This window comes from Spermophilus citellus (assembly GCF_964194105.1).
Source record: "Spermophilus citellus genome assembly, chromosome: 11".
NCBI classification, from domain to species: Eukaryota; Metazoa; Chordata; class Mammalia; order Rodentia; family Sciuridae; genus Spermophilus; species Spermophilus citellus.
In genome coordinates, this window is record NC_138192.1 from 128,935,018 (window position 1) to 128,995,965 (window position 60,948).

A 60,948-nucleotide genomic window follows, 5' to 3' on the forward strand; every position below is an offset into this window, starting at 1 on the left:
CCAGGTGGGCTGAAGCTGCAGCAGCCCAGGCCTGAGGTGCACGGGCCAGCGCCAAGGTGAGCCAGGCCAAGCCAGCCCATCACCCTGCAGCAGCCTGGCTGCACAGTGGGGATGCCTTCCAGGCAGCACTGCAGCTCCCACTGAACATGGGCAATTCAATGACTTCAACCTCTCGCTTCCCAATCCAGGAGAAAAACTGAAGAAAAGCTAACCTGAATGGGATTCAGGGCCCACCAATAGCGTTGTTAGTTTCCCAACCCCTAATTAGCATCAGTTTGGACCAATAGCAGTGAACTGAGTGCTAAATCAACCCCTAGACTAGCACGCTGGGATGGAGGAAACCTGCTATCAGGTCCCCTGTTGCACTGCAAGAGTGTGTTCCTGTTTCTATTCTTCAATGAATCCTACTCTTCACTCATCCTTCCGGGTCTATGGATTTCCTTCTTTGAATTCATGAGACAAGAACACAAAAAGAAGAAGAAATTGACAGTGAGCTGCTGGGGTCTGCTGCAACGTGGAGGACATAGCCCACCATTAAGAGATAGGACCCTTGTCGGTGGCAGAGGCCTACACCTTATGCAGACCTCACCTGCCAGCAGAACCAGAGAATCAAGTTTCATCTGAAAACCTCCGTTTCATGACGGCATACACCTGTAATCCTGTTACTAAGTCAGCCCTTGTCCCCAATGCCAATCCAATAACAAGGACACAGTTTTGAGGAAGAAGGAAAAATATATTTTATTGCTTTGCTAGCAGAAGAGAAGCACAGGGAACTCCTGTCCCAGAGGCTGTGATTCTGCACATCAGGGGGAACAGGGAGGTTTTAAAGAGGTGATTCAAAGGCTACACCCCACATGTTCTCTGTATGAAGCTGCAATTCACTTGTTAATTTGGGAGAGAGTCATTTCTGAGATCTTCTGGTTCCATCCCCAAAGTCTAAATTGCTTGATTCCTGTGGTGGGTATGTGCTCAAGACAGGTAACTCTGCTTAGGATGGGGAAGAAAGGTAATCCTGTTTTCCCTGAGATTTAGGAGGGAGAAGATTAGGGAAGAGGGAGAGAGGAAGAAAAAGAAACTTGTGGGTTTTAAAAATAAGTCTCAGTGGCAGATCAGCAAGAGCTATATCCAAAGCATAAAGTGGATCACTGTTAATTTCTACATGTTATTTCTATGCAAAAATCAGTGGTGACATCTCCAAGTTGCTTCTTGCTGAGAGAGGGCAAATTTGGGGGAAGTGACCCAAACTCCTTGTTCTCTTTCAGATGGGACATAGATAATTAAGGGTATTCAGCATCAGGGTAGTCCAGAGGTACATGGTGGCAGTTGGTAGGTGACTGGACAAGGGCAGGGATCATCCTAGGACAACAATAAACAAGATAGCAAAGCATTTTTTGTAAACAAGTAACACAAAAGCAATTAGTATTTCAGCCAGTCTCTGAAAACCATAAAGATAGTAACTCATAATCATACTAGTAAAAAAACAGATTAAATTTATCTATATAGGAGGTTGGGAAGATTTGTAAGTCTTAAGATCGGGCTCAAACTGGCTCAGGACAAACTTGTGAGTCTAGAGTCCTTTGCAATAATTATTACTAGGCACTCTCACACAGAACCCTTCCTTTATAACTTCCAGCTTTACCTGCTTTTGGTATGTCTGACACAAGGGTACATCATAAATTACATTTTAAGAAACCATTGTCGGGGATGGGGATGTGGCTCAAATGGTGGTGCGCTCGCCTGGCATGTGTGCGGCCTCGGTTCAATCCTCAGCACCACATACAAACAAAGATGTTGTGTCCGCCGAAGAATAAAAAATGAATATTAAAATTCTCTCTCTCTCTCTTAAAAAAAAAAAAAGACAATCCCATACACCTTCTTCAGGGCATTAAAATTTAATAAACCTTAAAAAATAAAAAAGACAGGATTAATAAGAGAAAAGCAAAAAGCATACAAATTTATTAAAAAAAAAAAAAAGGAAGAAAAGAAAAGAAGCTATTGTCTTCCTTTTTAAATGTCCATATAGGATGGTGCTCAGGCTATACTCTCCTTCCAGGTGTTTAAGACCAAGCTGGTCAAAGTTGACCTTGTTCTTATGTACTCTTTACATCAGCTGAAATTCCTCAGAGATCACCCCTGGAAACATTGGAGAACTCTCTTGGTTCCTTTAACCTTCCTCTACCAGTGGTGCTATCTTCCAGGTTGGGGCAGGATCTTGCTGACCATACGTGGCTTCCTTTTAAAGCATCAGGAACATTTCACTCTCCAATGACCCTCCTCTTTGCAGAATGTGCACTGACTGGCTTCCTGATCTCTAGGGTTCTCTTGATCTCCAGGGTTCTCTTGATCTCCAATTGGCAGGTAGAGTGACTCTCTGGAGTTGCAGGGCCCTTAGAAAGGAATGGCCCAACATTCTCTGGTCCTAGCTAACTATGGAGGGCAAGGGCCAGAATATTGGCTTCTTTTTCATTCACACTTTTGCTTCCTTGATTTGGTTTCCAAAATTTTGGCTATAAACATCCTGGATAGTTTTTATCAGTCTTAAAGTTGGAGTAATGTGTTATAACTTCAATATCTATAATTTCATTTATTCATTTCATTTACTTTGGGTCAGCATTAGCACTGGAATTCAGCATTTGTATCCTGTCTATCTTGTAAGTAATGGCTTATTGTCTTAAATTAGCTCAGTTTGTTCTGTTAAAAGAAGTATTTCTACAAAACACTAGCAGGCAAATTATAAAGTTTTACAAGTAAAATACAAAATGAACACTAACATATCTTTGGTATTTATTCAGCTTCTTTTTTCAAAAAAATTTTTAATATTTTTTTTTTAGTTGTAGTTGGACACAATACCTTTATTTTGTTGATTTATATGTGGTGCGGAGATCAAACCCAGGGCCCCGCATGTGCCAGGCAAGGGCTCTACTGCTCAGCCACTATATTTAGCTTCTACAAAGACCCATATATTTATCAACTCAATTACACACAAATTTTACTTTTTAAAAACTCTTTTACAAACTTAAGTACTTTTTACAATTTACCCAAACCTTTACTTAAGTTTTGTGTTATTATATTCCCTCTCTATTTTGAGATAAACCTACTTAAACTTTCACTTTACAGACTTACATAATACTAATATTTACAACAACAACAACAAAAATCTATCTTTTGACTTTAAAATAAGAATAGTCGGGGGCTGGGGATGTGGCTCAAGCGGTAATGCGCTCGCCTGGCATGCGTGCGGCCCTGGTTCGATCCTCAGCACCACATACCAACAAAGATGTTGTGTCCACCGAAAACTAAAAACTAAATATTAAAAATTCTCTCTCTCTCTCTCTCTCTCTCTCTCTCTCCTCTCTCACTCTCTCTTTAAAAAAAAAAAAAATAGTCGGGTTGGGGATGTGGTTCAAGCGGTAGCGCTCGCCTGGCATGCGTGCGACTGGGGTTCGATCCTCAGCACCACATACCAACAAAGATGTTGTGTCCGCCGAGAACTAAAAAATAAATATTAAAAAAGTCTCTCTCTTTAAAAAAATAAATAAATAAATAAAAATAAAAAAGTCTCTCTCTCTCTCTCTCTCTCTCTCTCTCTCTCAAATAAATAAATAAATAAATAAGAATAGTCATAGCTAGGCACAGAGGCACATGCCTGTAATCCTAGAGGCTTGGGAGGCTGAGACAGGAGGATCATGAGTTCAAAGCCAGCCTCAGCAACAATGAGGCACTAAGTAACTCAGTGAGACCCTGTCTCTTAAATAAAATACAAAATAGGGCTAGGGATGTGGCTCAGTGGGTGGGTGCTCCTGAGTTAAATCCCTGGTTCCTCCCCATCCCCCACCCCCCCAAAAAAAAAGAATATTTCAACCTATTTCAGGGCCATTCTAATATGGAGTAGGATTAGAGGCAGAGCTTTAGTTCAGATGAAGCTGGCCTCTTGCCAAATCTTAAAGTGTTTTCTTTCTGAGGCTAATCTTTGCCTCTTTTTAAAAAGTATCATTCTACAAAGTTTTGAGTCTATCTGAATATCAGTTAACATAATAATACAACATTATATCTGAAACATGAATCAAACAGAAAGGCTTAGAGTTCTCAACTTCCTTTTTGTGGAAGAGTGGTAAAATGTTTTCATGTTCCACAATGTCAACCTTTGAGCAAGTCAAGGTATCCTTATTATCTTCTAAAAATGCATTTAAATTCCCATCCCAGTGTAAAGAGTTACATAAAACTTTATATATAACTTATTGATATCAGGGTACTTTTATGTAGTTATAAAACATCAAATGAAATAAACTAATACCAAACAAATTTGTTATTTCTGTATAAATCTAAAGGAGACTATTGCTACAATTTTAGTTTGGAGAACACCAACTTGGTAAAAGTTTTCTTCCAAGCTTTATATTTTAAAAGGCTAGTATACTTGAAGAACATGAACACATCTGATTTATACAAAAAAGTAAGTAATGGTTAGTATCACAATTACACAGATGTCCTTACATTAACTAAGTTTAACTTTTTAAAGTAAAATCTAGAATCCATATTGTACTGTAATAATAATCACAGGTCTGCATGGGTTAGTAGTACTAGGAAAAAAAAATCAAAGGATAGCTTAAATCAATGTTGAGGAAACATTGTTAATGATCAGAAATAGACTTAGTTAAAGCAAACAGATATAAGGCAATTACTTCAAATGGCAGCGAGGCCTTGCTTTGTCAGATACAATGTATAAAAGAGAGCACTTGCTAGTAACCCTACATCAACTTTCATTTTACAGACTTACATACTACTTAGGCAAGACTCACACATAACTCTCAGGTGCATACATATCTTTAGTCACACATATTTAGGGTGTCAAGTATATTGCAATAACCCAAAATAACAACTGACTATTTAACTAGTTATAAAGTAATCATTTAAAAGACTTTAAAATAGGTACAAACCCTAGTTCCTTTCAGACTTGGTTTTGGGGCGGGGGATATAGCTCAGTAGGTAGAGTGCTTGCCTCACATACACAAGGCCCTGGGTTCAATCCCCAGCACCACAAAAAAATAGAAATAAAATAAAGACTTAGTTTCCTGCAGGGATTGGTGGCACATGCCTTGTAATCCCAGTAGCTGAAGAGGCTGAGATGGGAGGATCATGAGTTCAAAGCCAGCCTCAGCAACTTAGTGTGGCAGTAAGCAACCTAGTGAGACCCTGTCTCAAAACAAAAAAGGGCTGGGGAATATGGCTTGATGGTCAAGCACCCTAGGGTTCAATCTCCAGTACAAAAGGAAAACAAACAACAACAACAAAAAAAAAAAGTTTCCCTAAGAAGACACAAGAAAATTATCTTAATAGATAAGAACAGATCAATGTTCAGGCTTTGCTTTATGTACATTAAAATTCAAATAACTTTAACTGATGGTGCTAATTATAGCTTATTTAATCACACAGAGTAACTTTTTTTAGATGTTGATGGACCTTTATTTTATTCCTTTATCTATATGCCATGCAGAGAAGTGAACTCAGGGCTTTACACAGGGCAGGCAAGTGCTCTACCACTGAGCTACAACCCCAGTCCCTACACAAACTTTTTGAGATTTACCTTCCACAAACCTTCTGCCACTTACTCAGACATTCTACAGCTTTTTTCCCATCCTTAGCTTTGTCCTGTCTTTCATCTTGGACTTTAGCATAAGAATATTACTTTACCATGCAAAATACTTTCTCATCCAGAAACATTTATTTTACCTTCTAGTTTTCCACATTAAAATATATTTCTATACCTATAACTTTCTTATATCTCTGCTAGTTTCAGAGAATGTTATCTGTGCATTTAATTTATACAGCATATTTCATCCCAGGAGATGGTCAGACAATCTGGTATATACAAAAACTACGTCTTAATCTTTTTCTCCCTGGTTACATTCAAGGGCCTGGAGCACAGGATATTTTTAAGTCTGACCTATCTCCCTTATCATTCTCATGATGTCTTCAACTTTAAGTGAGTTTTGTCATTTATATTCAGAAGCCCTTTTGGGGCTTTTTTTTTTTTTTTAGACTAAGCATATTGATGTTCAGTGGAAGAGGCCCTTGCATCCTTTTCTTGAGGTTTCTTTGAAGATCCCTTTGCAGAGGTTGCCCACAGAACACAGGTTGGCTTTAGTTTCTTTTTTTTTTTTTTTTTTCCTTTCTGGATGCAGTTGTTTATCCTGCCAGTCTCCCCATGCATTTGATAATTTGAGGGTATACTGTCACAGCAAGAATCACCTTGCCCCAGGGATGGCTATCCCCTTCCACAAAAGGGGCTGGAAGGCAGGGCAGAGGCCAGGTTCTCTTTGCCCATTTTTCTACAGCAGACAGTTTTTCTTTGTTTTTGTTTTTGTTTTTTCCCCAGCTCAGGGCTGGTGTCCTTGCCCCACAGAAAATTGATCTGCAACTGCCTGGGACTAGCCCAGAGTTGAACAGATTTAAATCTTTTTTTAACCCTTTCTTCTGATGTCCTCCTGTCCTTGCACACCAGAGGCAGTACCTTTTTGCACCTTCCACTTAGTTTCTGCCTTCAGGCTCCTTATCTGCAACTACATAAATGCCTGAATGCACAGAATCTCTTCCACAGACTCTTCCTCGGACAAACCAACTCCAGTTGGAGTTGTAAACTAATCCAGATTGTAAACTAATCCAGAAAACCATTCAAAGGCCAGGTTGTGTTACAGTCAAACCTCTTTCTCTTACACAGGCTCATATCTATAGGTGACCATTCAGATATTTCTTCCCAAGAGACTACCAGTAAGACCGACACAGCATGGCCCATGTCTTAAAGGGTACAAACCTGTAAGGTGGCCCTTTCAGCCAAGATCTTTCCCAAGAGACTACCTATAGGATCAATATAGCACTGCCCATGCCTTAAAGGACCAATAAGAGATCTCTGGCTACTACTTATAGGTGGCCCTTTCTTCTACTTACTTTACCTTTGACAGACAAACTCCAACTGCAAGATTGTCTGCAAGATTGTACAAAAAAGTAACTCAGAGACAAATAACCAGAGAGGATCCCCAAACACAGACTACAGATGGGAACTTTTAAGACAGACCAGCCAAGATCTTTCCCAAGAGACTACCTACGAGATCAATTCAGCATTGCTCATGTCTTAAAAGGGGCAGTAACACAGACAACCCAAGGAAATTCCCATGCTCCAGGTCAAACAGATGAGAACCTACAACAAACCGGAAGTGAGTAAGTTCTCGACTCTGACTTAACTGAGACTCCTACAACAGCAGTGCCACAGATGTCCCCACAAAGAGGAACCAGATGTTCCCCAAAACAGAAACCAGATGTGTGGAATCAAGGGTCTCGAGTGCACATGGGGGAACTTGCCAGGTGGCTAAGGGTGTCACAACTGTACTGTGTTTGGTTTCCTTTTTCTCAAAGTGGACCAAGATGGAGCAACCTGTATGGTTCAGGGAGAGAGTTCCCTGAAGGACCCTGTATGGTTCAGGGAGAGAACACGGGAGTTCCCTGAAGCTGCTGGGATGGTCCCTCCCTTTACTGACAGGAATAGCTCCTCTGGTTGGACCTGCGGCAAACACTGGCCTTCTAACTCTCCAGCAGTTGGCTCTCAAGTTCACTCACATCCTCAGCAGGGAAGTGGGACTGCTGGAGAGCCAGACCTGCCCAAGAAAGCCAGGGCAGGGGTGCTCTCAGGTCCCTGTGAGTCACCAATTTGTTACCAAAAGCACCGTCCTTGTCCCTAATGCCAATCCAATAATAAGGTCATGGTTTCAAGAACAAGGAAAAAGAAATTTTATGGCTTTGCTAGCAAAGGAACAAAGGGGACTTCTATCCCCGAGGCTGTGTTTGTGCCCAGCAAGTGGAATAGGGGCTTTTGAAAGAGGTGATTCAGAGGCTACAAGGCACTGGTCTCTATCATTCACCTGTTAATTTGGAAAATAATCATCTCTGAAATCTTCTCGCGCCATCCACAAAGTCTGAATTACTTGGTTCCAGTGGTCAGTGTGTGCTCTGTGCTCAAGGGCGGACAACCCTCCTAGGACAGGGAAGAAAGGTAATCCCGTTTCCCGGGATTAGGGAGGGGGAGATTAGAGAGGGAGAGAGATTAAGGAGGAAAGAGAGAGGATAAGAAAGAAACCTGTCTGTTTAAAAAATAAGTCTCAATGGCAGAGCAGCAAGGGCTATATTCAAATCATAAAGTGGACCCCTCTTAAAATCCACAAATCAGGAGGAGGCCAAGTGGGCAGGAAAGTCACAAGTTTGAGGCCAGCCTGAACAATTTGGCAAGACTGTCTCAAATGTTTTACATAAAGGCTGAGGGACGGGCGGCAGTTTGAGGATGTAGCTCAGAGAGGAAGCATTCCTGGGTTCAGCCTCCAGTACTGCAAAAATAAAGAAACAAATACAAACAAAAAATAAATTATATATTGTCTGGGGCTGGGGCTCAGTGGTAGCACACTTGCCCGGCATGTGTGAGGCACTGGGTTCGATTCTCAGCACCACATATAAATAAATAAAATAAAGGTCTATCAACAACTAATTTTTTCTTAATTATAAAACTATCTTTTAAGTTTTTTTGAGGTGGCTGCAGGCATAGTTCATGGTTCTGTCCCCAGCACCCCTCCCCACAAAACTAGGTAGTTCAGACATTTGACTTCCCTACCTCAAAATGCCTTTCCAGTCTAAACCGTCCCATGCAGGCTGGAGCTTGAAGCAGGTGCTTTGACTCCTGCATCAGGTCTCCCCTCCCCCACCCCACCCCCACCCCCCCAAAAAAAGCATCTGCTCTCTTCCCACATACAGAGGACAGTCGTGAAACCAGGCAGCTGTTCTTGAAGAAGCACTAAATGCCGAGCCCTGGGGCAGACGCAGTGAGGGACCGAAGCCGAAGCCATGAGGGGCAGAGGGCTGGATGCCAGGGTGGACCTCAGAAAGCTGCTCGTGGGCAAGTGGGTAGCCTTTGGGGGCCATCTGCAGCCCCAAGTTCAGAGCTCAAGGGTGGTGGCAGCAACCTGCTGTGGGGGCATCCATGCCTACCAGTAACCACTCAACAGTGGTCCACCGTGTGCTTCAAATACAGCCCTTGCTGCCCTGCCACTGTCACGTATTTTAGAAGGACATGTTTCTTTCTCTTCCTCTCTCTCTCTCCTCCTCCCTAATCTCTCACTCTCCCTAATCCTGGGGAAGCAGGATTACTCTTCTTTCCGCAGCATCCTAGACAGACTGTCCTTGAGCACACACTCTCAAGAGAACTAAGTAACTTAGATTTGGGGGATGGCACCAGAAGATCTCAGAATGACTCTCTCCCATATTAACAAGTGAATCATAGCTTCATACAGAGAACACATGGAACGTAACGAATCACCTCTTTAAAAATCCCATTCCCTCAGCAGTTTGGGAGGCTGAGGCAGGAGGAGCATGAGTTCAAAGCCAGCCTCAGTAAAAGTGAGGTGCTAAGCAACTCAGTGAGACCCTGTCTCTAAATAAAATACAAAACAGGGCTGCGGATGTGGCTCAGTGGTCCAGTGCCTGAGTTCAATCCCCAGATCCCACCCCCCACCCCCAACCACCAAGACAAAAACAAATCTCATTCCCCCCAACCCATGTGCAGAATCACAGCCTCTGGGACAGGAGTCCCCCGTGCTTCTCCTTTGTTAGCAAAGCAATAAACTTTCTTTTTCCTCAAAACTGTGTCCTCCTTATGGGATTGGCATGGGGATAAGGACTGAGTTTTCGGAAACAACAGGATGCTGCTGCCCCCTGGAATGACCAGGCAAGCCAACTATCCATCACCTTGACTTGTCTCAAAGTTCCAGATGCAAAGAATTCTGAGGCCAAGAAAAAAACCTGGGTTAGAATTTCACATCTGCTCATCAACTGATGCCACCACCAGTGACCAGAGAGCCCACCTTCCCCTGCCACCTCCCCACTGTGAACTCTCTGCAAGACAACAGCCGTGGCTAATGTTCACAGAAGCTTGGGTGTGTTCCACTGCTTGACCTTCCCCCATCAGGTGACCCAGCGAGCAAGGGGCAGAGCTGAGCTTCCAGCCTGGGGGTTGGGGGTGGTCAGGACCAGGCACAGGGAAGGTGCCCCAAAACATCCACTCCCCAAGGGACATGGGTGGAGCCCAGTGCAAGATTTAGAAGTTTTCCTGAGTCTAGTGGGGGATTCTGAGCCTGGACGCAGGAACCAGGGTTCAGACCCTGCACAGCAGCAGACCGCTGCCTACCTGACCTCGGGACACTTCTTAATTCTCTATACCTCAGATGCCTCCTTTAAAAAATTTTTATTAATATCATTAATATTGGTATTATTTATTGGTCCTGAAGGTGGAACACCCAGGGTCCTCCACCACTGAGTTACGTCTCCAATCCTTTTCCTTTAAACAGGGCCTCACTTCGTTGCCCAGGTTGGCCTGGAATTTGGGATCCCCTTGTCTCAGCCTCCCAAATTGCTGGGATTACAGGAGTGCACCTTCACACCAGGCCCAGACTCCTCTGGTAAAATGGGGACATTAATCAAAATGTCTCGGGGTGGCCATGAGGATCGATTACAGGAGAGTTGAGGTCAGCCTTCAGCACATCCCCAGGCACCCGAGGACTGCCCACTGGCTGAAAATCACTTAACATAATAAATTTAGCCAATAGAGGGCTGATTCCTCAAGTAGTTGTCTGTCACTTAAGAAGAAAGTGCAAAGGCTGTGAGGGAAAATTCTGGATGAGCGTAGAAAGTTTTCAGGAAGCCTGTGTGGGTGCGTGGTCTTTTTAAATGCAAAGAAGATTTGCAAGGATCCTATGTGAACTGCTAAAGAGAGTCACATGACTGGGATAAGCACCACAGGCAGGTGAGGAGCTTTTGTATTTTACTCTTAGAGTAAAGCATTTTCAAGGGAAAAAAATTCAAAGCAGGCACTCCCATTGAACTTTATTTTTGTAATGGGGATTAAACCCAGAGATGCTTTACCACCGAGTCACATCTCCAGCCCTTTTTATTCCCCAGCCCTTTAATTTTCATTTTGAGACGGAGTCTTGCTAAGTTGCTGAGGCTGGCCTCAAACTTGAGATCCTCCTGCCTCAACCTCCTGAATCACTGGGATTACAGGTGTGAGCCACAGCTCCAACTCCCATTGGACTTTAAAAAGCACGTGAAGCCAGCTCAGTGGTTAAGCACTCCTGGGTTCAATTCCTGGTACCAAAAAGAAAGAAAATAAAATTTTAAAAAAAGGTTCCCAGCTAGGCTAGACTAAATGTGACCCTCACAGCAGGCCCTCCCACAGTAATTTATCAAAAGCAGAAGAAGTCCTGCCGCTGCTCACTCAATTGGAAAGTGCTTCTGAACTATTCAGAGGCCCTTTCTCCAGGGTCTCCTTCAAGGAAGTTCATCACTGGGGAGGGGCTGGACTAAGTCTTGCCAACCCCAAATTACTGGGATTCGAGCAACCCAAGTCTTCCCTCCTTCAGGCCACACTTTTGAGTACATTTAACTCAACTGTTACATGGGTAATGAGGCAGGAGGCTCTTATTAAAATCTGCATTCTAGTTCTAGAGGCCTAGGGCGGGGCGGCAGAGTGCATTTCTAATGAGCTGTCAGGGAGGACAGTGCTGGGTCCCGCTGAAGTGGCACCCCCTTTCTCCACAGAAAAGACTTAACTGGGCTTCTCCAGAAATCTTCACTCAGAAGATTTAGGACTGTCAGCAAAAGAGTCTCTGCAAAAGAGTTCAACATAAACTTCCTATTTTCGTGTTGCCCTGTTTACTTGGCCACTGGCGGAGAAGATACCAGCACTCCAGGTGCTGGACACCCCTTACTAGTTTTTCACAAACACGTATCCAGTATAGTAGTTTGTAGAAATGTGCAAACAAGGCCTCTGGCCTTGAGCTGGGCTTCACAGAGATGTCTACATTTCTAAGGTAAGTTACAATTAGGCTCCATGGTAACAGCTGGCAGGGGGAGGAAAGAGAGGGGAGAAGAAGCTCTCCCCTTCTCAGGCGCTGTCCTTGAAGAGTTAACTTGCCCAGAACAGTGAAAGAAAAAGCTGCTTTTATGTGAACTTCTGCAGACTGTGGACTTCTGAGCCCCTCCCCTTACACGCTGGGTATAAAACTCTGAAACTCCCTGAAATGGGGTTCAGGGGATTGATTGATCACAGCAAAAGCTGTGCCCTCTGAACCTGGCTGCAGCCAAATAAAACTGTTTCCTGCTGTCTTCGGTGGTGCCTTGCCTCGTTTGTCCCTACAACACCGCGGGCCTCCCCTGGGCAGCCAGGTTCTGGAGTTCCTGGCCCAGATGTCACGGTTTTGCTCCTTCAGACTTCCCATGGTTCAATGTATCAAAAATATGGCTGCCAGGAGACCCTGGGTTCAACCCCCACTACTGCAAATCAAACAAAAGATAAAAATGTGGCTGCCGGACAGGTCCTGGTGCCTTAGGTACAGTAAACCACCTCAGCCCTTACCCCTGATGAATGCTGCTGTCACCACTGGCAGGAGGGTCATAGTTTGGGCAACAGCTTTTTCAGGGACAGGGAAGAACCCCAGAGTGAGCCTCTTTTGGAGCCTTGCCCCATGAAGTGGTCTTGGTTGGGAGCAAACAATGCTCCTCACCACCTCCCACCTTGATAAGCCTCAGCTGCTTGGCCAAGCTTTTATTTCTCAACCTGCCCCCAAAACCAGTTTCCCCAGGTCCATGATTCCACCTATTGGGCCTGCCTCCCAAGCCAGTTGTGGAACTAAAGGCAGCTGTTAAAAATTGAAAAACACCAGGGCGGTGGCACACACCTGAAATCCCTGTGGCTCTGGAGGCTGAGGCAGGAGGATTGCAAGTGCAAGGCCAGCAGCCTCAGCAAAAGCGAGGCACTAAACAACTCAGTAGGACTCTGTCTCTAAATAAAATACAAAATAGGGCTGGGGACATGGCTCAGTGCCCCTGAGTTCAATCCCCAGTACCCCGTCCAAAAATTAAGTTGCAGGGGGGATGGGAATGACAGAATGAATTAGACATAACTTTTTCCTGTGCTCATATAAGAATATACAACCAGTGTAACTCCACATCATATTTAATCATAATAATTGGATCAAAATTTAATGGGTTATACCCCATGTATGTCTAATGTCAAAATACACCCTACTATCATGTATATTGAAAAACACCAAATTAAAAAAATAAATACTAGGGGCTGGGGATGTGGCTCAAGCAGTAGCGCGCTCACCTGGCGTGCGTGCGGCCCGGGTTCGATCCTCAGCACCACATACCAACAAAGATGTTGTGTCCACCGAAGAATAAAAAATGAATATTAAAATTCTCTCTCTCTCTCTCTCTCTCTCTCTCTCTCTCTCTCTCTCTCTCTCCCCCCCCCCCACTCTCTCTTTAAAAAAAATACTAAATAAAAACAAGTTGCAGTGACAGAGTAGCAAAGGCTATATTCAAAGCATAAAGTGGATCATTATTACAAAAGTATCCCCTCTCCTCTCAGTTATCCTGTGTCAGGAAGAATAAAACTGAGCACCAGAAGGAGCATGTAAATTAGAATGCACAAAAAGAAACATAACTAAATAACCCTTCGATGCTTGCATATTTGGGCACACCTGTAACCCCAGCCACCTGGGAGGCTGAGGCGGGAGGAGCTCAAGTTTGAGACCAGCCTTCCCAACTTAGGAAGAATTGGTCTCAAAATAAAGAGGAAGGGGGTGTAGCTCAGAGGTACAAAGTTCCCAGGATCAATTCCCAGTATTGTAAAAATAAATAAATTAAAAAAAAAAAAAAAACATTTAAAGCCTTTTGAGGGAGCTAGGGACATAGTTTCATGATTCAATCCCAACACCCCAAATAGCCTTTTGAGGACTCTCAAATTCCATCTTAGTAATAATACTTTTTCTTTTCTTTTTTTAATACTAGGGCTCACCCCAGGGGCTCTTTACCACTGAGCTACATCTGCAGTCCTTTTTATTTTGGGACAGAGTCTCACTAAATTGCTGAAGCTGGCCTGAAAATGTAATCCTTCTGCCTCAGTCTCCTGTGTCACTGGGATTATAGGCATGTACCACTGCATTCAGTTTAATAATACTTAACAATTTAGTTAACCAAAGATGGCTTCAGAAATCTCCATGGTTTGATGGGCATGGTGGCACACGCCTATAATCCCAGGGATTTGGGAGGCTGAGACCGGAGGATTGCAATTCCAGCCAGCCTCAGCAATTTAGCAAGGCCCTAAATCACTTGGTGAGACCTGTCTCAAAATAAAAAATAAAAAGGGCTGAAGAGGGCTGAAGATGTGGCTCAGTAGCTCAGTGCCTCTGGGTTTAATCCCCTGTACCAAAAAAAGGAAGTCTCCATGGTCTTGCTCTTTGACTCCTTCTGTTTGCAGTTCCTGCCACTCTCAGTCTTAAAAAAATCAATGCCTCCACGGAGCCAAGCTGGCCTTCTGCCTAGTTAGGGCCACTGCCACCTCAGAAGCACCTCCATCCTAGCACCACGGTGCTGTTTGCTCAGGATCTGGCTTCCTTCATAAGCTCCACATTCCACGGGGGCTGGGATGGGGTGACTTGTCCACTGTTCTATCCCCTAATTCCAGCAATGGTGGAGAAGGCACTTACACATCCACCTAACAGGAAACACAGGGGCCAGATGTAGAGAGCACTGCGACTGGCAGAGGCCCCCTGGTTTGAGAGGGGCCCTTTGCTCCCACAGGGAAAGCTGATGCTGAGCCCCATCCTTCAGGCCCTTCTAAGGATGGGCAGGGGGCCATCCTAGGGTCCATTTCATGTAAACCTATTAGGATTTACTTTATTTTTTTTGGTGGGGGGTACCAGGGTTTGAACCCAGAGACACTTAACCACTGAGTCACATCCCCAGACCTTTTTTTTTTTTTTTAATGATTTATCTTGAGACAGGGTCTCAACTAGGTTGTTTATAGCCTTTATTAAATTGCTGAGGCTGGCCTCAAACCTACAATCCTCCTGCCTCAGCCTCCTGAGCCCCTGGGATTACAGGCATGTGCCACAATGCCCAGCAGATTTACTTCTGATAAGACAAGAAGCTGATGCACCAGCAAGTATCTGATTTGCTTTTTTTTTTTTTTTTAATATTTATTTTTGAGTTTTCGGCGGACACAACATCTTTGTATGTGGTGCTGAGAATCGAACCTGGGCCGCACGCATGCCAGGTGAGCGCGCTACCGCTTGAGCCACATCCCCAGCCCCCTGATTTGCTTCTAAAACGAATTTTAAAATTTCTCTTTCCTTGATGTAAAGGTTTTGTTTTGTTGTTTTTTAGTACTGGGGATTGAACCCAGGAGTGCTCTACACTGAATCATCCACAGCCCTTTATAATTTTTCAATATTTGAATCAGAGTCATGCTAAATTGCCCAGGCTGACCTCAATTTGCAATCTTCCTTCCTTAGCCTCTTGAATCTCTGGGATTATACATGGGTCACCAGGCCTGGCTTAAAATTTTTGAGCAGGGGCCAGGGGAGTAGCTGTGGTAGAGCTCTTGCTCAGCATGCTTAAAACCCTGGGTTCAATCTCCAGCACACCTAAGTAAAAATAAAAAAGGCTTTAGGGGTATTGTTTGGACTAGAAATGGGTACAGCAGGGATCTGTAGGCAGCCTTGTTTTCTGAATGGCAACCAGCTAGTTTTTGCAGTCCCTATTTTCACATACAATAACAACCCAAAATAATTGCAGCCATTTATTTATTAGGCACTTTACTATGGTCTAGGCACTTTACAAATATTACCTCCAATTATCTGCACAGCCCGCCAGGGCATTTTTTTCTTTTTGCATTGCACAGAATGGAATCCAGAACCTCATGGCAAGAGCCCTATCACCAAACTACACCCCAGCCCAGGATGTGTTCTTTTCCAATTTTCAGACAGAACCCAGAGGTGAGTAACTGGAAAACCACAAGCCAGCAAGTGTTAAAGTACTTTCTTCTACAAAATGAAAGAAAAGAAAACTTTTCAGTCACTGGAACATTTTTTATTTTATAGGAACATTTCAAAATTCCTGTTAGAAATTTGTAGTCCAATAGAAAGTACAGCCAGATTTAGTGGTTCATACCTGTAGCCCCAGTGACTTGGGAGCTGAGGCAGGAATACCTTAAACTTGAGTAGCTGCAGCAAATTTAAAAGGCTGGGGTTGTAGCTCAGTGGTAGAGCACTTGCCTAGCATGTGCAAGGCCCTGGGTTTGATCCCCAAAACCACATTTAAAAAAATAAATAAATAATAAAGCATTGTGTCCATCTACAACTAAAAAAAAAAAAAAATATATATATATATATATATATATTTTTTTTTTTAAAGGCTGAGGTGAGCAGAGGATATAGCTCAGTTGGTAGAATGCTTATCTTGTATGCATAAGGCCCTGGGTTCAACCCCCAGGACCAATAATAATAATAATAATAATAATAATAAAATAAAAATAAAAATGCTGGGGCTGTAGCTCAATGGTAAAGTGCCCCTGGGTTAAATTCCAAGTACCGAAATAAATAAATAGATTAATTAATTAAATAAATTGAAGAGAAAAAAAGAAGACAGGCTATGTCTGTGTGAGACCAGAAATCACATTCTGGTTCTACTTTTCTTTTTTCTTTCCCCTGGGGATTTAACTCAGAAGTGCTTTTACCACAGAGTCTCATTCCCATTCCTTTTTATTTTCTATTTTGAGACAGATTCTAACTTGCTTAGGGCCTCACTAAATTGCTGACTGGCCTGGAACTTGAGATCCTCCTGTCTCAGCCTTCTGAGTTGCTGGGATTTCAGGTGTGTGAAACCATATCCAGCTTCATTTTCTACTCAGAAAATTGAAAAAGCATTAGAGTTTCCTTATACTTAAGAAATAATCGTGAATAAACCTAAAAAACAGACACTACTTGGAAGAAAAAAACTAAATTCAAATTGCAATAAAATAATCTAAGGGCAGGCTGCTTTACATGAGACTAAAAAATGGGATAGGAACAGTTTTGATCAACAGGTGAGTCCATGATGTGTTATTAATAGGACTGAAAGACCTGTTGAGTCTCTTACCAAGCAAAAGATGCACCTATCATTTGTCAGTAATGCTGGGTACTGAGGTTCCCATCTTGATAGTTTTAAAGAGAGAAATAAACATGGACACAATTAACAGAGCCTGGAGTCAGGTTTCAAGGCAGACATCTCAACTTGGATGAAGGATCCCGCCTGTTATACTTGGGCAAGACTCAACCACTCATTAAGTCCCAAGTTTTTAATTCTGGGAATATTTCAAATGAAACTTGCACAGGTGCACAAAGATTGGCTGGGCAGCTTATAATCATTAAGAACGAAAATACAGCTGGATGCTGTGGCACATGCCTATAATCTTGCTCCTCAGGAAGCTGAGACAGGATGATCAAAAATTCAAGGCCAGGGCTGGGGTTGTGGCTCAATGGCAGAGCACTTGCCTGGAACATGTGAGGCACTGGGTTCGATCCTCAGCACCACATAAAAATAAACAAAATAAGGATATTGTGTTCATCCATTTCATTTATATATATTTAGCAAGGCTGTAAACAACTGGATGAGACTCTGTCTCAAAATAAAAAATAAAAAAAGGGCTAAAGATGTTCAGCGTTAGAGCATCATCCCTGGGTTCCCTGGGTTCAATCCCCAGTACCACTGGGGCATGGGGAGAAGATTGTTCTATAAATAGCACACTGGGAAAATGGAGTATTTTACCTATATAAGACTTTCTATAAATAGGACATTGAGCAAATAAGATATCCTTTCATTCATTATACAACATACAAAGAAGTGACTTTCATAACCTGTTTAACAATTACTTTCGGTGGAAAGGAGCAAAACCCTTCAAATAAGGGTTAAATCACATTTTTGACAATACACTGCTGGTTTCTCATGATGTGACTTGTTTTAACTACTCTTTCTTGTCCTTTGAGAACAGTATGGCTCCATATGTCAGGTCTGATGCCGTCTTGGATGGGACCAGTTCCACAAGTTTTGCTTTCTTCCTCCTGATGGGTTCTTGTTGCTTCCTAATATATGCAGATGTCTCTTTGGAGACAACAAATTTAGAGATCTTTCTTGTCTTTGTTCACAAAACTGTGAATAATCCATGCATTTACAACACACATATCAATTATTCCATCGAGTAAAGGCCAACACCATTTTTTACCTCTAACAGAGCTGGAATACTTAGAAACCAACCACCATGTTAATCCACACCCCCAATAAACTGCTGTAGGGACTCAGGGCCATTGGTTGAGGAACACGGGCTGTGCTCTGTTTCTTTTTGTTTGTTTCTTTTGATTGTTGAACAATCCTCTTGCTTTTTTTTCCATCTGCATTACGGGTTTTAGATGATATTTGTTCGTCTGTTTTCTCTCCTGGTGCCCACAGCTTAAACTACAGTATCTCAAACGTGTAACATGTCATAAGCAGTAAATAGGTTATCAAAACCAAAAACAAACAACAGTGTGACTGTGTATCCTCTACCACTTCCAAGCATTTGTAGAACTACCTTACTCCCAAGCAGAACACCACCACTGGGTTCTCCTTGAGCACATTTTCCACAAGTCAAGGTTATAGCAATTTCTTGATACTCCACTATGGTCAGAGTTTACAATAAATCCATACGGGTTTACCTCTTAGAGTTATGTCACAATAACCAATGCACAACTGTTTAGAAAAAAAAAAATGAAAACACAAGCCAAGACTTGTCACAAGTAACCACAACTGGCAACACGCTGGAGCCTTGTCAAGCAGCAGCATACTGCTCAACACTGTCACATTGTACATGTCCCAGTGTCCCATTTACAGCATTGGTACTTTTCACCATTAAAAATTTGAAATACAGCACTTTCCTTGAAATAAAATGACCACCTCATTCTACAAAGTATTTTTGTGAACACATTTCTTTTATTGCTTATCAGTTAATATTGTGTTCAATTAAACACTACAAGTAATTTTTTTTTTTTTTTTTTTGGTACTGGGGATTGAACGAACCCAGTGGTGCTTAACCAAAACCACATTCCCAGCCCTTTATTTTTTAAAATATCTTTATTTTATTTGTTTATTTTTTATATGGTGCTGAGGATCGAACCCAGGGCTTCCCACACACTAGGCAAGCGCTCTACTGCTGAGCCACAATCCCAGCCCAGCCCTTTATTTTTTATTTAGAGATAGGGTCTCTCTAAGTCGCTTAGGGCCTTGCTAAACTGCTGAGGCTTGCCTTGAATTCGTGATCCTCCTGCCTCAGCCTCCAGGCCTATGCCACTGAGCCAAGCTTACAAGTAATTTTTGCTGCAAAGTTTATGCCATTTCACAATGAATTTTATTTTATTTTTTTGCTACCAGGTATTGAACCCACCAGGGATGTTTAACCACTGAGCCACATTCCCAGCCCTCTATCTATATATATATTTTAAATTTAAAGATGAGGTCTCACTAAGTTACTGAGGCTGGCTTTAAACTTATGATCCTTCTGCCTCAGTCTCCTGAGCTGCTAGGATTTCAGGTGTGCACCACTACACCAGGCTCGTTTTCACAATAAATTTAAAAATACTTTACAATATTCTAATCATTCCCCTATTACTTTTCTGAAAATAATACACCCCCTGAGACAGGTGTATAATCATAGCAACTCCAGAGGCTGAAGACCACAAATTCCAGGCCAGTCCAGGCAACTTAACAAGAATCTCTCAAAAAATAAGAAAGGGTAGGGAATATAGATCGGTGGTAAAGTGTCCCAGTGTTCAATCCCCAGTATCTAAAACAACAACAAAAACAAAACCTCTTAAAAAATGGCAATTATTTCTATGTTACCATAAATAGTATACTTGTGCTCAATTGAAGTTCTGGTTTTTTTATTCCCAGTGTGTAACCTGGGGTTGAACCCGAGACGCTTAACCACTGAACCACATCCCCAGTCCTTTTTATTTTTATCTTGGGACAGGGTTTCGCTCAATTCTTAGGGCCTTGCAAGCTGCTAAAGCTAACCTTGAACTTGGGATCCTCCTGCCTGCCTCCAGAGTCACCCTGATGACAGGCGTGCACTCGGCCAGGTTTGGCTGGTTTTAAGCAGTCAGCGAATGCTAGCTTATCATTTCTTTCTTTCAATATTTAATATTATGAAACATATACTATACTATTTTATGGTTAAAAATAACGTTAGCCACAGGCCTGTACCACGGAAGCTGCGCAAGTGGGTCCCAAGTTCAAGGCCAGCCAGGGCTGCTGAAGACCATCTGAAAAAGATAAAGGGCCGGGCTGTCCCCAGTACCATGCAAGACATAAATAAAAATAAATTGTTACCATTACATTCAACGAACATCTCTAATAAATAATTTTATTTTCAGTCAAGGGCGGTGCGCAACGCCTCTAATCCCGGCGGCTCGGGAGGCTGAGGCAGGAGGATCGCGGGTTCAAAGCCAGCCTCAGGACTTAGCGAGGGCTTAAGCAAGTCAGCGAGGACCTTTCTCTAGGTTTAAAAAAAGAAAAAAATTAAAGGGCTGGGGACGAGGCTCAGTGGTTAAGGGCACCAAGAAGGAAAAAATAATAAAACGGCTTTATTTTCCAGCGTCCTCAGGGCGACGTGGAGACCCTGCATTAGTTTCGGGCCCCGGGTACATTTTCTTTTTCCGTGGGAAACGCGACTCGCATCCCAAATCGCGCGGACACTTTCCAAAGGGCCGCGTCTCGAGCTCGGCGCCCAAGCGAAGGCCTCGCGGGACATGCCCGTCCCTCCGCCGAGGAGGAAGCGCGCGCAGACCGCCACGAGGGAGGGAGAAGAAAATGGAGGCCCGTCCTCGCGGCGCGCCCGGCGCCTGCGCGCTGCGGCCGCCCCGTCCGGCCCGCGGCGTCGTTACGGCCGTTGAAGGAGGAGAGCGGAGAGGCCACGGCGCCACACGGCCGGGCCCCGCCCCGCGCTCCAGCGCGCGTTTCCGGCGAGCCCGGCTCCGGCCCTGCGAGTCCGCTCCAGGCCGCTCCCGACCGCCAGCCGCTCCGCAGGCCCCACCCGCGCTCCGTGCTTTCCCTCCAGCCCTTTGTGTCCCGGCGCGCGTCCGGAGGGACGCGGGAACGCGCGCTGCGCCTTGCGCCTGCGCAAGAGGGCGGTGCGCCCCGCCCGGGCTCGGGAGTGGGCAGCGGCCGGTCGCCGCGCCCCGCCCTCGCCCCGCCCCCGCCCGCCATTTCGTGCTCGAGCGCCTCGCCTGGGCCGGCGCGCGGCCTTCGCGTGATGGACGCCCGGAAGCTGGCTCAACAAAGCCTTGAGAGCCGTGGGTTGCAGCTGCGGGCCGGCCCCCGGGGCGCGCTCGGCCTCACGTGTGCGAGGCGCCCGGCGTGCGCCGTCCTGGGTGTGCAGTCTCGGAGCGTGCCCGCTGCCCGGCGTGCGCACCCAAAGTCGTGTTTGCAGTGCCAGGCAGGACCTCGTGGGGCTTCACGTAACTCATGTGCACGAGCTTGAGGACACCTGGGGACCTGAGTGCGTGCACACTTGCGTTTACATCGTCCGGCTGCTCACCAGCCTGAGTGTGCTGGAGCGCGCGTTTGCAGGAACCTGGGGTGTACGCGGACACGTGCACTCGGGGAGGGGGCGGGCCTACAAGTGTAAGCCCCGCCCCCACGTCCTGTGAACCGCAAGAACTGCCCCATTGTGGCCTGTTTGGATTCATTTTCTCCTATGAGTGTAGTGCAAAATACAATGACGTTCCTGCCACCCTGTGTGATCCTCCACTCCCGCCAAAACACACACCCAGTGTGATTCTTAACCTTCCCTCTATTCCTTCCTCACTGACATGTGGGCTGCTGCTGTGTTGTGGACCCGACGTTTGCACTGCAGACAAGTGACATGGAGTCGCCAGGAGCACTAGCCGGTGGGGGACACGAAAAGTTACAGGCGTCATGATGCAGCTGTAGAGGAGACCGTCTGGCTCCTCCTGGTCAGGCAAAGCCTCCGGAGAAAGCAGAAGGGAGACCAGTATGGCTGCCAAGGCCTAGTGTGGAAGGATCAGGGTCAAGGCCCATGACCCTGCCTGGAAGGAGCAAGAGAGAAGAAGACAGGGTTCTAAGTAGAGACAGCAGTCATGGAAAGGAGGGTGTGTAGGCGACCTGTTTGTTGAGGGGAGGTGCAGGAAGAAAACTTGAGGACCCACCTATCATACCTCCAACTTCCCACTGAGAACAGCAGTCCACAACAACCTCAGTATGTCACTGAGCCCGTTTGAACAGGTCTCATGAGAGAATGGGCCACTTCCCAGACAGTCTTCTGGTGTAGGCCACATCATTTCCATCTGAATAAATTTTCTGATACCCAAGGATTTAGAGGGTGGGGGTTGGGGTTTCACTTTATTGCCCAGGCTCACTTTGTTGTCCTGGGTTCATGTGACCCTCCTGCCTCAGCCTCCTGAGTAGCTGGGACTACTGGCAGTGGCACAAAAGCCCATGCTGGCTCTTGATTTACAGCGGGGGTGGGTGGGCCACATTGCCTCTCCACTAGGGGAGTGACCTGGAGTACATCCTCCCTCTCCTGGTCTTTCTACAGTTGGGCCAGGCCTAGGCGTTTCAGTTGGTGCTGTGGAAGTTGGCCATATTCCTGGCATCAGCTGGGACGCTTCTTAGAAGGTAGTGGTCACTCCAGCTGTCCATCAGAGCAGGACCATCAGCACTCTGATAACACAGCAGAGCAGTTCTGCCCACCTGAGAGGCAGGTCCTGGGTCCAGCAGCTGGCTGTGATCCCTGTGTCACTCAGGCATGGCATGTGGTAGGTTTTGCTATCATTTAATCCACCAACAGGGCCAAAGGCTGGAGACAGGAAGGCGGCACCTCAGGCCTGGTCTTGAGTCTGACCAGAAGTGAGTGAGGTGGTCTTACCTCTCTGCCACACAGGCAGGTCTCAACCTTTCTCAGGCCTCAGGATCTGGGAGATGCCATCATCGCTCAGGGACCCCTGAAGTGTAAGGTCTCCAGAGGCTGGACCTGCCCCCTCTGAAGGCTGCTCTGAGCATGGGGTACTGAGCATGGGGGTCTGTGCCCAGGAAACACCTGGTGGGGAATTTTTCTGGCCGCTGACCTCCAAAGGGATGCATTTAAGGGAGGAGGGGTCCTTCAAGAAGAGACTGCTGAAGAATGAATGCCACCTTGTGCCTACTGACTTCCTGCAGAGGCCTATGGACTGTGTGGGGCCTGTATGCCTGAGTAAGAAATTCAATGAAAACTCCGGAGGGAAACAATCTTTGCCCACGAGAAGGCAGGTTATGAAATGCTTCCCCTCTAAGCAGTAGCTGGGACTTGGATGACTCTGTGACAACACCAAGAAATAAGCCTTTGCTTTGGGCTCCTGGAGAGGGACTCAAGGGACCGAGAGTGGCTGTTGCTGCTGGGTGTGTGGAAGTTCCTCTGGGAGAGAGTTTTCCAGGCCATTCCAGAGGCTCCTGGGTGTGACAGCTCCAAGATCTCAGAGCCAAGATGGCCAGTCCTGGTAGTCCCCAGGCATGTCCTGCCCTGGGAATCAGGCAGCCCCCACCCCCACACACAGTCTGCTTGGGAAGTGAGGAGGAGGGGACACCCTGCCAAGAGGGTGTCCCCTAGGCAGAGTAGCAGGAGGACCACCAAGCAGGCCAGCGCACTTCCTGCCTTCCCTGGGGTTAGCCAATCCTCTAGGGTGGACCCATTCCCCCTGCCAGGGCCTCAGGGCGGTTCCTCTTGGGTCCAGCTGCCCTAGCCACTGCCTGTCAGGGAGGAGGCCTGGGCCGGGAGTGAGAGAGGGAGGGACCAAGCAGAGCCACTGCCCAAAGGCTGTGCAGCTGAAGACACAAACATTTCCTTATGTGGTGGCTTTGAAGGCCTAGGCGGTGCCCAAGCGGCTGCTAGGAACAGCCAGACTGTGCCCTGGGTGATCCCAGTCTCAGCTTGAGAACAAAGTCCCCCTACTTTGCTCTTTGTCCCTAGGAACACCTCCCAGATTCCCCTGGGAGGAAGTGGACACTGCTTGGCCAGACCCTCTCTTCTGCCTCCACGGTGTTTGTGAGAGTGTCCCTGAGGCTGGAAGTCCAGGCAGAGACCCCAGGCCTGGGAGGAAGGGGTGAAGAGTGCGCTGGCAGGCCCCTTGCCCCTTCCAGGCCTGCTGATGCTGGCACAGTGTGGCACCCTCTGTTTCCCTAGACTTTGGGAACTATATTTGGTCATGGGGGGGATAGCAGGGTGACTCATGAAAGGGATGGCCCTGGGATGGGACACCAAGGAGCTGATCTGTGGAAATGTGATTCATTTCTGTTCCCAGGCCTGCTGCAGGTTCCAGCCCTCCTTCAGGGCTTGACATCAAAGCTAGAAGCAGACAGGGGTCCCTCCCCAGGCCAAGGGGGACCCTGAACTTGCCCAAGATGCGGGACAGTGACGCAATGGCCCTCAAACTGCTCCAGTCCTCCCTACACCAGGCCCTGTGTTCACTCCGGGCCCCTGAATTCTTCAGATTACGGCCTTTCAGCAGCAGACTTCAACGTCCAGTAGCCCAGGCTCCCTGTGGCATGTTTTAGGTTTGGGTCTTTTTGTTGTTGTCGTTAGGGCTGGGAATGGAACCCAGGGCCTCCCACATGCTAGGCAAGCATTCTGTCACTGAGACAAGGTCTTGGCATATTTCTCAGGCTGGCCTAGAATCCACTATCCTGTCTCAGCTTCTAGAGTGGCTGGGATTGCAGGTGTGCACCACGCACTCTACCCTGGGGCGTTCAGTGGGCAGTTTGCTCCCCTGAGCATCTCTAACTGGTCTGGTTTCAGGTAGGATCATTTGAAGCTGCATCACAGAGAACCCAGTCCAGGAGGCCTTTGTGTGCCCTTCCACTCCCTGCATCTGGCTCCCTTGTTCCTCTGACCAGTTTCCAGTGACCTGTCCCTCCTCCCAAAGCTCTTTAATCCCTGCCTCCCTGAGTTTCTTCCCTCATCTCTGAGTCACAGGGCTCTTAGCCCCAAGCCCCTTCCCCTGCTACTTCCCTTACTACTGACACTGGTAAGTCACCTTCTGCCCCTAGCCCAAGCCCACCTTGCTCTATCCTGAGTCAGTAGGAATCGCAGGGTCCAAGCCTCCCAGTTAGAAAACCACTGTTCTGTGGGACACTAGGTTCCAGGAGCTGAAGTAGAGAATCTTGTTAATGTCAGGGGTAGCTGGGCACCAATTCAGGAGGTGGAGATAGCCCCAGCACCCAGTTACCTTCAGTAACTGAATGGGATATTATCTCAAAGTAAAGACTTTTTTAACAAAAGACTGAGGATGTTGCACAGTAGTAAAGAGCCCCTGGGTTCAAGTTCTCAGAACCAAAAAAAAAAAAAAAAAAAACCCAAAACATGTTGTTAGTGGCCATGCTTGCCCAACGCATGGGAGCAGCACACCAGTGGTAAACTGTGGGTTTTGGACACTCTCCATTGGGGAGAATCTCTGAGGAACCTGGAGAAGGTGGATGAGGAAATGGATCCTCTGAAACATGGGGCATCCCATCATCCGGTCACTGATCAAATGTCCCCTCCTCAGTGTTAGGAGGGACGTTAATCCTCATGTCATGGGCTGGGGATGTGGCTCAAGCGGTAGCGCGCTCGCCTGGCGTGCGTGCGGCCCGGGTTCGATCCTCAGCACCACATACCAACAAAGATGGTGTGTCCGCCGAGAACTAAAAAATAAATATTAAAATTTTCTCTCTCTCTCTCTCTCTCTCTTAAAAAAAAATCCTCATGTCACTCAATCCAACCACCTGCAGCAGACACCTCTCCTGTGCACTGCTCCATAGCCCTCGGTGTCAGGGCCCTCACTGCCTTGGCGTACTTTGTCCTGTATGGAATAGAGGCCTTCCATCTTTAGTATCGTCCTCATGGTCCTGACTGTGCCTGACCCTGAATGCCCTATGAAGACAGGATCCAGGGGCAGGTTTGTCCCCTGCTGAATCCCAATGCCTCCCACAGAGCTGGACACAGTGGTGTCCAATGGGTGTGTTGTCGGAATGCAGACGAAGCAATACTGAATGTTAGCCAAGGTGCCACCTTGAAGCCACCCACTCTAGGCTAAATGACATCAGCTCCCCCCCCCCACCACCTATGACACCATTTCTAGAACACTCTTCCCTTCCACCTGCTGTCACAACCAGGTGGCTTCCTGGCATGCACTTGGTCCTTCAGGCATGTCCTGAATGACATGGAAGTGGAATGGGGTGCCTACTTGCCTGGGCACTCTGCACGCTCTTGCACTGTGTCCCTGCACTGGACCTCTGCACTGGGCACTCTGCACTGTGCCCCTGCACTGGGTCCTTGCACTGGGCACTCTGCACTGTGCCCCTGCACTGGACCCCCGCAGGCCTTGTGTCAGCACCACTGTGTGGTGGCATCTCCCTGAGCCCCAGGCACACCTATAGCCTTCCCGTCCACAGCTGTGACAAAGAGGAGGGCTCCTTGCCACATATAGCAACAGTGCTATCCCTTTGGATGGGCCCTTGCTGCCAGGGGCATCTCGGGGTCCTAGGTTGAGGAGTGGGCAGCCCCTGGGTGAACCTGCTCTTGGGGCCTGGACGATGCCAGAGTTGGCCGTGGCTTGGTTTTCCCAGGAGCGAGACCTGCCCTCTCCCCAGTGCCCAAGCTAAGATCCCTAATCTGCGGTGCCTGCTGCTGTTGGTGGAGCCCCTTAGGCCCTGGAACTTCCAGAGCCTGAGGCTGAGCTTTGCCTGCCCACCTAGCTGGGCAGGTGTGGGCAGCTGTGAATACATGGCTGTGTCTGTATGTTTGTTAACTGATTCCTGATGGCTGGGAGGAGAGGACCCACCCTGTCAGGGGCTGTCAGACCTCAGACCCTAAAGCACCTGCTCCTTCCTGCCCCTCCTTAATTGTTTGAGGCAATTAAGGTCCACTCTTTATCCCAACAAAAAGACTGGGGTCAGACCCCTAAGGCTGCCTGCTGTCTGGCAGACTTCAGCCCAACTGGGACCAAGCCCCCTCTGAATTGGCAGGTCAAGGTCAAGAGAGAATGAGGTCCACAGTCCTTCCAGGAGGGATCTGGGGTTTGTGCCCTGAGACGGTTCCCTCCCCTGAAGGAGTTTTATGTTGCAGGAAGTACTCACCCTTCTCTAGAGACCCAGCCTGCCAGGAGGAGGTGGGCATCATTCCAGGCCTGGTGCAGTGGTGGGAGCCTCAGTGGGGTCCGGGATGGGGCTGGGTGTGGAGGGGAAGGCCAGGACTGATGCTTCCCACTGAATCCCACCACAGCATCTTTGTGACAGAGGAAACTCAGGAACTAAGGTCAGTGCAGGGCAACTGATAGGAATGTCTAGTTCTACCTGGGATGAGGAGATGGGCCCCGGGAAGGGGGCTTTCCTGGTCCCTGAGCCCACACACCCCATCCAGCTCGACAGGCTCCCCTGGGCCAGACTCTGTCCCAGCACACTTGGCTGCTTTAGTCCAGCTTAGTCCAGACCCATTTCACAGGGCTTACAGGGGTGGCCAGTCAAGGCCCCCGCCCAGATAGGACAAGAGGAGCAGACCCCAGTCCCAGACTCCATTTTCCTGTCACCTGCCTCCACCCACAGCGGGACACATGTGCACGCGTCACTGTGTTCCCCACGATGCTGGAAGTGTGGATTTGCAGACAGGGCTCCTTCATTGGCCCAGCCCTCTGCAGCTGCCCCAGGCCTTTGGATCCCCCAGAGCACACCTACACTGCCAAATAAAGCCAGGCCAGGGGTTCTAAAGAGCCCCAGACAGGTCCTCAAGTCAGGGTTGAGGTTGGGCTCTGACACTAGCTGGCTGGGTGACCTTGGACAGGTGGCCCTCATTCCTTGAGCCTCCCACTAGAACCCTTGAAGTCAGCTTCTGGCCAGAGAGCGCAATCCATCTGATCCTGGGAGAGTGGGCCCAACTGAACTGGAGCTGGGTGGGAAGGGACAGGGAGGTCAAGACCAGAGCCTGGTGAGAAATGCAAAAATGACCCACATGTAAATCAATCAAGGTCAATGCCTTCTCTTAGGAGAAGTCACACCCAGGTGCCCCAAAGAGTGCCCATGACTTGACCCCTGGGTATCTGTAAAGATAGGAGTGGCCTGGGCACCTGAAGGGGCATGGTGACATAATCTGCAGGGAACAGTCCAGCTGGAAGCCAGCCCCCCTCCTGTGAGCCCAGAGCCCTGTCCCTCAGTGAAGCTCAGTACTCTGTCCCAGATCACCCTACAGATGTCAGCATGTCATACCTCAAGCCAAGAGAGGAGTGCCTTTCAGTCTGGGGATGATATGGCCCAGATCCAGGAGGAGCTGACTGCTGCTCCCTCCCCAGGGACCACTGTGGACTCGGGAAGGGCCTGCGGGCCAGGCTCACAGGGCTCTTCCTTGCATGAAATACCCCGGGGTGGCAGGGAGCCAGTCTTGGGCCCTGTCTCCAAGGATGCTGGGTAGGGTGACACCAGCTTGGGGGAGGGGTGTTTGTTCCCCAAGGCTGCCACAGGCTGGCAGCTGGGCCACTGGGGCCCCAGGGAGACCCAGATGTTGTCCCTTTCAGCTCACTGCTTCCCAGAGTGTGAGCAGGGAGACAGGCGGCCATGAGCAGGAGAGGCCCCTCCTGATCACAGAGCAGTGAGGAGGGAGGGCGGGCCATCTGTTCCCCAGGCTGAGGGGCAGACTAGGCCTGGGGGGCAGCTTCCCAGGACCAGCAGACAGGGCCACCTTCTGGCCAGAAGTGGACTTCAGGGGTTCTAGTGGGAGGCTGAGTGGACCGCAGAGGAGCTGGATTCAGAACCCCACACAGAGAGTGAGCCTCAGAGGAACCCTGGCCTAGAAGGGAAGACCCCGTTGTGAGGCAGCTGGGGAGGGGCCGCCCCAGCCTGTAGGAGTGCACCCAAGATGCTCTAGCCCCCACCTGCCTGGCAGTTTCAAAGGCCTTTTTAGACCCTGGGCAGCAACAGAGGTCCCCACTGACTAGTCCCCCTCCCCCTCAGGGCACCTCACTTCCTGCCTCTGTACCTGAAGACAGTTCCCAGTCTGTCTCCAGGGAGGAAGCAGAGGAGTGGCAGACACCCCCCATCAGCAGGCTCTTGCTGCGCATGGTTCCATTCTACACCATCCCCCATCGAGGACACTTGACTCCGCCATTGAGCTCCACGATGGCTCCTTCCAGCCAATGCTGAAGCCACCCAAGCCCCTCTCATGTTACCATGAAGCACCAGAGCCCATCTGCCTCCCCACTGTCTTTCTTCATGGCTACACTTTGAAGGACATGTCCATGCCCCGGCCCACTTCCTCTTCCCTTCCTCATTGTTCAGTCCCATGGCTGTCCTGCAACTGTTGTCTGCAGCTCTGTGACTTCGCTGGTCCTCTGTCCTTTGAGATTCCCCCTCCCTGCTCCCAGGTGTGCCCATTCCCTGGTGTCCAACTTGGCACCCCTGGCTTCACTGCAGTTTCCTCTGTCCACCTGGGTCTTGATGCTGGACTTCTCCCTTCAAGAGTGGCAGAGGGTTGGGCCATTGAGTACCAGGGCCCTGGCATCAGATACCTGGGTTTCAAGACTCCTGGTTACCTGCCAGCTAAGTGGTCCCTCACCCCTTGTGCCCTCATGTCCTCAGGCATGAGGATGTAACAGTGAAGTGACCTCCCAGGCCTGTGAGGGTTTGGAAGCACAGGCACAGGGCAACTCTTGCTCACAGAAGAGCCAGAGGGCACTCTGCCTTCTGGGTCCTGGCACTGAGCTCTCAATGTGAGCAAGGGCCAGGAGCCCAAGGCTAAGGTTGAAGACCACTGCAGAGGGCCTCAAGCATCGGGGCTGACTTTGGAATCCCAGTGGTTTGAGGACACATCATGTGTAGCAGCATGTTGCTCCTCTCAGCAACAGGGTGGGCTGGCTTTGGGGGGCTGAGCACAGAACATCATGTTTTTCTCTGATGTTCCTGCTCCCAAGGAGATCAGATCCCCCAGCTCCAGCCACCCTCCCCTGAGCATTTCCTCCAGATCCCTGGGGCCTAAGGGGCGGGGGCTGGCAACAGATGGGTTAACCCCTAGCCTGGCTGGTGGAAGGACTGCTTCCTCACCATGCAAACCCTGGGTTCCCTGCCTCCCCTGAGCCCTCCAGCTGCACAGCCCTCCCCTCACATGCATCCCCCACCACTCCTCTGACTGAAGGGGACAGAGGGCTCCCCCAGGTGGCCAAATGTGCCACAGCTGGAAGCTGGGAGTCCTGTGAGGACCTGCTTCAAACATGTGGCCCCTTCAGCCCCATGAATACATCTACTTGGTCAGACCAGGTGTTCTGTTTGGGGATTTGGAAAATCAGGTCCCCTGGGCGCGCATTTGTGTTGGCAAGACACAAGCCAGGTGGGCTGCCCAGCAGTCTTAACAGTATTTTTAGCAGGCTCAGGGACTGCTCGCAGCCATTCTAAATGCTGCAGGGTCTTATGTGTCATGGGTCTCAGAACACAGAGACATGCACAGCACAGAAGCCCTAATAGAAACCAAAACACTCCAGTAAACTCTGTCATGGACCATATGCCTTCACCTCGCTCCCGGTATTCCATCCTGCTTCATTTACTTCTCACAACAACTCAGGAGGCAGGCACTCACATTTCCCCATTCAGCAGATGAGGAAACCGAGGCTCAGAGGAGTTAAATCCCTTGTCTGAATCATGCCGCCAGGGGAAGGCTGAATTTTAACTCAGATACACCTGACTTCTCACGAAAGGACACAGGACTCTTTTCACCTCAGGTGTGAACACAGCAGGTGTTCAGCCAGAGCAGTGGCCATGCCTGCAATCCCTGTGAATCAGGAAGCTGAGACAGGAGAATCCCAAGTTCAAGGCCAGCCTCAGCAATTTAGCGAAGCAACACAGCAACTTAGTGAGAGCCTCTCAAAATACAAAATGAAGCTGGTGCGGTGGGTGCACACCTGTAATCCCAGTGGCTCGGGAGGATGAGGCAGGAGCATCACAAGTTGGAAGCCAGCCTCAGCAACAGGGAGGTGCTAAGCAATTCAGTGAGAACCTGTCTCCAAATAAAATATAAAATAGGGCTGGGATGTGGCTCAGTGGTTGAATGCCCCTGAATTCAATCCCTGGTACAAAATAAAATAAAATAAAAAATGAAAAGGACAAGGGATGCAGCTCAGTGGTAAAACACCTAAGGATTCCATGCCCAGTACAGGATCCCCCCCCCAAAAAAAAAACAGGTGCTCATCAGGTGGAGTGACAGCAGGCCAGTCAGACCAGCATAGTGAACACATACCTGCGAGAGAAAGAGAAGGAGAAAACCAGCTTCCCTCCCAGGTTCATACAGGCACCTGCAGCAAAATGTGTGCAAGAAGACTTGGGCTGTGCCTGGGTATTAGTCCTTCTACACCACTCACACCCACACACCATTGAGTGCACGAATATCCAGAAATTCCCAGTGAGAGGCTGCAGCCCACCCTTGGTTTCCTGGTAGGCTGAGTCCCAGCATTCTGAGACCCAGCCAGGTTCTGTGTTCCTGGTAACAGTCACCACATGAGTAGGGGACAGATCCATGAATGTGGGCTCTCTCTCTCTTGCGCGCGCGCACACACACACACACACACACACACACATCTTCTCAACACAAAACCTGCTGGCCTCCTGAGCACACAGTCAGCCCACCGTGACAAGTATACCTGTGTCACCCCCTCCAAGAGGATCTCAAGAGAGATGGAAGGTGAACTGGCCCAGGAGCTGAAAATCCCTGCCGCCCCATTTTCATGTGGGCAGGATTAAGCTCCTGGGATCCAGACCCTGGGTTGCAGAGTATCCTTGGGTGGTGGCCTCCAGCTCTCCCAGGCTATGAAGCAGGTCTTCTACCTTCCCACTTTGAAGGTTGGCCAAGGCATGAAATGCCCAGGATGACCACCAGGGGGCGTGTGAGCATTGTTAATCCCTTCAGCCTGGTCTCCTAAAAAAACTTCATTTAATTCATTTCTAAATATGTATTAAGCACTCATTTTGTGCCAGGTGCTAGGACAGAAAAGAAAGATGGGGGAGGTGGTTAGGGCAAGGGAAGAGGTGTGTGCCTACAGTTTAGAGGGACTGGAATGTAATGGGGGGGGGCGGCTGGCAGGAAGGACTTGGTCAAAATAACAGCTAGAATGTACTGAGAACCAGCTGTGTTCTAAGATGTTCTAGATTTTTGGCATGCGTTAGTTAATTTAGTCAATGACTATGGGCTAGATAATTCGGAATGTCTTCTATTGTTCTACTATTGTTATTAGAGTAAGGCAGACAGACATGAGTTAAATCTCCTAGGTTGTCACAGGATTATAAAGGACAGTACAGGATGTGTGTTAAGTACTCAGAACGCTGCCCAGTTTTTATCATCATTCCCAATTTTCAGATAGGGACATTCAGGCACAATTAGCATTTAATCATGGGCAGGTTGGCTCCAGACGGTGGGCCTACTCAGGCACCATGAGAAAACTGGGGCGGGCAGTCCCAGAGAGGGGACAAGATCTAGTTTGTTTTTCACACAGCTGCAGGGTGACCAGCCTGATGGCAAGGGGACTAGCTAGCTAAAGCTGTCACCATGGTCCAGCAGTGATCAGGATGGCAGTGGATGGAGAGAAGACAGATTTGAGACTCATCCAGGAGGCAACATGGGGGGTCTTGGGGATTAGTTTCTTGCCAGAGTCCTGGGGAGGGAGGAGGCAGAAGCAGAGGATAGGGGAGAGTTAGGGGTGTGGGGGGCCCAGTATGTGGGCCCCAGACCTGCCCTCCAGCCTTGACCTGAGAGGTTCTACACTCCCAGGGCTGAAGATAAAGAAAGAGAAAGCTGCCCAATTCCTATGCCCATCTTTCCTGGATAGCCTCGGGATGGTGAGGACCAGGAACCCTCATACTCTGACTCTCTTCTGTTCAGGGCCTTGAGGATCAGGGATTAACCAGGATAGGCACCATAAGTGGCTCTCATCCCTCCTGACACTCTTGCCCATTGGTGAGTCCCTGAGACTCACCCACCCTTTGGGGGCGGCCAGTCCCCCAGCACCTGGGTAATGATAACATACCCCCTGACCTTACTAACAATCATGTGGAAGCTTTACTTTCAAAAAGCCCTCTCCTCTACATTTAATCTTCAGAGTGACCTGAGAGATAGGCCCCCATTATCGGGTTTCCAACAGCGGAAGCCACATGGCAGGTAAGGAAGGGGCTTGCCGCACACAGCTGCCGAGCTGGTGCCTAGACCAACCCTCTTCCAGGTCTTTTTTTGCTGCAAATCATGGGCTCTTCCTTCCCTGCCCCACCCCACCCCTTGCACTATCGGGTCATTGGTGGCCATCTGGGGAGATGGAGGCATCTGTCCCTTTCGGATTAGGATCCCTGTGCAGGCCTGGGGGTGGGGCCGCACCGCGGCAGGGCTCAGTCACCAGTCCAGCATGGGCTGAACCTAGGCCCAGCTTCGGGCCCCACCGGGGTGGAGGGAGGAGGGGAACTAGCTGGGTGAGGCCCAGGGCCTCACGTAGGGTAGGGGCGGGGTGGTACGTGCCTGGCAGACAAGTGGGGACAAAGAGGGCGCCAGCACACCTGGCGGCCGGCAGCCCGCGCCCGCCAGCCCAGATTCAAAGTGGAGCTGAGGCTATGATTGGTGGCCCAGCCTGGAGCCCCACCCCTTCTCTCACCTCCCAGGCCGCGGGCAAAGAGCGTGGAGTTGAGAGGCCTGGCTGGGGATGAGCTCAGTTAATTCCTTCTCGTGATCCCAAACCCTGCAGGGACTCTGCCTGGCGGCGTGACCCCCGAGCTGCCAGGCTCCGGCCATCTCGTCACCCCTCCCTGGGCAGACCTTCAGCCCGCGGCCTTCTGTGCAAACTGGTCTTGCCCCTAGCCGGCCTCTCGAGAACCCCCTATTCTCAGGCCGCTTTTCCAGTCCAGGCACCACCTCGGGACAGCTTCCTGGGCCACTGTCACTTTCCACGTGGGCTCCCTGGCCCTCTCGTGCCCGTCGAGCCTCCGCACGACGCTGCGGCCCAGGCCCCGCGACCCGGTGCGGGGCGCCGACGGCGGCGGCGTGGGCGGGCGGGGCTGCCGCGGGGGGCTCGGGTTTCGGCCGCGAGGGGCGGGGCGGGCGCGAGGACCCGAGGCCGCGGCCAATCGGGCCGGGTCCCGACTCCACCAGCCGCCAATCACGGCCTGGCCGGACCTCCCCCGCCCGCCGCGTCCTTTGTTCCCGCTGGCCCCGGCGCCCGCCGCTGCCCCCCCCCCCCCCCCCCGGCCGCCGCAGGTCTCGGCCCGGCCACTTCCGGCCCGCGCGGACCCGGCCGGGGGACTCCGCCCCACCGCCTGGCACAGCCTGTTAGTGGCCTTGCACACTCGTGTGCTCGTGGCTGCCCCAAGGGGCTCGGGAGGGCGGAGCCAAAACCCCAGAAAAGGACTGTGGGGAGTCTGAACTTTGACCCTGGGTCCCGGGCTACCGGTGTGCACCGGCACCTGGGCAGCGGTCCAGCCTGGGCCGCGGCTTCCCTCGCTCTCACGCCAGCTTACTTTTGCTGGGCTGCCTTCCCTGCCTCGTGGATGCCGAGCTGGCCTTGGGGACACAGCCTCTGCGAGGCCCCTGAGAGTCGCAGGTGCCTTCCTCCGGTTCTGTCCGGCAGCGAGCCGATGAAGGACAGGGAGCCCCGTGCCTGGCAAGGCAGACCACAGCGCTCTCCCTGCTTGTCCATGCAAGGGACAGCAAGCAAGCAAGCAAGCGACAAGCCCGGTCCAAATGCTTCCCTGGACACACACACCTGCAGGCCCAGTCCTGATTCCAGTTGAGACCGAGTGGAGGCTCACTGAGTAGAGCTGCAGTTTCTCACGATGTGAAATGGGAACAATTACTGTATTGGTGTCAGGTTTGGTTTTGTTTTTAATCCCAAGTCGGGCCTATGGTAAAGACCAGAAGAGCTAAAATGCGAAGACCAGAGTGACTGGTAAGGAGCTGGGCACGCCACGCACTTGCCCTCTGAGAGCCTGCCTGGCTCCAGTTCCCAGATCCAGTGGACACTCCTGCTCTCCTTCCCCCTCGTTGAGATGCTCTCTCCCTTGACCCTGAGCTTCCACTCAGGACTCTATCCTCAGCCTCCTTTTCCTTATTCCCTCTACCCTCTGAGAGTGCGTTGACTCTTCTGATTTTCCTGCCTCCCCTCTCCCCTGGGAGACTCCACAAAGGCCTTGAAACACCTCAAACTCAGAAGTCCTCACCACCACCCCACCTGCCCAACTGCTCTGTTTCTGTGAAGGAATCACCATTGTCTAGGAGAGACCTGCGTGTCATTGCCCTGCCATGGCCCCACATGCTCTGATGGAGTCTGGCTCTTAGACCCAACCTCTTCTCCCAGGGCCAGTACCTTGGCTCCCTCTCTCTTACTTTTGGCCTGGTCTCTGCCTCCACAGTTCGCAGGGCCCACTGTTGAAAGAGTCCCTCTTCCTAATGCCCTCAGCATCCAGGCTCAGCTCCTGACCGACAGGGACTTGCCATCTAACCCTGATTGTTTTCCTGTCTCAACCACAGGCACACAGGATTGCTTCAGTTAAAGCCCTTGAGGTAGGTTAGGCTAGTGAGTGGGTCCACCTGCCTAGGGCCCCCTAACAGAAGCAGTGCTGAGCTGGGGACGGGGAGGGAGAATCAGAGGAACAGCTGAGGCTGGGTGGGGAGCAGACTCACCCAGTAAACGGGCCCTACAGACAGGCACACAGGGTGAGACCTGGTTCTGAACTGGCCACTTTGTGACTTTGTCTTGGTTACTCACCCTCTCTGTTTCTCCTGGTGTCCCAGAGGAGTTTAATATGGCAACTGGAGAATTTAGGGCCAGAAATGGGCAGGGTCTGCCTCCTCTCCAGGGGATTCCCCAGGGCCCCAGCTTCTAAATCACCTAGGTAAGGGGAAGGGCAGGGAATAAGATGGAGGAGCCAGTTGGGAGGCATTGGGGAGGAGGGAAGGGAGCTGAGGGGGAGGGGAGACACACAAAAGAGACCAGCTGCTGTTTGCACACAAACCCCAAGTTGATAATGAGTGGAGGGCAGGGGCTGCTGGGAAATGGCTTGGCAGAAGCTTCTGCCTAGGATGGTGCCCCTCCCTCTGCCACCTCCTCAGGGTTCCCAACCCACACCCAGAGAATGAATTTCCCCCCAGGGCAGCATCAAGGGAGGTCAAGAGGGCCCAGTCTGAGTGATGTGGCCCAGTAGCCCAAGGTAGCACCCATCCTGAGCACAGCCTCAAAGTCCACTGGAAGGGCTTGTGCCTAATGGAGCCCAAGGTCCCCCAAGCAGCTCCGAGCAGGCCCAGGTCCATCTCTGAGCTCCTGGTTGGAATTAAAGCACTTGGAGAGGATCTAAGAAGAGGGAGCCTCCTAGGGAAGAGGCCCGGGAGGGTCTTGTGCCCAGGCAGGACCTCCCCCAAGCAAAGGGATGTGGGGAGGCCAGTAGGCTCCTCCTGCTTGTGCCTAGAACCCCAGTAATGCCAGGAGGGCTGCCTGTGGCCCATCGGACAGGATGCAGAGGAACTAGCCAAGCAAGACCAGTCGGCACCCAGGGTGTCAGCAGTGGGAACCCCACCACCCTCTGCTACCCCCACAGTGAGAGTCATGGAAGGGTTCCCCTCCTGTGGCCCCTGGGCCTGCTCTGCTCTGTGCCAGTGTCTCCTGACCCTGGGGGTCTGGCTAGCCTGTTGGCATCCCCCATGCCCACAGCCAGCTCCTGCCATGTGGGCTGTGGATGCAGCTGACAGGCATGCTTGTACACAAGCACGTGCTCTCCCTGCTGCGTGTGCCAGCCTAGCAACCAGGAGGGGCTGGCAGCTCCCATCGTCCCTGCCAACACCTGCTCCAGGAGAGGGGCGGCCTAATGGTGAGACCGGAGGACAGGGCTGACGCAAATGAACAGTGTAGGGCCTTGGGCTTCTGTGGGCCCATCCCCAAGAAGCCAGGGGCTGAGGTTTGTAGGGAGAAAACCTAGGGGAGGGGGGTGGAGCAAGAGACCTGGGCAGGGCCCGGCAGGGCAGTGGCATGGTTACTGTGGATGCCCTGTTAGCACTTTGTCCTTCCCTGTCACGGCTGGAATGAGACTAAGTGCAGGGAGGGCAGAGACAGGGGTCCAGAGATGTGGGGGTGCTGGAAAAAGCTTGGAGGGGCAATAGGGGTGCAAGATCAGAGGTGTATGAAGGGGACTGACTGAAGGGACTTGAACACCCAAGTGAATGGGCAGCGTGTCCTGGAGTCAGTGGGAGCCATAGAAGATGCTGTGAGGGAGCAGTTGGTGGACAGGGCAGTAGAATGACCACAGCCACAGTGCAGTGAGAGGAAGGGAGGGCTTCTGGGTGCAGGGATCATCGGCAGCCCTAGTGCAGGCAATACTGAGGCCCAGGAGTCACACAGGTTGGGTTCCAACCCTGACAGTGACCCTTTCTGAGCCTTGGCTACCTCTGCTGTTTTGGGGCAATATGATGACCTTCTGTAGAGTGGTGACTTTGCAGTCAAAGTCAGGGCAAGGTGTGTCCTTGAGTCCAAGCAGGGTTCCAGGTGGTGGAGGGAGGGCCTTGGCCTGAGCAGCAGGTGCTAGGGCTGCAACTGAGGCTGCTGGAGCAATGGTGGGCAGAGGCAGGCCACTTCAGGCACTTCCAGAGCCCCCCTGAAAGGCCTGGGCACCCTGGAGAAAAGCTCCCCCTCCAGATTCCAGGTGGCAGCAGGACTTGATATCAAAAGGATGTCGGAGGGTAGAAAGATAAAGCCGTGCCTCCCCCCTCCTGGGCGAGTACGCAGGCGCGTGCCTTGTTACTGAGCTCTGTGAGCACGTGCGCAGGAGGCGTTCCCTGGGCTTGATTTCATAAGTAGGGACTTCAGGGGCACTGGGCCTAAGGATGGCAAGTGCCCTCCAAGATCCCTGTGATGGTGCTGAGGATGCCAGCTTGGTGCCACCCAGTGAGGGGACCAGGCTGGCGGGGGCCCAAGGCCTTTCCCCACCCACCCTTCCAGCCACAGAGGAGGCATTGATGGCACAGAGGTGCCCAGAGGCTGCTGCAGCTGGCGTGGCATGGGCACCGCCAGGCCTTGGGAGGGGGAGTCAGGGTGATGTGGCCCCCAGGTCACCATTGGGCAGGCTTCAGGACCTAGGTGTGTCCTTCTGGTCAGCACGGATGCCCTGGTCAGCACGGATGCCCTGGTCAGCACGGATGCCCTGGTCAGCACCGATGCCCTGGGCATCCTGGCTGGTCCTCACGTGCTTCTGTGCTGCAGGTGGGGGTGCCTGAGTCAGCACCCACATACCTCTGATAGGAGAACCATGTGCTTCCTTCCCAGGGTGTTCAGAGGGTGCGTGTTCACCCTCAGTGGACCTCCACCCTGCCCAGATGTCTTCAGTGTCGCTTCTGCTACCAGGCAGAATCAGGTCACCTGTGCCAGCAGACCCACCCCTTTGGCTCAGCTTCCCACCACTGAATTCCAGGGACCCCAGTGCTCACACCTCTCCCTCAGATTCTGTGCTGTCCACTCCCTCCATCCCATGGCCCCCACTTCTTCTCTCAGCTTGCCTGCCTGTTCAGGGCTGGCTGCCCCTCAGCCTGGGCTCCAGATCTCCTCCGGCCCTCTACCTTTGGGCATTGCTCCAGGTTATGTTAAGACCCCCTAGGTTCCCCCTGCATGATATGGGCCTCTCCAGTGCGGCTACCACTTCAATGAGCATGCTAGTTATGGCTTTCACAAGCAAAGTTCCTTAGAGGATGGAAACACGTTCAGTTTTTCCTCCCTTTCTGGTAGGCCCTGAACAGACACCACAGTGGACTGTGGACAACTCCGTCCCCACCAGCCTCCCTCTGGCTTCCACATGAGCTGCCCCCCAATGCAGGCTCAGGTAATGAGGCCCTGAAATGTTCCCAGCAAGCCCTGGAAGCTCCGTTCACACCCCACAGGGCTGACCCCTGCCCACACTCACACAATGCACACCCACGCACACACAGAGAAGCATGTGCACACCACACTCGAACAAGCAGAGGGCCTCAGATTCAGACTTGAGTATGTAAACACACCCGCTACACGGACATGTGCAGACACGGGCACACACGCGCACACACATGCACCACACACACGCACGCACACACACGTGCACCACGGCACCTAACCCGGCATCCTTAGACACACCTGCACACACTCACCCACTCTTCTACAGGAGAACGCTCACTGGTACATCGCACCTGGCCCACATGGGTGGCACACAGGTTGATGAGCCCCACGGCTGCCATCTCTTCCCTCAAGGAGCCCCCAAGCCAGCAGAGGGCGCCCGAGGTTCCTTTCCACCAGACCAGCCACCATGGTGTGGAAGAGCACGTGGTGGCCACCTGCTCACCCAAGCCAGGTCCCCTTTGTTCCCCAGGTCCCAGGATGAGGTGACCACGCCTGGGGATCGCCCTGCAGCAGAGTCCTGCAAGCTCTGCTCACCTGTGCTAGTCTCAGCCCAGAAAATGAGCCTGGGACCCCATGGGGCAATGAGAAGACCCAGGTTTCAGGCAGGTGCCCAACATGGAGGACTATTCCCCCCCAGGACTGTGTTGCCCCCAGGGCCCTGCAAGCCCCGACCCCTCAGGAACCTCCACCCAAGGTCAGACTGGGGGAATTGCGCTTCCCATTTCCTCTTCTTCCAAGAGTTTGAAAAAGAGCCATCCCCTGGGAGGGACTCCTCCCACACTGAAATAGGAGGGAGGACCCCACAAACACCATCATTCCCCCCACTAGTGCCCAGCCCTCTGAACCCGTGGCTGCTGATGGGGTGTCCACCCCACCTCACTGCTGACCTGAGTCCTGGAGATTATGCAGGACAGTAATTCCCGACACACCTACTTCTTACAAGAGCCTGGGGCAAGTGATTGAGCCTTCTGAGCCTCCCCTTTCTCGCCTGTGAATTGGCACCCTTGACAGCCCTCTCTTGCAGGTGGCCTCAACAAGGAAGGGGTGTGGAGCTCTGGTTTGGGTCCCCTGTGAGTGAAAATTGATTGCTGTCCCTGGTGTGATTCCTGTGTACTAAGTCCTTTTCAGGGTTTGGACCCCAGCAGAGACTCATGCATCCTGTGGTCACTAGACCCTGGTATGTGAAGGAGGTGGGGTGGGCAGCCAGGAATGCCACATGTGTAACATCAGCAAACAGCCAGCCTCAGAGAGATCCTGGCCAGACATCGGCCTTGTTTTCCAACTGATTTGTTTCTCTGGGACTTGAGTTTCTATTCCTGGTAGGCCGAGCTCTCAACTCTGCCTTGGCGGATTATGGTTCCTCCTCCTTCAACTGGGGAATAAACTGTCCCTCCCCATTCACCAGCACGCCACATCCCCTTCCCAGCTGTCCCCCCATAATGAGGCCCTTTGTAGCTCAGGAGGGGGTGCCTTTATCTCCTCTACTCCTCCAGCTCAGTCAGACCAAGGTTGAGGGTCTGTCCTCCCAAGGGTGGGTCCTCAGTCGCCCCCCTGGACTCCTTGCTCAGTGGTCCCTGTGCCTGGGGCTCCAGGCGGATAGCTGCTGGCTGCTCTCATCATTAGCAGCCCCGCCTCACTCCAAGTGAATTAGCTGGTCCTCAGGGAACAGACGCTGGGGCCTGCAGGCTTCTGGCACTGGCCAATGATTCATTCACCACAACCTCACCCCCACCAGAGGCCAGTGGCACCCCTGCCCCCAGCCCACCAGCCTGCCTGGCAGTCAGGCAGCAAAAGTCTGGTGCCCAGAATGGCTCTAGCTGCCAGTCCACCTGCCCCAGCATCTGATTAATCAGGCCGCTGGCCCCCACCCCCCACTCCATCCCTCCCTTGTGCAGGGCTGGTCACTCTCAGTCTCTGTCTGGCCTACCCTGCCAGGCTGTCTCTCCTGTTCCCCTAGTCCCTTGGCACCTTGAATGGCCCAAAGGAAGCCCCTTGTCCTCCCGCCCCCACTGTGTCTTCCTGCCCCCCTGCACTGGAGCCCTGGGAACCACTAACTGGTCTTAATGAGAAACAGGGCTGCTGGGCGGAGGCAGGCTCAGGCTTATCTCCTGGGGTCTAGTCCCTGCCGGCCTCCAGCATGGTTGAGAGGCAACCCCTTAGTCTATGCCACACAGGCCCCTAGGAATCTGCCACGCTCCCTTGAATTACCCTCTCTTCATTTTCATTTACTAAGTAGGAGATGGGTAGGGTAAGAATGTGTTGGGAGAGAGGGAGTAAACCCCCTTTCCCCCATAGCAAAGTGGCTTCTCTTCATCAGCTCCTGTGACTCACACTATGGCTTAGAAGCTGCCCTACGGCAGCTAGAGTGCAGCCTCCATTTATGGAGGCTGGAAGACCTAATTCCAAACCCTGGCCCTTGCCCTTGAGCTCTTGTCTCTGAGCCACAAGGTCTTCATGATCGTGGGGCTGATCCCCCTCCCCCAGCTTGGCTCTGTGGACTGGGGTGCTTATCTTGTGCAGGGAATGCAGGATGTAGAGAGACCATGCCAATGGCGGCCTCGGCTCTTTCTGGGGCCTCCTTACACATGTGTGCAATTTCCCCTGTATTGTTCTATAATCCTTGATGTGTTGTTCTGTAATTGGTCTCAAATGGCTTCATCCTAATAAACAGCATCTGCAGAGCAGTTTACAGTTTTCGAAGTGCTTCGTCCCCCTCCCGTTCCCACCTTTGACAAAAGAAACTGAGGCTCAGAGAGGTTATCAATTTCTCTAAGACCACACAGTGCAGAGAAAGCAGAGCTCACCCATCCCCAGCTTGTGAGGTCTGCTGGTCTCCCGGTCCACTGTGTCCCCAGGTCCAGGCAGGGGAGTGCAGGGCAGGAGGGGCCTCCCAGAAGGCAAGGAGGCTCCTGGGATGCGAAGGCCATGTGGGGGGCACCTCTCACTCATCACAGCTTGGGTTCGAAAGGAGCAGGCTGCCAGTGAGACCCAGGTGGGTGCGTGAGTGTGTGTTCTGGGTTGTGCAGGGTTGGGGCTGAGACCAGATGATCCCAAAGGGCAATTAGAGAGGGATTTTGCCTGCCATGGAGGGATGTGGGACTAGGTTAGCTCCACACGCCCTTTCAGTTTGAGACTTAGGTGACTCAGAAACTTCTAGGAAATCACTGGACTAAATGAAATGCCTCCACCTGAGCCAAGGTTCCACTGAAGTTGCCTGTCGTCGGCTTGCCTGCTTGGCCTGTTCTGCTGTTCTTTCTTGGTGGTGTTCAGCAAAGGGGCATCAGGAAGGTGCTTGGACTTTCCCAGCCACACAGTAAGTGAACATGGGGATGAAGACGGCAAAGCAAGGGGCAAGAAGGGACAGGACAGGGAAGCCTGGGGCCCCAGGGGTCTAGGGGCTTGGAGGAGTGATCAGCCAGGCAGGCCCAAATCCACAGGGAGCATTCTACCTTTGAGTCCCAAAGCAGAATGTCTCTGCCTGGAGCAGTGTGCTTTGCATCTGAAGTCCTTGCATGGAAGACACTTCCTCTGGGAAGCCCCCCAGGGCTCAGGCAGAGTTCAGTTTGCTCTGTCCTCTGGTCCCCCTGTAGTGTCCCTCTGCACACACACAGTGTGGCCCTTCTGCCTGTGCCTATCTCCCCGACTGGGTGGTGAGCAGGATAAGGAGTCTGTATGCGTGTGCGCATGCGTATGCACATGCTCAGTTTGAAAAGTTAAATAAGAGTTAGGCAAGATGGCAGGAGCGTAAGGTGCCCAGTGATCCAATCAGTTGAGCTCAGCAGTCCAGCAGTTTGAAGCCAGCCTGGGTAACATAGTGAGACCCTGTCTCAAAAATAAAAAATTAAAAAGAAAAAGAGAAGAGTCCAGGGAGACTAAGCCAACACCAGTGCACCCGCAGGCCCAGCCTTGAACCCGGCCCAGGGGCATTAAAGATGCCGGAATGACTGTCCACATCCCAGGCCCTGCTCATCACGCAGGCGTGAACACATGTCGGCCACACATGGAAACAGGCCACCTGATGCGGAATTCATGGCCACGCTTGTACTGACAATGACATGCACACCAGGGTGGGGGACTAGACAGCCTGCTCCAGAGAAGAGAGGAGAAGCTGCCAAGGTCAGAAGACTGGCCCCCTGTGCTGCCCTGTGCCTGGCTGTCCTGCTTTCTAGGCCTGAACCAGGTCTGTCCCCACAGCCCCAGGGGGCACTACTGCTTTGTGCCTCTGTCTGACTGGGCAGGGAAGGCTCCCTCAACTGGGGGGGAGCCCACAGTGACCAGGCACACTGGGCCCCCAACACCCTTTCCAGTCTTTCTTCCAGACCAGCCTCTGACTTCCAGCAGGCAGCCCCTGGCTCCTGGGTCTTCCTACCGCAGGCCTGGCTGCCTGTGGTCAGATAAAGATTCAAGTCTGTGCAGAGGATAAGTAGGGTAATACCGGCATGCGCACACAAACACACGCAAGAAACACCCCTGTAGTCCTGGGCTGTGGGGTCCTGGAGAGTCTGCGTCTCGTGGGAGTTTGGGGTGAAGCTGGGCACTCAGGAGGCCAACGTATCCAGCAGCATGGGGCCCATGGGTCCCTGCGTGAGACAACAAGATAATTGAGGGGTCCTGGGAGAGGGATCCACAGGCAGGACCAGAGAGGCTTCAGGGCAGAGTTGGGTGACCTCAGAGTTAATAGCACCAACCACATGGCCACAGTTTCTTGAAAAGCAACAGTCATGAGCTTTGAATGCCAAGAAGGGATGTTACCACCAAGCTATAAATTGTGTGCTGCTTTGTCACCGAGATGTGAAAAGTTTCCTGGAAAAGCTCGAATGCCCCTCTTATGCAGAGCAGTTTGACTCCCTTCCTGCCCTCACTGTAGCTGTGGCACACCTGGTACCAGTTTCATGTGCTCAGTAGGCTCCACAGGGCAGTTCTAAAGGGTTCTAAAGAGTTCTAAAGGGATCCCTCCCGCTTCTGCTTTAGCTGGGGATTAATGAGACCCTCAGTCTGTTCCTTCCCCAGGGAGCCCATTCTTCGAGTGAGGAGTTGCTGGGATAGGTAGCGTGCTCTTCCCAGCCTGCCTTTGGATTCTCCAAGGTACCAGCCTAGGCCTAACCATGCAATATCCAGGTTCATGGTTCTAGGATAGGGCCAGGGACTCTGTCAGGTGCCCAGTGATCCAATCTCCTGTGGCTTATTCCTGGCCACAGAAATGGGAGCCACACAGTTCCTTCAGTCTGACCAGTGTGCTGGCACTCTGGGGTCATTCCTGCCTGTCACTCCAGGAGAGAGCCAAACCTGAATTATTTGGTATGAATGTCATGGACAGAGGGACATGCAGAATGACTACAGATTTTTCACTTGTCCTTAAATGAACTTTATTATCTTTTAGTCCCTAAAAGGACAAGAGAATGCTATCAGAGAAGTGAATGTTGGAGGGCTGGGGATGTGGCTCAAGCGGTAGCGCGTTTGCCTGGCATATGTGCGGCCCGGGTTCGATCCTCAGCACCACATACAAACAAAGATGTTGTGTCCGCCGAAAACTAAAAAATAAATAAATAAATAAATAAATAAATAAATAAATAAATAAATAAAAAGAAGTGAATGTTGGGGGTGTAGCTCAGGGGTAGAGAGCTTGCTTAGCACACATACGCCCTAGGTTCAAGGCCCAGCACAAAAGAAGAGAGACAGAGGAGGGGGGGGAGAGAGGGAGGGGGAAGGGGAGGGGAACAGGTGGGGAGGGGAAGAGGGAGGGAGAGGCAGTACAAGAAGGAAGGCGCAGAACATCTAAGCTGGGCCCAGGTGGGGGATCCTGGGAAGGGCAACCACTTACAGAGCCAGGGAGGGGCAAAGCCAGGCTGGCGCTGGGCAGCATGCATTAACCATGCCTTTACCCCCACCAATGCCCTCTGGCAACCTTGATTTCCTCTTCTGTAAAGGAGGATACCTTTCTTGATTGATGTGACACTTAAAAATAATCTAACCTGTGAGAAGATGCTTTAGACACAAAGGGCTCTGGTTTGGTCAATCAATAACTACTTTCATGAATTTAGGCCTGGCTCTAAAGTTTATAGAAATACCTAAAGGAGATGGGCACCATGAGACACACCTGTAATCCCAGTGATTTGGGAGACACAGGGAGGAGGATTGCAAGTTTGAGGTCAGCCTCAACAATTTAGTGAGACCCTAGGCAACTATCATGAGACCCTGTCTCAAATTTAAAAATATAAAGTGTTGGAGATGAAACTGAGTAACTCAGAGGTGCAGTGCCCTTTGGTACAATCCCCAGTACCAAAAAAAAAAAAAAAAAAAAAAGAAAAGAAATACCTAAAGGCAGGCTAGAAGTGGTGTTGCCTAGCATATGTGAAGCCCTGGTTCAATCCCTGTTAAAACACACACACACACACACACCGCCCCCCCCCCCCCACAGAAATATCTACAGGATGACATGGGGGAAAAAAATCACTGAAGAAGCTGGGCTAAAGCCGGGCATGGTGGCACACGCCTGTAATCCCAGCGGCTCTGGCAGCTGAGACAGGAGGATCCTGAGTTCAAAGCCAGCCTCAGGAATTTAGTGAGGTGCTAAGCAACTCAGTGAGACCCTGTCTCTAAATAAAATAAAAATACAAAATAGGGCTGGGGATGTGGCTCAGTGGTCGAGTACCCCTGAGTTCAATCCCTGGTACGAAAAAAAAAAAAAAAAAAAAAAAGAAAAACAAAAGAAAGAAAGAAAAGGAAAAAAAGAAAAAGAAAAAAGAAAAGCTGGGTTGAGGAAGACAGGCTAGAAAGCCAAGGTCATGGGGGAGGGTTAGTCCTGTCAAACTGTTAACCTGTGGGATCTGCAGCTGCAAATCAAGGCTAAGCAAAAGCTACAACTGTAAGACCTGGAGGGTCTATGGAAAATAGGGGCCTGGGGGTGTGGCTTGGTGGTAGAGTATGTGCCTACCATGAAGGAGACTGTGGGTTCTACCCCCCTCCGTGCCCAGTACCACACACAAACAGAAAAAGAAAAAAATAAATTATTCAGAAGCCCAGCTTTTCCTGGTAATATAATAATAGGTGGCTCGTGATTATCAAGAGGTTTATTGAATCTTCTTCTTTCACCTCCTAAAGTTGTTATTAGTCCCTTTTACAGGTGGAGGTAAGACACTTGCCACAGCTCCAAGCCACAGAGGTGGGGTTGGGGGAGCAGTATTGGTGGTCCCTCGGCCCACACAGGAGGGGAGTGGTCCATCCACCAAGCAACACAGCCCTGCTGAGGCCCCAGAGGAATCTGCCCTGTGAGTTCCCTTAAAGGAACCGAGTGCAACATTGTGTTTACTTCTCTAGACCCAGAGCCCAAGAGCAAGGCCACAGGAAATGTGAGCTTGGAAAGAACTTTGAGGCAGATGCTACCCATTGTCTACTGATGCCAGGAAAAGTCCCCGGGCGCTACTTTTTAGCAGGCTAACTTTCTTAGTTTCTGGTGAGCCTTTGGTAATAAACAGTTGCGAAGTATCCTTCCTCCAGATCATCAAGTCCCACCTTTCATTTCTAGCTTAGACATGGTGACGCAAGCCTATAATCCGAGAGACTTGTGAGGCTGAGGCAGGAGGATTACAAGTTCAAGGCCAGCCTCAGCAATTTCTCCAAGCCCTAAGCAATTTAGGAGACCCTGTCTCAAAAGATAAAATAAAAAGGGCTGGGGGTGAGGGTTGGGGTTGAAGCACTGGGTTCCATCCTCAGCACCACATAAAAATAAAATATTGTGTCTATCTACAACTAAAAAAAAAATTTTTTTAAGGGGGGCGCTGGGGGTGAGGCTCAGTGGTCAAGTGCCCCTGGGTTCACTCCCCAGTTCCAAAATACAATACAAAACAAAAACCCCAAACCTTTTATTCCAACTAGAAGTCACCCATCTGGGAAGCCCTCTTGCCCTCTGCCTCCTCAGAGGCCTCTGCTGGGGAAGGAGGAGGGCCACGGCATGAAGATGAACTTATTATGGCTCAACAGAGAAACCCTGAGATCAGATCTGTGATAAATGAGGGAATATGAGGGACAGTGCTGATGGTGGTAGGATTGCTTATGACAGGTGACATCCTCACACACACACCAAGAGCCCAGGAGCCTGCAGTCCGGGTCCAAATCCCAGCTCTGCCAACTTACTAACTGACTCTGGGCAACACTCAGGCCCCATCTCCCCTCTGTGTGAGCCCCCCTAGGGTATGTCAGAGCTCAGGCCTGGCTTAGAGCCCTGTCAGTGGACAGCGCTGCCAGCCGAGTTGGCAGCCTCTGCTATTTACACTCAATGCGCAAGGGTTTTAGCGACACCATTTATGGGGACTGAGTGGGGCAGGCCTGAGTGGGCTCCACCACGCACCATGCAGAATGTCCCTGCTGGGAGCTGCTTGGCCTCTTCCCCTGCTCTCTCCCTTCTCACCTTGCTCTGGCTTCAGGACTTGTCATCCCTCGCTTCTCCTGGCCACTCAGGTCTGCTCTGCTGAGTTTTTAGAATTGATCAGCCAAGGGTCTGGGGACATAGCTCAGTTGGTAGAGTGCTTGCCTCGCATGCACCAAGCCCTGGGTTCAATCCCCAGCACCAAAAAAAAAAAAAAAAAAAAAAAAGAACTGGTCAGCCAGGGCCCCAGTCACTGAGGAGAAGGAGAAGGCAGGACTTGTGGCATGGAGATCTGACAGTCAGGGCACCAGGATGCTATTCCTGACCACAAGCCATGTTGTTGGTGACCTTGGTCAAATCTAGCTCCTATTCTGGTCCCAAACCCTCCTTCCCATCCTCTCCAATTGCAGGTGTTCAGGGGTATACCTGTTGGAAGTATGGCTATTTTTTTTCTTCTCTCGTGGTGCTGACATGACACAGTCTCAACACCCTGGGAAGGATACTTAGTGAAATATCAGGCCCATTTCCCTTTGACACAGAACCAGAACACATGAACTGAATGATCATTTATTTTCTTTCTTTCTTTTTTTGGTACCAGGGACACTTAACCACCAAGCCACATCCCCAGGCCTTTTAACTTTTTGAGACAGGGTCTCACTAACCCACTTAGGCCTAAGTTGCTGAGGCTGGCCTTGGACTTGTCATCCTCCTCAGCCTCCTGAGTTGCTGGGATTACAGGTGCGTGCCACCAGATCCAGCAAATGATCATTTCTTGATGAAGTATGGCAGAACCCATAAGAAAAGGGTCACACTGAATGGGGGACACAACCAGACATACCCTTGCCCAGGCCCAGCTCACAGGGCCTGCAGGGATGTAGGTTTCCAGATGATGGGAACCAAGTGGGAAAGGGGGGAACTACTTAGAATCACTGTCAATCAAGCCTAAGAGTGGGTCCTCCTGTCCCACTACTAGGACAGAGGGAGGAAAGAGACACTGAGATGGAGGAGAAAGAGCACAGAGAATTTCCACTATTGCCAGTGACAGTTTTCTATGAAGCTGAAAGCTTTCAGTACCCAAAAGCTGGGGTTCCTGGCTAAGGATGTTTCTTGACTCCCATTTCGCACCGCTCTGAGACCTTGCATTTTTCCATAAAAAGGTGCCGGACGGGCCTTACCTTTTCTGGCAAGACTTTCATTCTGGGGTGAGGCCAAAGGCTGTTTGGAGATTCTCCTATGGAATCATTCAAGTGAATGCCTCACTTTCTTCCTGTGAGATTCTCAAAAACGCTTTTGGAAGAGAGACCATTTTTTTGAAAGGAGCCTGAGAAATCATCCCTTTGTTCCAGAGAGGCTTGCTTCTTTCACCTGGACCTAGAGACAAGTGGATCTGCATGCTAGGACCTGACTGAAGACCCTGATGTATGAAGGGCAGGTGAGAGCACTCTGGGGAGGGGACGGGAGGTCCCCATCCCTGCATCACCCAGCTCGCTCAGGGATCTCCCTGAACACCTCCATCCCTCTTTGCCACGTGCATACCAAATGCTCCCTTTCTCCCAGCTTCATCACCTGGTTCTCATGACAAAGAAGAGCACAGTTGGAGTGGGAGGCTGTTTTTGGGTTGAGGACCACAAGGACCCTTCTCAGCAGTGGTTACAGATATCTTCAGAGATGTCATTTTTCCCAGAGTGTGCATAGTGACTGGACTCCTGTGACCAATGTGTCCTGGTTTGCCCAGATTTCTGGTTGTGGTGCTGAGAGCTCTGCATCCTGCAAAGCCTTCAGTTCCAGGAAAACAGACTGTTGGTCACTTGGTAGGAGAGTGAGAAAATCCTCGCTGGCCGCATGTCCCTTGTGTGCTCTGCCCTTGACCCATACATCTTCTCTCCCCAAATAGGGTGGCAGCAGCTATTCTGCCAGGGGTGAGGGTAGAAGAGATCTACCTGATACTAAGGAGAAAGGAAGCTCCAGCATGTCATTGAAGCTCCTCAATGTCAAGCTCACGTGAGCTGGGGCTGATGGCCTGGCATGGGCACACAGACCCTCAGCTGGGTCCTCTTCAGGGCTCTTAGTCCTGCTGGGCTTCCATGTGGGGCTGTGTGGCAGGAAGGAACAGGTGAGGAGAGGCTCAGGTAATTTCTTCTTGCAGTGCCCTGAAGGTAACTAGGCCCTTCTCAGGTGCAGCACTCTTCAGGCCTCTTCAGGCGGTTGCCCAGGTGTGTGGAGGCTCACGTGCTCCCCAGTCAGCACCTTCCCCTGCTACCACGAGGCTGGGCCTGCCCACTCACAACCATAACCAGAGCTTAAGCAAAACACCCACGGGCTCAGCTATGCAAATAGGTGCACACACAGGAGGGATGCCGGGAAGAGGGCCAGGAAATGGCGCAGGCAGGCACAGGATTCCCAGAGACATGAAAGGCAGTGCAGTGCATGTGCAAGTGCTGAGGTGGCTGCCATGTGCCTGGAACACTCACCTCCCCCAGCCTCCTTACCTTGCTTGGATAATCTCACATTGGTCCTCCACAGGCCTTGGCACCCTTTTGGGGACAGGCATCAAATATCAAGAGCATTCCCCACTTTCTCACTGCCAGGCAGGGGCCTCCAGGGCGGCCATACCTGTGTGGGTACCAGGAGCCAGGCCTCTGGCCCAGATCCCTGGGAGGACATGCAGGCCTGGGCGTGCTGTGGGAGGGAGCAGCCATGTGAGGGGGGTGGCTCACTCTTACACAATCCCGTTGGGCTTGCAAGGCGGGAGGGTTGAAAGGCGCCTGGCAGCTCCCCAGGCCCTGACACCCAGGCGAGGAAACCACAGGCTGAAACTCCTGGGCTTCCGAAGGGCGGGAAGGCAGGAGTTTTGAGGCCTCCTTCATGGCTGCCTCTCAAGACTGCAGCATTCCTGTAATGCAGGGGGCTGCCAAGCTTGTTAGGAACCAGATCACAGGCTTCAAGAAACTCAGTTAGGGACTGGGGTTGTAGCTCAGTGGTCGAGCACTTGCCTCGTACATGTGAGGCACTGGGTTTGATCCTCAGCATCACATGAAAATAAATAAAATAAAGGTAATGTGTCCATTTATAACTAAAAAACAAAAACACAACTCAGCGGGGACAGTGCTCTCACTTGCACGGAACATGGGAAGACTCTGCTGAAGACATTGTTCTTTCATCGAGTCTTTCAAACACCATAAACCTAACCCACTTAGGTACAGATGGCAGCTGGAAGAGAGTCCTGAGAACACTAGTTTCCCTGGATGTGGAGGATGCTATTTTCAGTACTTTCTGAATATTAACTCATTCAGTTCCCACAATAACTCTGCAAGGTAGGAACTATTACTTCATTTCCAGTTTTTGGAGGTGAGGAGGAAGCTGGCCCAATTCTACATGGCTGGCATGTGGCAGGACCGGATTTGAACCCAGGCAGCTTGAACCCCCAAATGCATTGTCTGATCTTTTGGGAATCAAGCAGAATTGAGATGACCCATTAGGAATGTGTTGGAAATGGCTTAATAGCAAGCCTAGGCTGCAAACTAAGTGCCTACAGGACCAGGCAGATCGATGTGAGTGAGGCTGGTAGGGAGAGGTCTGTGGGGTGGCTGTGGAAGAGTGTTTAGGCAACCCAGAGGCCTCCCCGAAAACTCCCTGAAATCAAACTTGCCTGTAAGCCATTTGGGGCCCCTGGCTTAGAGCAGCTGTGATCTAAGTGCAGGGTATCTTGGCTGAACAGGTCCTGAGCAAGAAAGGCAAGCCACTAGGGCCCACTAGAGCTCATCAGCTTCTGGGTCACAGGAGGGGGAATGCTAAGGACAGATCATGGAAGTACCTGACCTCCTGTCTGTGTAGCAGCAAAGGGCATAAGAATCACTAGAGATGGAAGTGACAAGGGACAGGAAGAACTACCCAGTCAGAAATAGCCAAGAGCAACCTGTCCCTGGAGGCTTCAGAAATAGCCAAGAGCGACCTGTCCCTGGAAGAAGCCTCAATGTCCCCAGCGTTACCATTGTCAGATATCACACTCCTAAGGCCTGGAGGTCTACTGAGTGTCTTCTGCTCCAGGGCTCCTCTAACAATGCAGGTTCTTCCATTCTAGGATGTTACCCTAAGTCAGGCCCTGATTCACTTGTTAACTCCAAGTCCTTTGCTATAAATTCCTCAGTTTGCTTTTTTGACTTGTTAAAAGGAGGGTGATATCGATTTTCAATTGGTTTTGGTGTACCAAAAATAAATAAACTGGGGCTGGGGATGTGGCTCAAGTGGTAGCGTGCTCGCCTGGCATGCGTGCGCCCGGGTTCGATCCTCAGCACCACATACCAACAAAGATGTTGTGTCCGCCGAGAACTAAAAATAAATATTAAAAAATTCTCTCTCTCTCTCCCTCTCTCTTTAAAAATAAATAAATAAATAATTCTATATGGCTCAACTCTGAAACTGTGCTACCTAGTTTATAAGAAAAAATGGAAATGCTTGAAACATGAACATAGTAGGAGCTTTCGTGAGTGCTTTGATGAATCAAGTGGTGGTTCTGGAGCCGGTGGGCAGGAACCTCCTGCACCCACTTCTAGCAGAGCCAGTTACATGGGAACAAGGTCAGGCAAAGCAGTTTTTCGAGGAAAATTCACATTCACCTCAGCTCCTCCAGTGTGTCCCCCCACCCCCCTTCCCAGCGACTAGGATCCAGAACAGTCTTGTCCTGTTTTCAGCTGTGGATACAGAAGCCATTGCCCAAGGCCACTCTCCAGATTGGAAGGAAAACAGCCGCTACGAAGAGGCGCTGGCCAAGCTCTCACTGCATCCGGGTTTTGTGGACAGAAACAATTCCTTGGAGGGTGCCTGGAGCTGAATGGATGCGCTGCAGGTAGCCGGCGCTCTCCCAGTCCTTGGTGACGCATAATCCCTTCACCTCCCTTGAGAATAGCACAAAGTAGGGGATCGGGCGACAGCAGCCGAGGAGCCCCTCCTCCCCGTCTGTGAAGGGCGGCCGCAGGTCTGCGCCGCAGTAAAGGCAGCTGGCGCGGGTGGGGGGGGGAGACGAACAAAGAGTTGGGACGAGTAGTCGCCAGGGACAACATTGTGAAGCCCCTAAGGTGGACGCGCGCCCATTCTGAGAGTCCACTTCCACCCACTGGGGCGCCCTGCGGGCGGGCGGTAACCCTGTGGTGTCCTCCCCGCCGCATAGCTCTCAGGACTGGGGGCGACCGCTCGGGGAGGGGGCGCGGTGCCCCAGTGCTGTCCGGCAGCAGCCCCACGATTCTTCAGGCCAAAAGACAGGGAACCCGAGTTCTCCCTGAAGGAAAAGTCGTTCGACAATGCCCAACAGGCCAGTGGCCAGGCTGGCACACGTGCACCGAGATGCAGGCTTGGCGTGTGCGGGGTGGGGGAAACGCAAGGAGGTCCAACAGGGCGGCGCCCCAGCCCTGCACACCCTTTCTCCTAGGGAAGCGCGTGATAAGCTCAGCAAAAGGGTCCTCGCGGTGGAGATGAGCCAGCTCGCCCAGGACCTAAGGAAACCGAGAAGGGCAACTCAATCCCTCTTTTCGCCTCGACTTCAAGCTCCGCAGGTCTTGGCATCCGTCCGTCCGCCACCTTCCCAGACTCCGGGTTTTCCCCGTTCCCAGATCAGCGGCCCCAGGAGACAGACGGCAGGAACTGCCAATGGCAGGACGCAAAGCGTCAACTTTGTGTTCGCCCGCCACTCTCAGCCAGTGTACGTTAGTTTCTCCGGAATCCCGCCTTCCGTGTCGGGCGCCCCCTTCTGGCAACATATGGACGGAGTCTATCTGTCGCCATCTTGTGTGTGGCATAGGTATTTTTCTGGACTCTATTTGCATTTATTCTAGTCTTTGCTCCCACAAAACAAATTTATTAGTTCCACAGCGAAGTGCCGAGGCGATGAAGAGGGTGCAGCCTAAGGTTTTCGGACCGTCCGCGTGGGTAGGATCGCCACGTCACGCCACGCTTTTCGAATCCAACGCCATTTTGAGTGTGGCGTCTTCATGGTTCTCTTTTCTGGGCTCCGCTTGGTTCCTTAAATGGCTCCCCAAATTTGAAGGGGTCCCCAGGGACTAGCCCAACTGGCTTAAGAGACAATTATTTCCCTCCAATAACAGCGCAATTCCCTCGTGCCCATCGAAACCCCCTAAGTAGGTGGGAGACAGGTACATTCGATGGTCTGGACGACTCTGGAAAGAGGTCCCCTGAGACTGTCGCGACGGCAGTGACCACCGCGACGTTGACCACAGCCCCGGAATCCAGTGCCCACCATGTGGTGCGCGGCCCACAGGCTGTCCCGTTCGAGGGCAGGAGTTGGAACCGGCATCCAGTTCCTGAGTATGTGCGTTTGGCACGGTGCCCATTCGTTGGCTTGCTCAGGAGGCGGGCGCTGGGACTGGTGGTGGGCGACCGGGTCACTTTCATGCGGACTTTGGGCACTTGGGTCTCGGCGGCTGGGGGAAGACATGGGAAGACGCGATGGCCCAGGTGTGAGGGTCTCGGTCTTGCAACTTAATCATTCATCGTGAGCTTACGTCCACTTAGACTAGGACAGTCCTTCATCAAAGGTGCAGGGGCATAAGGCCAGGCAGCTCTGCCGGCACTGAGCGGGGCACTGAGCGGGGCACTGAGCGGGGCACCGCCCGGGGCCAGCGCGGCCCAGCACCCCCGTCCCCTCCCCCTCGCTGGCAGCCGTCGTGCGCCCGCCACCGCCTCCTCTTCCCTCCTCCTCCTTCCGAGCAGTCTCGAGGAGGGGGAGGGGGCTGGGCGGGCAGCTTTGCCGCGCTTTGGCTTTCTGCGTCAGCAGCCCTAGCAAAACAGCGACGGGAGCGCGCACCCTGGGCGCGCCCGCGCACCCCTCCCCCGCGGTCTCCGCGAAGCCGAGACCCAACAAACTCAGACCCTGAATGACAGTGCGACCCGCGACTGCGCAGCGCGGGCAGCGCGGAGGCACTGCCGCTTTAAGCACGCTTGCCCATTGTTCGGAATCGAGCCAATGAACGAACGCCCGCTCCCTGCGCTCAGCCAATAGTCTTTGGGCAAGGGCGGCCGAGCGCCGCCCACTAATCTATATTAAAGGTTCTGGCGCCGCGTGAGTCCCCCACTGGCTGCTCTAAAAAGCCATCTTTGCATTGTTCCTGGGTCCAGCTCCCCACTCGCCGCAACCACCTCTGCCGCGCACCACCTCCTCCGCCGCGGACTCCGGCAGCTTTATCGCCAGAGTCCCTGAACTCTAGTTTCCTTTTTAACCCACTGCATCGGATCACCGGCGTGCCCCACCATGTCAGACGCGGCCGTGGACACTAGCTCTGAAATCACCACCAAGGTAAGACTGGACGCCGCCCGTCCCCTCGGGGTCCGCGCGCCGCCGCCGCCCGTGCGGTGTTTGGCGCGCGGCGGTTGACCTGCTCGGTGCACGCAGTTGCTACCTCCCGCGGGGAGCTCGCCGGCAGCGCGGTGCCCCCAGGCAGCCTACTCTTTGTGTGCGGGGGAGGGGGCGGGAAGCAGCGCGGGTAGACGTGCTGCCGGCGGGGAGCGTGCCGGGCACCCCGGAGCGGAGGTTGAGGGGCTGCGGGAAAGCTGACCCGAAACCCTCGAAACTTGTTAGTCTGCGCGGCGGTGGGAGGAGAGGGGCTGGGCTGGGGTCTTCTGCCGGCCCGGCCCACGGAAATAACTTTGAAACTCGAGCGCGTTGGGAATCGGAAGTGCTGGGGCGCGTGTGCGGGCGCGGGCCGGCTGCGGAAAGTGTGGGGAGCGCCCGCCGGCCGCGCTGCTCTTTGTTCGGCGCCGGGCCGCCGGGTTTCGCGCCCTGCAGTGGGCAGGCGGTGGTTTATGCGGAGTGAGCCGCGGCAAAGCGCGTAGGGCGACGGGCCGCCGGCCGCGACGTTGGTGTCTCCGCCAGGGCTCTCGGGGAAGCGGGGGTGGGGGCTGTCCGTGGGGAGAGCGCCGGGAGCGGTCGCCCAGCTTCAGTAATTCAGCGGTGCCCGCCTTGGCCGAGGAGGCGAGCCCACGCGCTGGAGGAGGAAACGGAAAGTGAGTGAAGCAGTGGGGCGACGGTGGGCGCCCCCCGCGGCTGCCTGGGAGCACCGTGTGCGCGGCCGGCAGGAGAGCCGCGGGCGAACGCCGCGGCCGCCGGCTGATGGGGCCGGGCGGGTGAGCACCAGGGCGCCCGGCGGGCTCGCTGCCCTCGGCGCGAAGGTGCTGCGCGGCAGCAGCGGCTCGGCTGCAACGCCGGGTCGCTCCCGCTGCTCGCCCTGGGGAGCGTCTCCGCCCTCGGCGCGAGCACGGCCTTTCAGAAGGGACTGTCTTTTTTAACCTTTCGGCCCTAGTCCTCGCCCCTCGTGCCCCTTCGGGACCTGGCGCGAGTCACCTTGGCATCTCCTTAACCCATGTGCCCCTGGCGTCACCTTCGGCTCTCCCAGGAGCAACTCCCCTGGTGGAGCAGAGTTCAAGACTGGGATCTCTGGAGGGGTTCTCTTCAGTCCCTTCTGGGTCTGACTCGGGGACCGGTGTGTGGGGAGCCCACTCCACCACCCATGGCGCTTCGCATTTACCCTCCTGTTAGATGAATTCCTGCGAGGGCCGCCAGGAGCCGGGGAGCGCGCCCCCTCGACGGTCCCATAACTGAAACGGCCCAGCCGACTTTGGGGCGACCTCCCGCGGGACTTTGCCCGCCAAGTGCAGAGACTGAGGCCAACAAGTCCAGCCTGCCAGAGTGGCGGCAGGGGGCGTCGAGAGGCCGGGAAACTGGCGTGCGACACGCGCGCTCCGCAGGGCTAGTTGCCCGCGGGCTGCGAGTCTCCTGGGGCCCGGGGGCACTTGGCGGCCCCGGGCCACGTGCTCTGTGCGCGCGGTGCGTGCCGAGGCCCGCGCGCGTAATTCGCCGGGCGGGGGCCGTGCGCCTGCGCGCCGCCACCTCCCCGCCCCCACCCACTCCCCGGGGCTTTGGCCGCCAGGGGGCGGGAGCGGGCGGCTCCGGGGTTCACGAAGGCCGGCTTGCTGGCGGGAACTTAAGGACCTACAGGTGCCCCGGGACCTTTCCGTGGACTTCTGCTGAGCACCTCTGCTAAGCGGCTCAGCTCAGCTCCCTGTGTCGGATGCCTGGTGGCATTGGTGGCCAACTGGGCCCCGCGGGGTGGAGAAAGTTACAGAGGGCTCACAGTCCGCTACCCTCGCAAGCCTGGTGGAGTCCGACCTGAGGTTCGGTCCCACTGACGCTGAGCTGTCGCGAGGGCTGTCGGTGGGCAAGTGGGTATCACCAGCCAGAATGGAGGCTGGCCTGGCCCGGCACAGGCGCGTGCTTCCCCAGGCAACAGATTGCGCAGCCTCTTGGGACAGTTGTTGTCACTTCCTTGCGACTGGTGTTTCTTCAGACACCCGTGCCTGTCAGGGCCTAGGCTCTCGGTGCTCCGCTGGCCATTCCCTTCACAGGCTGGTTCGCCCGGGAGCCCGCAGCAGCAGGCCCCTCCCTCCATTACCTTATTTATTTATGGCACATACCTGCTGCCTTCCAAGAAGGAGTTGAGGGGCGGAGCTAGAGCTGGAAATAAGTCCTCGACGAGAGTAAGGACAAGTGTTCTGTCCCGGCCTGACGGGTTTAGGGGTTGGTGTGCCACATGGATTTTTAAGTGAGAGGCACAGGGAGCAGTGGGAATCGCCAGTGAGGTCCTTTAGTGTGTATCCGAGGGTTGGGAGTTGATGGGAAATGTGGTCACAGGCACAATTGTGACAGCCCTTCCCCAGCTGTAAGAGGTGACCCTCCTACATGTGTGGTTCTTAGTCCCTTTGGGAGCCCTGGGTTACTCAAAAAGACTAATTGGTTCCCTCTTCCCTTTTGAAGGACTTAAAGGAGAAGAAGGAAGTTGTGGAAGAGGCAGAGAATGGAAGAGACGCCCCTGCTAATGGGAATGCTGTGAGTGTCCACCTGGCTCTGACTCCTAGCTTTCCCTGTCCTCATGTTTTTCTTATTAAATTTGGGCTTGCCTCCAGTTGGAAGGAGGCTAAGTACAGGGCAGTTCCTGTTATGGTTTTTCACATAGCATGGTGAGGGTGTTGAGCAGAGATTCTCCTAGATGGTCGGACTATGGAAGCATTGGGCAGTCTCCAAAGTGGCAGCAGGAGCCATGCTTTCTTCCAATTTTGGGCCGGCTTATTGTTGACTGTTATGTTTTCTTGTTGAGCAGAATGAGGAAAATGGGGAGCAGGAGGCTGACAATGAGGTAGATGAAGAAGAGGAAGAGGGTGGTGAGGAAGAGGAGGAGGAGGAGGAAGGTGATGGTGAGTAGTTTTGTCTCTACTTAGCTCTTTCCTTTTCCTGACCTTGTCTGCTGGTCTCTGGTAACCTACTGGGATATTGGGAAAAGTGGACCATGTGCAACTGGAACTGGGCTAGTACCGCAGAGGCAGGGTCTTGTTTCAGCCAGTGCCACACCCTCTTGCTCACTCCCATTGGACAGTGCCCTCTGCAGCTTTCAAAGCCTACCATCACTTAAGTATTGGTCTGGCCTCTGGGTGCAGCTGCATGGGTAGTTCCTTGATCTGTCCACTTGGGAAGCAGAGCGAGGTCAGTGATTTACCTAGCCCTTGGTTCTCTCCAGGTGAGGAAGAGGATGGAGATGAAGATGAGGAGGCTGAGGCAGCTACGGGCAAACGGGCAGCTGAAGATGATGAGGTGGGTTCTAGCTTGGGATGGGATGTGGTTTCCCTCATCTGCCTCTAGCTGAACTTCACCTATAGCACCAAAGCTGGAAAGAATGATCACAGGGTAGTGTGGAGGGGGGAGCCATGAGCACAGAGAATCACATCTTAGCAGAGATGGGAAGGGGCTTTGGCTGTGGAGCTACCAGTGCCTTGATAACTCTTTCTTTGCACAGGATGATGATGTTGATACCAAGAAGCAGAAGACCGATGAGGATGACTAGACAGCAAAAAAGGAAAAGTTAAACTAAAAATAAAAGGCCACCGTGACCTATTCACCCTCCACTTCCCGTCTCAGAATCTAAACGTGGTCACCTTCGAGTAGAGAGGCCCGCCCGCCCACCACGGGCAGTGCCACCCGCAGATGACGTGCGCTCTTCACTACCCAACCAAAACCACAACGTGAATTTGCAACAGGGGAGGAAAAAAGAACCAAAACTTCCAAGGCCCTGCTTTTTTTCTTAAAAGTACTTTAAAAAAGGAAAATTTGTTTGTATTTTTTATTTACATTTTATATTTTTGTACATATTGTTAGGGGTCAGCCATTTTTAATGATCTCGGATGACCAAACCAGCCTTTGGAGCGTTCTCTGTCCTACTTCTGACTTTACTTGTGGTGTGACCATGTTCATTATAATCTCAAAGGAGAAAAAAAACCTTGTAAAAAAAGCAAAAACAACAACAAAAAAACAATCTTATTCCGAGCATTCCAGTAACTTTTTTTGTGTATGTACTTTAGCTGTACTATAAGTAGTTGGTTTGTATGAGATGGTTAAAAAGGCCAAAGATAAAAAGTTTTCTTTTTTTTTTTCCTTTTTTTGTCTATGAAGTTGCTGTTTATTTTTTTGGCCTGTTTGATGTATGTGTGAAACAATGTTGTCCAACAATAAACCGGAATTTTATTTTGCTGAGTTGTTCTAACAAAGCAGTCTCAAGTCTGCTGTTTGTTTGGTGTCTTCAGTCTTCTGGGGAGAGGTCTTGGACAGGCAGGAGGATCTTTCCTGGGTTCAGTGGGAGGGTATACTCATGTAGGGCCAACATCCCCTGGTGAGTGGCCAGGGACTAGTCAGCTTTTGGGGTGTGGTCTGGGCCATGCTGCAGCTGGATCCTGGCCAATGGGTGGTGGAGCCAAGGGAGGAAGTGGGGGCTGTTTAATGGATTAGTATTGATTATACCAAGAGGTCTTGTCTGGGTGCCAAAAATGGGTCTCTGCCCTGGAAGGAAGAATCCCCAGACACTGAAGAAGTAGGCTAGATGTAGATCAGCCATTCTATAAAGCTCCAGTTGGTAGCACAGGCCAAGTGGGAACTGGTGCAGAGTCATCCCAGTGGTGGCTTTGTAATACTGCAGGCCTGGTCACCTCAGCCCCTAGTGGCTCCTCTAGTGATAACATGGTATTATCCCTTTTATCTTCTATGTTTAGGGCCCTGATTAATTTGGCAGACCCACTCTATCCCCCTTGAGCACACAGGAGGCAGTATTGGGCCATTCAGGTTTTCAGATCTGGGTTGTAAGGACAGGGGGTGGCGCAGGCTTCTTTGCAGCAATCACAATGGGAGGAGACATGGAGCTATAGATCCCAGGGAGATACTGCTGGGTGCCAGCAAGGGTTGGGGAGACGACCCTGAGTTGGACCTATGACTGTCCAGCAGGCAGGGGCAGCTGGTGGGCAGAGTAGGGTATGGGAACTGAGAATCCGTGTGTCTGAATGCTCACCTGCCCTCCCCACAATCCTCTGACCCTGAGGGACTTGCTTCACCTTTGAGCTGACTTGGTAGGAGTAGGGGGACATCCTGATTTATTGTAAGAAATGTGAGGCACTGGGTTTGATCCTCATCACATAAAAATAAATGTATTGTGTCCACCTACAACTAAAATATTAAATAGCACCTGGGATCCCATACTCCTGATGGGAGGAGACGCTGGGGTCTCCCCACCTTCCACCATCTCAGGTCCCCACCATTTGTATCGAGTCGTTAAGTCTTTAAGATGGCCTGGGGGAGGGGCAAATTTTAAGAAACTGGACATTCATCCACAACCCCTCAATGCTATTGATTTTGGACACTGCTGCACAATGGGCAAGGGGGCTACAAGCACATGGACAAGGAAGTTCAAGTAGTCAGGGCTTCCCTGGGGTGGTGGCATTTCAATCAACAATGGAAGTGGAAAATTTGGGGGCAGGAAGCACTGGCCATCTTCCTTATCTGGCAGATGTTGGTGTGTGTGAAGCTCGAGCAAGGAGGGGCCAGGACAGAAGGTCTAAACAGCCAGCCAGGTAATGTTTGGGGAAGCCACAGGTTAAAGGAGGAAAACTCCCTGGAGAGTCCTGAAGAGGCTTGAGGATCAGAGTTAAGGTGAGGTGCTGTGACAAAGAGAAATAGGTGCATTTAGGAGGGCCCCTATAGTGCCCGTCTCCTCCAGACCCAACATACCATCTCTACCATGTGTACCGTGTCAGCCTATTCCACACCTTTTCTCCCCATCTTTGGGCTTTATACCAGATGCCAGAATCCTGGGAGGGGTTTGTCTTATGGATAGAGCTTAGCCATCTTCTCTGGGCTGCTCAGGTGCCAGGCTATCTGTCCAACATGGAGCTGCCCACCAGCAGCTGCCCCAGGATCAGAGATAGATTGAGGCTTTAGAAGAAGAGACCCTCTAACTCCTAAGCACATACCTCATTACTCCTGCAAAAGCTTGGACTCCACATGCTGGAAAAAAAGGGGTGGGGGTGGGCTCTGGAGCCTAGACTGTCTGGCTCTGTCTGTTCTGCTGCCCAGAGCAGCTTATTCCTGGAATGTTCCCAAGCCCAGAGCCCAGGAGGGTGAGTCTCAAAAGCAGGTGAAGTGCTACAATGGCCGCATGAAGCAAGCAATGCATGGAGTCTCACCCAATTCCTTCAGGCTACAGCCCTGCTGTGAACCACTACCCAGAAGGGATGAAAGAAGCTTAACCTAAGTCTAGACATGGAAGGGGCAGCCATGTCGAGGCCTCAATCTCCTCTGCAAAATGGCAACAGGATGAAGCATGAGCCAGGACCCAGGGCTGCCTTGTTGAGGTGCTGCATCCTCAGTCCCAGCTA

The 60,948-nt window shown here is 51.6% G+C and overlaps 2 protein-coding genes across 2 annotated transcripts; one reads left to right on the forward strand and one right to left on the reverse strand.

Annotated features, from left to right (window-relative positions):
- Positions 1-32,141: 32,141 nt before the first annotated feature.
- LOC308630943 (uncharacterized protein) lies at positions 32,142-39,166 on the reverse strand (the record flags this gene model as incomplete). The annotated part of the gene is made up of 5 exons (XM_081261752.1): positions 32,142-32,594; positions 33,579-34,818; positions 37,897-37,978; positions 38,039-38,175; positions 39,080-39,166. The coding sequence occupies 4 exons, from the start codon at positions 39,164-39,166 to the stop codon at positions 33,778-33,780; spliced, it is 1,347 nt and encodes a 448-aa protein (XP_081117878.1). The 3' UTR covers positions 32,142-32,594; positions 33,579-33,777.
- Positions 39,167-54,249: 15,083 nt separating this feature from the next.
- Positions 54,250-58,794, forward strand: PTMA (prothymosin alpha). Its single transcript, XM_081261347.1, has 5 exons — positions 54,250-54,499; positions 57,014-57,085; positions 57,357-57,450; positions 57,771-57,844; positions 58,047-58,794. The coding sequence occupies exons 1-5, from the start codon at positions 54,455-54,457 to the stop codon at positions 58,092-58,094; spliced, it is 333 nt and encodes a 110-aa protein (XP_081117473.1). The 5' UTR covers positions 54,250-54,454; the 3' UTR covers positions 58,095-58,794.
- Positions 58,795-60,948: the final 2,154 nt, after the last annotated feature.

Bases quoted from the DNA above. Each gene is read 5' to 3' on its own strand.
- PTMA (XM_081261347.1), top strand. From the start codon at position 54,455: ATGTCAGACGCGGCCGTGGACACTAGCTCTGAAATCACCACCAAG. The intron at 54,500-57,013 runs GTAAGACTGGAC...TCCCTTTTGAAG, and splicing joins GCTCTGAAATCACCACCAAG to GACTTAAAGGAGAAGAAGGA. The intron at 57,845-58,046 runs GTGGGTTCTAGC...TTCTTTGCACAG, and splicing joins GGGCAGCTGAAGATGATGAG to GATGATGATGTTGATACCAA.